At 40.0% G+C, this 64115-nt stretch overlaps 3 protein-coding genes across 3 annotated transcripts; 2 read left to right on the top strand and 1 right to left on the bottom strand.

The window, feature by feature from the left end:
• The first annotated feature begins 3497 nt into the window (after positions 1 to 3497).
• Positions 3498 to 24971, top strand: LOC103296446 (zinc finger protein 81). Its single transcript, XM_008153048.3, has 4 exons — positions 3498 to 3569; positions 14430 to 14556; positions 16087 to 16182; positions 23266 to 24971. Exons 1-4 carry the CDS (start codon positions 3498 to 3500, stop codon positions 24969 to 24971), a joined length of 2001 nt encoding a protein of 666 aa, XP_008151270.1.
• Positions 24972 to 33956: 8985 nt separating this feature from the next.
• Positions 33957 to 36800, bottom strand: LOC103296445 (zinc finger protein 182). Its single transcript, XM_028127675.2, has one exon. It carries the CDS (start codon positions 36798 to 36800, stop codon positions 35235 to 35237), a length of 1566 nt encoding a protein of 521 aa, XP_027983476.2. The 3' UTR covers positions 33957 to 35234.
• A 22537-nt stretch (positions 36801 to 59337) lies between these two features.
• LOC103296444 (sperm acrosome-associated protein 5) lies at positions 59338 to 61697 on the top strand. Its single transcript, XM_008153046.3, has 4 exons — positions 59338 to 59543; positions 59975 to 60133; positions 61353 to 61431; positions 61531 to 61697. Exons 1-4 carry the CDS (start codon positions 59399 to 59401, stop codon positions 61628 to 61630), a joined length of 483 nt encoding a protein of 160 aa, XP_008151268.1. The 5' UTR covers positions 59338 to 59398; the 3' UTR covers positions 61631 to 61697.
• The last annotated feature ends 2418 nt before the right edge of the window (positions 61698 to 64115 follow it).

Here is a 64115-nt window from a genome sequence, read left to right as displayed (position 1 = left end):
TGCTATGTCATTTTGCTCTGGTCTCTTCTACATTCATTTTTCTCTTTTATGTTTCTTCCTCTATTAACTTTGTCAATTTACATTTTGCTAGGGAAGCCCCTATTTCACATCAGTATTAAAGTATGTTGCCTGGCCGACATGGCTCAGTGGTTGAGTTCTTCCTAGGAACCAGGAGGGTCATGGTCTGATACCCGGTCAGGGCACATGCCCGGGTTGTGGGCTCGATCCTCGATGGGGGCCATAAAGGAGGCAGCCAAAAAATGATTCTCTCTCATCATTGATATTTCTATCTGTCTCCCTTCCTCTCTGAAATCAATAAAATATATTTTTAAAATATAAAATAATAAAAATTTAAAAATAAAGTATGTTGCTATATAATAATATATCACAATAACTACTTTGAACCATTGCCCCACCTGGGAAAGATTTTTCCTTTGTCATTATATATATATATATATATATATATTTATATTCGTATATATATAATATTTAAGTTATTCCCCTTTATTTGGTTTGCTCGGGGGTTATCAATGACATTGGTCATCTCAAAGATCCAACTCTTTGTTTCTTTGAAACTCCCTATTGTTACATTTATTTGATTTAAGATTTCATTTTTATTGAGTACTACCTTTTTGGGTGGTTTGCTTAATTTTGTTTTTTTTCTACTAATGTTTTAGGTTGAACAAATAGCTCTTTTTGTTATATTTATTTTTAATTAAAAATAAAGTCATTTAAAGCTATAAATTTTACTTTATATATAACTTTAGTGTGTTACATGACAACTGGTAAAAATTGTATAGCTTCTGTATTGATTTCCTACTGTGGTCCTGGATTGTGTTTCTTTTCTTTTAAAAACAGACATAAAACAGATTTATTTAGATACATTCCAGTACCATAAAAATTCACCCATTAAAGTATATGATTCAATGGTATTAAGTACATTCACAGAATTGTGCAGTCATCAATCACCACAATCTAATTTTAGAACATTTTCAACTTTGTACACAATAGCAGATATTCATCACTTATGCCACCCCACACTCCCACCCTAGGAAACCTCCAATCAATTTCTGTCTCTATGTGTTTTCCCATTTTAGACATCTCACATAAATGGAATCATATAATATGTGGTCTTCTGTGACTGGCATCTTTCATGTAAGATAATGATTTCAAGGTTATTTCATGTTATAGCATATATCAGTTCTTTTTATTGGCAAATACTATTTTATTGTATAGATATACCACATTTGTTTATCTATGCTGGGCCAGCACAGCCAAGGGTTCCTCGAGCCTGAGGGAGGGCGGGGAAGGATTGAAGAAAAGACAAAGAGACTAAGCTGGGTGTAGGTGGATCTTCTGTGCCTGGCTGAGGCCACAGAGAAGGATCCAGACGGCAAGCTGAGCCTTTATTTTATAGCCAGAGGTAAACAAGGTAGTGGTCACCATAGTTACTGTGTTCTTGTGAGTTTCATTTATTTTGGCAGCACTTTCTGCACCTCCCACAGCCCATTAGCTACCCAGATAGGATCTAGGGGGCTCATAAGGTCAAGCTTAATTATGCTAAGAGGGCTGTGCCCTCTAAGCTGGGACTTGTTCATGGCTTTGCCAACAGGTCAGTCCGAGGCTTAACCCTATAGCCTTCCCTACATTTATCCGTTCATCAGTTGATAGACATTTAGGTGGTTTCCATTTTTTTTACTATTATGAATAATACTGCTGTGGATATTTGTGTATAAGTTTTGGAGTATACATGTGTTTTCATTTTTCTTGGGTAGATACCTAGTAGTGGAACTGCTGGATCATATGGTGGCTCTGTGGGTAACATTTTGCCAAACTGTTTTTCAGAATGCCTGCATTATTTTACAATTCTTCCAGCAATGTATGAGCGCTCCAGTGTATTCACACCTTACCAACACTTGTTATTGTTTTGTTGTTGTTGTTATTTTTGCTATCCTAATGGATATGAAATGGTCTCCAAATGAATGAAAAATTTTGGCTTTGATTTGCATTTCCCTAATGACTAATGGCATTGAACACTTTATACTCTGATCAGAGAATGTAGCCTGTCAATTCCTAGCATTAAAACATCTACCAGATTTTCTTTGTAGACAAGTTATTGGATGGAATTTTCTAAGAGTATCATGGGCATAAGAAAAGAAAGCATATTTTCTCTTTCTTTAGTACATCATCATCTTTATGTGTTTAAAATTTAACTTGTTCATGCCTTTTATTTTACTTCTTATTTAACTTCCTTGCTTTCTCTTCATCTCATCTCTTACTTTTGTTGTCTTAATTTCTCTTCATTTTACATGGATATCGCCCCTTCTCTTTCCTAAAAAGAATGACTTAATATGTAGTGCCTCTGTTGGTTGACCAGCATAAAATTATACTTCAACTTGGATATGGAGACACCCTCTCCTCCCTCAGTAGGAGAAACAGTTTTACCTTTGGATATTTTTGAGGTAATTAAACAATTTTAGTCTCAGTCTATTAGTATTTTCCTTCTGACCTGTCTCTTCTATTTTAAGAAACTTTACTTAACGTTTTTATTCCAAATCAAAGTCATGTTTTCAACATCTAGTAAATAGAACCACATTTATTTTGAGCCTACCATGTAACAGGTACCATATGGTATAGTATTGAGAATGTGAACGTTGAAACCACGTAGACTGGGTTTTACTTAACATCTGTAAACTTCTGTTTCTTTATGCATAAAATGAAATAATAATTGCAGCAACACATTGATGATAGGATTGTTTTGCAAATTAAGTGAGGTATCTGCTTCTGCACGTTAGATGATTCCTTATAATAACAATGCTTGCTAATATGAATTACAAGTTTACTTGGGCTGGGCTGGTATGGTGCTAAGTGCCTTAAAACATCATCTTATTTAATTTTCACAACCCTTTGAGATAAATAGTTTTGACTCATTTTGAAAAAAACACCTAAAGAAACATTTTCATATTTTCAAAGCTAAAAGTTGGCAGAGCTAGAATTTAAGCCTTCATTAATTTTAGTCTAAATCTATGGTCTCGCTCATATTCCATTTTTATGAATAACTAAAATAGATGTTTCTCTTTCTTTAGTACATCATCATCTTTGTGTGTTTAAAATTTAACTTGTTCATGCCTTTTATTTTATTTTACTTCTTATTTAACTTCCTTGTTTTCTCTTCATCTCATCTCTTTTGTTGTCTTAATTTCTCTTCATTTTACATGGATATTGCCCCTATTCCCACAGCACCCAGTGCTGTACTTTGGTGCCCCCAAGTAATGTTTGTGGCATGAATGCTGATTGACTGACCATGTGGACACTGTCTTTCCAGGTTTCTTGGAGTCTCTGTGGAGTCTCTGGACCAGACCCCACAGTGAAGGCTTTAAGATCTTCCTTCTGGTCCCAGAAGCTCTGGTTGAGTCCGAAGACCCTGCCTGGCCCTAGGCTCCTGGGAAGAACGGAGTTGTCAGCCAGAGAGCCTGCGGGCTGAGGCCCAAGTAAACATGCCAGCCAACCAGAGCTCTCCCAAGTGGTCCCTGGCCCTGACTGCAGGAGGAAGAGACAACTCCTGTGAGGTAAGGAAGGCAAAGAGACAACTTTTTCTTTTTCTTGGAATTAACAGTTTTCTGGTTTAGTCATTGCTTTGCTTTACTATATACAAATCAATAATTCAATTCCAAATTCTTTCCAGTTGTTTAAATCTCCTCTCTGTGTATTCAAACATATAGGTAATAATCATAGTGACGATAATTGTAAACACTCATATAATGTTTACTATGTGCCCAGCACTGTTATACACATACTACATATACTTACTCATCTTCATAACAAGCTCAAGAAGTGGGTGCTATTGTTACTCCCATTTTCTAGAGAGGGAAACTTGGGCATAGCGAAAAACTATCTGGCTCAGTTTCACACAGCTAGTAGTAGATGGGAATGGTCTCAACTCTGGCCATCAGTTTCTTCTCTGTGAAGAAATCTTTCCTGGAACTTGTTGACTTGCTGAAGGCTGCTGGTCTGGTTTCTCTCTCAGCTTCACACACAGCTATTACCTTGGTGTCTTCCCTGTGTTATCCCCCAGGAAATCCTTTTCACCTCTGTCTTGTTGCACATCCCCTTTCCTGGGGATCCTATGTCTTTTTAACTGTTTATTGGAGCCTGTGTCTTCCTCTTTCTTAGTTTACCCCCTCATTTTGTGGAAGCACATCCTCTAGTCTATCCTTGAAAATGGATACATGACAGGTGGATTTTATGAAGCTTTGTATGTCTGAAAATGCCATGCAAAATTATATTTATTTAATATATAATTGTAGAAATAAATTTATAGAAATCAAAAAGTAATAAGTGCCTTGGAAATTTATTTACCTATTAATTAATTATTTAATTAAATGTTTTTATTGATTTTATAAGGAGAGGAAGAGAAAGAGAGAGACAGAGAGAGACAGAGAGAAATATTGATCAGCTGCCTCCTACATGCACCCGACTGGGGACTGAACCTGCAAACTGGGTATGTGCCCTGATGGAGAATTGAAACAGCAACCTTTTAGTGCGTGGGACAACACTCAACTAACTGAGCCATGCCAGCCAGGGTGGAAATATATTTATTTAACTTTGATACTAAATTTGTCTTTTCAGCTGGATATAGATTTTTAGGTTGGAAATCATTTTTGTACAGGATTTTAAAAGCCTATTTTCAGTCTATTCCTTTTCTACTCACACATACATTTTCTCTACTTTTCAAAAAACTCTTATTCAGTTGTTAAGCCTCCTACTTTTTTTAGTCTTTGTTCTGCTTTCCATTCTTTCTCTTTTTATCTCCTTTCTAAGAGTTTTTTGGAACACTTTATCTTCTAAATCTTCTTTTGTGTCTCTCATTAATGCTGTTACATATTTTTATTTTAAATAGCTCTTTATTTTCAGAATATTCCCTTTTAATAGTATGCTGTTTTTGTTTCATGGATGCAGCATCTAATCACTCTAAAAATATTAGTAATAGTTTTTCATTTCATTTTGAATGACAATATAGACACATAACTCAAAAATGAAAATATATAAAATTTAAAAATATAAAAATCTACATAGCCTAAACTTGGCCGGGTGGCTCAGTTAGTTGGAGCATTGTCACATACACCCAAAGGTTGTAGGTTCATTTCCCAGTCGAGGCACGTACCCAAGTTGTGGGTTGGATCTAGGTCGGGGTGAGTGTGGGAGGCAACCAATTGATTATTTTTTCTCACTTTGATGTTTCTCTCTCTCTCAAATCAATAAAAACATGTCCTTGGGTGAGGATATGAAAAAATCTACTAGTCTAAATCCTCATTCATCTTTCTCTTATCTGCTCACCTGTGTCTAATACATATAACCAGGTTAGTTTACTGCATGATTAGGGTTTCTTTATGCAGATAAAAGCAGCTGAGAAAACATTCTTACTTTCTCCTTTTTATTTCACAAAAGGTGGCCTACTAAAATTTTTATCAGCTTTTGTTATTGTTAAGTATTTTGGTGAAACGTAATATGAATTATAAACAATGCTACCATAAACAAAAAATTTGTTTGTTTCTTTTTATGTACATGTGTATACCCGTCTCTTAACTATATACATAGGGGTGGAGTTAATGGGTTATAGATTAAGGCTATATTTTAAAAAATATTTTTATTGTGAAATATAACATATATATAGAAAAGTATACAGAAAAATTTATAGCTCATTGATTTTTCACTATGTCAGTCTAGAAAGTGGCCATATAATTTCAGAGTCCCTCTACTCCCAAAGATAGTTACTATCTTCATTTTTATAATAATCACTTCCATTAAGAAGAAATTTACAAGCCACAGAGTAGAAGAGAGAGACAATGGAGGACTTCTAGCCAGAATATGTCAAGAACAACAAAACTGTAAGAAAAAGCAGACTACACAGTAGTCACATGCCTTATTTGAATAGACATATAACAAAAAAAGATATCCAAATGGCTAACAAACACCTGAGAGGGTGCCCAGTCTCATTAGTAATCAGGGAAGTGCAAAATTTAAACCACAATTGTAATACTACCACACTCCCACCAGAATGGCTAAAATTAAGAAGACTGATGATGATAAGTGGTAGCAAGGATGAGGAGCCATATCAGCAGCTTATAGGCTCATATCAGCATATACCAGCAGCTCGTATGCTGCTGGTGGGAGTATAAATTGGCATAATCTCTTTGGAAAACATCTTAGCCTTCTTCATCAAAGCATATGTAGATCATAAGAGGAAGCAATTCTCCTAGGAAAATATGAGCAGAAATCCTTGGCTGATGTACCAGGACATGTAGAAATGCTCACTGTAGCATTACTTACAACACAAGAGATCTGTTGAGAATTGTCTCCCAATAAAAAAAATGCACCCTTCATTTCTGCAGTGTCTTGCCTTCTGCAAAATTTCCCATGAGTATACTACTCTGTCAGCTACTCTGATTAATCTGGCTGGCAGAGATGAGAGCCCAGACTGTTCAATTTATCTTATGTAACACTTAATCAACAGGGCTCCCAAGTGGCAGAATGAGGCCAATCTGCAGTATTTTGCTCAAACGTGACATCCGGGGTTCCGGACTCAAATGAGCTGAACAAATCCTTTAAAGCCATCAATGTTTACCTTACAAAGCCAGGTGCCTTTCTGCCTAAGTTTCTGTATTGACCTTTGTACTTGGTGTGAGACATGAGTCCAGGTACAGCAGGATGTGTTAGCGATTGCACAGATTCTGCCTTGGCCCAAGGGGGCAATTTCATCCTCTGTTTGGACAGTAAGCTGAGCCTGACCCCGGAATACCTTCCAGAGCCAAATATTATGTTCATCACCCCAGATACAATCAGGGACAAATGTCCTACCATCTCTCCTAATTGGATGATTCCTATCATAGAAATAACTGCCCTCAGGGTTCACATGAATAGCAAGCCATTTACTCTTCTAGGAAGCTCCTACTAGCAACCAAGTAGGTAGCCTCCTTTTAGAGAGACCCCCAGAGTCATTTATGGGTTACCTGAACCACCAATCACTACCTCAAACACTTGCAGTTCAGTTATGACCACCCTTAACGTGAAAATCACCATGTTTGGAGGAGGAAGGCAAGTTAATGCCTGGCTTCTGCATAAGAAGTACAATCCCAGGATGCTCCCCAGAAGAAAGTACTGTTTACAATTGGTGGGACCTCCAGCAGTCAGGAGACATAGGTTGAGAGTGCCTCCAATGTGGCCTCTCATCCAGCTGATAGTCTCTAACTATTAAAGACAAAACTGAACAAAAAAGGAAATTGATTTTATTCAGGCTATTGCAATAGGGAGAGCACCCCTGATGTGAAAGTTGGAGTGTCGCAGCAGGGTGGTTTTGCCTTTTACTTTCATACTGAGGATTAGACAAGTTCTCGTGGGGAGATTTATAGGTGGCATTGTTTCTGCATTCAAGAGAAGTCTCCGTCAACTGAAAAAGAAATGCTTATCTCTGTGTCTAGCTGGCTAGTTTAACTTCTAATCTCAGTTAATCATTCATGAGAAAGTGGGGAGTTGGAGGGTCTGTGTCTAGCCTTTCAGCAAGTTCAATAAAAGGAGAAAGGTCTGCGTTTGGCCTTGACACAGGAAAACCCCAGGAGTCTTATGGGGGTTATGAGAGTGGACAGCAGATGTTATCCGAGTCATAAGGGGAACTGTGATATCTGTGGTAAGTTGGTTCTAAGAGCATAAAAGAGTGAGGGGATTTTTAACTGGGCTCAGGTTGTGTTCAACATTGTTAAGGGTCCTCAGTTCTGTTTGAAAACTTGAGTCTAGTTCTTGTTATTGGAGAGGCTGCCTGAAGGCCTTCATTCCAACCTGTCCTATATGTCCAAGCCACTAGCTGCATGGTATTCTTCTGCCCCAAATAAAGACTGAGCAGCTGCTAGGGGAAGTGGTTCAAGGAGAGCAGACATTTGAAGGTGTTGACAGGTGTTTAGTGTGTGTGATGCGGGCGCTGGGGCCCTCCCAGCTGTTTCTGATAGACTTCTCAGCAAACTTAAGGGGAATGGTGATAACCTTGTGGATGCAGGTATTGGCAGACCTGACAGGTACATTTTATGCCCTTGCAACAGTTTGGGGAAGATGTAGTAAGGCATTTTCCTTTGTGATGAAGGCTCCATGGTTAGTTCAGGAAGACAGATTATTAATGCCCCTCCCTTTCCTGAACCTCCTGGGGTTTAAGGTACTTCTTCTTCAATTTTGGTGTTATTGCTCACCCTCTGCTGACACAAAATCATTATGGTGCATTCTAGAAAGTATTAAATTCAACCCCCCACCCCAATCATCTCCTACTAGTTTCCAGACCTTTCATTTCAATGAGTCAGATGCAAGAGGAACAAGGCCATTTTAATAAGTTTACAGAGATCTGTTATGTTCTACCCTTTGGCCCCTGTGGGTCATTAAAAGGGAACACAGTAAGCAGTGTACTAAACCAAGAAGCAATTATCTTTATGATCTAGGACAATGTTAATCCAACCAGAGAATCCAGGTGGCAACCAGAATTAAACTGAAATCTCTTAGGCATCCTTCCTTCTGGATGCTTTGCCACCCAGAGGGTTAGCAATGAGACAGGATCCCAAATTGTCAAAATACGTCCATATAACTCCTAATACCTTTTGTTCTGATCATTACTCAGGGAGCAGCTGAAAGGAGATGATTCCTTTCTGGGGACAACCATATTCATGGATTAAACTGCCTTACTAAAGAGCATGTATGGAGCAGGAGGAGGTGAGAGAGGCAGAGTCTGAAATCCTTTTGAGTTCCTTTTTGAGGAGGCCATTCCAATGCTTAACAATACCAGATGCCAGTGGATGGGGGAGAGTGTGGAAGTCCATCAAATACCTTAACTATCAGCCCATTGTTACATGGCTTTGGCAGTGAAAGGTGTTCCATTTTCAGGCTGCAAATAGTCCAGAAAGCTGAAAACTTGATACAGGTTAATTCCAAGATCCACAATTGTGTGGCTGGAGTGGGCCTAGCAGACTGAAACAGCAACATTTTAACCTGAAAACATATAAACGATGGCACAAATCGGAGAGGGGCTTGAGGTGTGATGCAGTCAGTTGGCCAGGGCCAGGTGGGCCACACTTCATGCTGTGTGCACATTCTCATCACAACGGGTCATCTTGTGGAAGGAGTCACAAATTTGGTATATATAGTGGTAGCTTCTGCATCAGAAAAGCGGTGTTTTCATTTGTGCCCAGTCTGTGAGGATAGATGTATTGCCGTGTCCAATGTGATGAGGGATCCAGAAAGCAGTGGCAATAGTCTGGGCAGTGAAGGCTCAGAGCATTCAGCCATACAAAACTCTTTGAAGAGATAAAGGGGGGTAACATAGATCTTCTCAATCATACAAGAGGGCCTCTTGAAAGCTTAAGAGTGTTGTCCCTCATTCCTTTCAGCAGGAGTCCAAGATAGAGAATGGCTCATCTCAAAGAGATTTATGGCTGCAGCTTTTTTAAAAAAATATATTTTATTGATTTTTACAGAGAGGAAGAGAGAGGGATAGAGAGTTAGAAACATCGATGAGAGAGAATCATCAATCAGCTGCCTCCTGCACACCCCCTACTGGGGATGTGCCCGCAACTGAGGTACATGCCCTTGACCGGAATCGAACCTGGGACCTTTCAGTCCACAGGCCGATGCTCCATCCACTGAGCCAAACCGGTTTTGGCATATGGCTGCAGCTTTTGTCTAATGGGGTAAAACCAATGGGATTCACAGACAAACCATAAAATATTAGAGCAAATGGTATCAGCAGAAACACTATCACCTTAGAGTGAAAGGGATAGAGACTACAAAAAATGAAAGGAAGACATTGGATTCCCAAAATTGTACTGGCAGGAAGCAGGCTGAGAAAACTCTTCTGCTACCTTTCATGTAAAAGGAAGGATGACTTAGAAGGTGGGAACAAGAACTAAGAGAGCAGAACCAAAAGCCATGAAGAGTTTTTCCTAGGCCTTGAGACCTAATCATGGAACTGCTAACTTCACCCAACCAGATAACACTTTTCTTTAGCATTTAAAAAGTATCATTTAAATCACTGTTTCCATGTATGTAATATGTCATTTTGCTTTGTTTTGTTTTCTGGCTGCTTTCAAAAATCTTTTATTCTTTGGTTTTTAAAATTTTGACTACAATGTGCCTAGGTATGGTTTTCTGTGGATTTATTCTGCTTGGGGTTTGCCCGATTTCTTGAATCTGTAAATGCATGTCTTTTGCCAAATTTGGGAAGTTTCTGCCCATTATTTTTAAAAACATCTTTTCTGCCCCCTTTCTCTGGACCTCAAATTACATGTATATTAGATCTCTTGATTTTATATTACCCATTCCTGAGACTCTATTATTTTGTTTGCTTTTTCCAAGAATTTTTCTCTCTACTTTTCAGATTGGCCAACTTCTGTTGGTCTCTCTTACATTCATTAACTCTTTCTTTTGTTTTGTTATCTCCATTCTGTTGGTAAGTCCATCCAGGGAATTTTTTAAGTTTCGGATTGCATTTTTCAGTTCTACACTTTTCAGTTAGTTATTTTTTTTATAGTTCACATTTCTCAATTGAACTATCCTATTATTCATTCATTATGAACAGAATTGTCCTTATATTTTTGAGCATACTTATACATAACTAGTTTAAAGTCTAATTCTGGCATTTGGATCATCTCAGGGTCAGTCTCTGCATTTACTCTTGAACCTCTTCTCTTTCTCTTGATACCTTTCTGTCTCCTTGTTATTTTGAATTGTATTTTGGTTGTTGTAAATCATGTATTTTTATTATTTTTTTTAATTTAATAAATCTTTATTGTTCAGATTATTACAATAGTTTCTCCTCCCCCCCCATAGCTCCCCTCTACCTGGTTCCCACCCCACCCTCCCCTTATCTCCCCCCCCCACTGTCCTCATCCATAGGTGTACAATTTTTGTCCAGTCTCTTCCTGCACCCCCCATTCCCTTTCCCCCTGAGAATTATCAGTCCACTCCCTTTCTATGCCCCTGATTCTATTATATTCACCAGTTTATTCTGTTCCTCAGATTTTTAATTCACTTGATTTTTGGGTTCACTTGTTGATAGATATGTATTTGTTGTTCATAATTTTTATCTTTACTTTTTTCTTCTTCATCTTCTTAAAGAATACCTTTCAACATTTCATCTAATACTGGTTTGGTGGTGATGAACGCCTTCCATTCTGAATGATAACTTTGCTGGGTAGAGTAATCTTGGTTGTAGGTTCTTACTATTCATCACTTTGAGTATTTCTTGCCACTCCCGTCTGGCCTGCATAGTTTCTGTTGAGAAATCAGTTGACAATCATATGGGTGCTCCCTTGTAGGAAACTAACTGTTTTTCTCTTGCTGCTTGTAAGATTCTCTCTTTGTCTTTTGCTCTTGGCATTTTAATTATGATGTGGCTTGGTGTGGTCCTCTTTGGATTCCTCTTGTTTGGGGTTCTCTGCACTTCCTGGACTTGTAAGTCTATTTCTTTCACCAGGTGGGGGAAGTTTTCAGTCATTATTTCTTCAAATAGGTTTTCAGTATCTTGCTCTCTCTCTTCTTCTGGCACCCCCATAATTCTGATGTTGGTACGCTTGAAGTTGTCCCAGAGGTCTCTTACACTGTCTTCAAATTTTTGGATTCTTTTTTCTTTTTGCTTTCCCGGTTGAGTGTTTTTTGCTTCTTTTTATTTCAAATCTTTGACTTGATTCTTGTGATCCTCTAGTCTGCTGTTGGATCGCTGTATATTATTTTTAATTTCAGTCAGTGTATGTTTAATTTCTAGTTGGTCCTTTTTCATATCCTCGAGGGCCTGGCTAAATTTATCGGCCTTTTCTAGGAAATTCTTGAAAAACCTTATAACCGTGGTTTTGAATTCTATGTCCAGTCGTTTGTTTTCCTCCATTTCTTTCGTTTGTGATCTGTTACTTTGTCTCCGCATTTTTTATGCTTCCCTGAGTTGGTAGGGTAGCTTTGTGTACTAGGTTTCCTATATGGCCCAGTGGGTCGGCTTCCCCAGTCACCTGAGGTGGACACTCTTGGTGCACCCCTTTGTGGACTGTGTGTACAGCCTTGTTGTAGTTAAGTCTTGATTGCTGTTGGTATCACTGGGAGGAATTGACCTTCAGGCCAATTGGCTGTGAGGATCAGCTGTGTCTCCTCCGGGAGACCTGTGCTGAAGACAGCCTTATAGGACCAGACTTGCAAAATTGCACAAGCCTCTGTGCTCAGCTTGGATGGGGCAGAGTCTCAGGGCTGAGCAGACAGTCTTGGTTTCCCGTCAGCCCTGCCCTTGCGCGCGCCTCCAGACCTCTGCCTTCCGCAGCTCCCCTGAGTTTCTGCCTGACAGTCCAGATTCCCCCAGGCTCGCCCGGAACTGGGGTTCAGTGCAGTCGGAACTGGGGTTCAGTGCATTCAGGAGCTTCTGACTCCCTTCTGCTAGGGAGAGCTAGCGGCAACTTCAGCAGTCAGTCTTCTCTGTACACGCACCTCCAGACCCCTGCCCACCGCGGCTTCTCTGAGTCTCCGAGTCTCAGTATGCCTTTCTCTCTACCTGACAGTCCAGACTCCCCCCATATGAGCCTGGGTCCATGGCGTTTTGCCCGGAACTGGGGTTCAGTGCCATTGGAATGGGGGTTTAGTGCAGTTGGGGGCTTTCTTCCCTCTCCCGCCAGAGAAAGCCAGCCAGGCACTCAGCCGCCCTTCCTCTCTGCGTGTGTGTCTCCGTACCTCAGTCCTTTGCAGCTCCTCTGATTATCCGTGTGCTTTCCTCTTTCCTTCTAGTTGTAGAATTTCCACTCAGCCAGCTTTCCTGTGGTTCTGGATGATGTCCGTTCTGTCTTTTAGTTGTAGTTTTGAAATTGTTGTACGAGGCAGCAGTTTAGGTGTTTACCTATGCCGCCATCTTGGTTTCTCATAAATCATGTATTGTAGAGATTTTGGATTCTATTTAGTTCCCTTAGAAGATTGCTGCTTTTTTGTTTTGTTTTGTTTAGTAAGCACTTGTGGCTGGACTCAAAGTGGAAACTATCTTCTCTGTGGTGTGTGATAGCTCAGATTTTAGTTCATTTAAGTGGTTAAGCAGAGATTTGGGCAAAGTTCTTATACAGAATTTAGGCACTCTTCTCCATCTGGATTCCCCCCTGACTCTCCAGTGGTCTTGATGATTGCAAAACACTCCTTTAATTTTTTAAGTCAATAAGATTGAAGGTTTTAAAAATTGGAATTTTAGTTACCTTGCATGACTGACTGGGCCTATTTGCAAACTAAAATCTATAAAAATAGCAAATACATCCCATGTCATCCTTTCTTGCATTAAATCTCTTCCAGTAGATGCCTGATTTAGGTTGCTCTTTAGTATCTTCAGATAATGGTTTTTTATATTTTGTTCAGAGTTTATAGTTGCTATCTGTATTAGTTTTAGCCTAATAAAAGCAATTTAGTCATATAGGAACTTAATTTCCTTTAATTTTGGAGTTCATTTTATATGTGTTGTGAAGTATGGGTCAAAGTTTTTTTTCCTTCAATACTGATAACCATTTATTCCAGCACATTTTTAAAAAAAGACTCTCTTTTTCCCCATTAAATCACATTGGCATATTTGTAAAAAAGCAATCATCAATATATGTGCAGACCTGTTTTTGGACTCTCTATTACATTCCATTGATTTATCTAACTGTATTTACATCAGTACCACATTGTCTGAATTATTGTAGCTTTATAGGAAATCTTAACATTACACAGTATAAATCCTCCATACTACTTCTTGCTTTGGCTATTCTATGTCCTTTGCATAATCATATAAACTTTAACATCTCCTTGTCAGTTTTTACAAAAAAGTTAACAAATAATTAGTTGAACTATGGATAAAGTGACAGAAAATTTCAGCAACACTCAATCAACTTGATTTATATATTATATAACATGATACCCATTAACAGCTAAATATGCATTCTTTTCCAGGGGCATGTAACACATTCCCCTAGGGGCATGTAACACATTCCCCTAGATAGATCATGTGTTGAAATCATACAGAATGTATTTCCTGACCACTATGGAATTAAATTAGAAATGATCAATAAAAAGGCATCAAAAGAAAATGGCTATATTTTTTAAAGTAAATGAAAGCAACAGGAGAGGGAACTATGTAAAGTTTTAAAAAAGTATATATATGCTTCTTTGTAAAAGTTATAAAATTTCCTATTAAAATGAGCAACAAAATAGAATCAAGGTCAAATTTTGTACAAAAGTAATCTTTTCATTATACACAATGAATACCAGAAATTTATGATTTGATGTTTGTAGTTTACATAACATTATATATAACTAGGTATTTAATAGGCATTGAAACCTATTTTCTATCTATCTTTTCCCTATCTCCCCGTGCTGACCTTGTCACCTTGAACAAGCTTGTGTTGTTACAGGTCTCTGTGTCACTCGAGGATGTGACTGTGGACTTCAGCAGGGAGGAGTGGCAGCAGTTGAACTCTACTCAGAGACGCCTGTACCAGGAGGTGATGCTGGAGAACTACAGCCACCTGCTCTCAGTGGGTAAGCACAGCTACCTCATGAGTCAGTGAGGAGACTATTGTGGGTAAAATTATATCCCCCAAATAAAATACGTTGAAGTCCTAACCCTCAGTACCTCAGAATGTGACCTAATTTGGAAAGAGGGTCTTTACAAAGTAATCAAGCTAAAATGACTTTATTAGGGTGGGTCCTAATCCACTGGGACTGGTGTCTTTATAAAAAAGGGAAATTTAAACACGGAGACAGACACACACAGAGGGAAGACAATGTGAAGACACACAAGGAAAATATGGCCATGTGACTGGAATGATGCATCTGTAAGCCAAGGAATGACAAGACCACCAGAAACCAGGAGAGAGGCATGAGACAGTTCCTTCCCTAACACCTTCAAAAGGAGCATGGAGAGCCCTGTTGACACTTGGATTTTGGACTCATAGTCAAGTCTCACCCATAACTGATTTGGGTGATTCAGATGATGGTATCTGAGACTCTGAGTTTATGATTTTAGACTTAAGAGTTGATGCTGGCATGATTACGATTTTAGGTGACATTGGGATGGAATGAGTGTATTTTCAATATGGGAAGGATATAGATTTGAGGGGTTCAGAGGGAAAGCTCTGATGGGTTGAATTGTGTCCCCCCACAAAAAAAGATATGTGGCCGAAACCGGTTTGGCTCAGAATCTACTTTATTAGTCCAAGTTAATAAGAAGCAACAAGAAAGTAAAATATAAGCCAAAACTTGTTTGGCTCAGTGAATAGAGCATTGGCCTGCAGACTGAAAGGTCCCAGGTTCGATTCTGGTCAAGGGCATGTACCTTGGTTGCGGGCACATCCCCAGTAGGGGGTGTGCAGGAGGCAGCTGATCGATGTTTCTCTCTCATCGATGTTTCTAACTCTCGATCCCTCTCCCTTCCTCTCTGTAAAAAAAAAAAAAAAATATGTGGAAGTCTTAACCCCTAATACCTCAGAATATGACCATATTGGGAAATAGGGTCTTTATAGAAGTAATTGGGTTAAAATGAGGTCATGGGGGTGGAGCCTAATCTAATATGGCTGGTATCCTTATAAAAAAAGGGCCCAGAAATCGACACTCATAGAGGGAAGATGATGAGAAAACACACTAAATGATGCATTTGTAACCCAAGGAATGCCGAAGATTGCCATCAAACACCAAAAGCTAGAAGATACAAGAAAGGATTTTCCCTCATATCATCCAGAGAGAACATGACTCTGATAATAACTTGATTTCAGAATTCTAGCCTAAAGAAGTATGAGACAGTAAATTTCCGTGGTTTTAAGTCAGCCAATTATTGGTACTTTGTTAAAGCAGCCCTAGGAAACTAAGACAGAACCATTTCCATTCCCAGCTGCTGAGTGCTCTGGGATATCTTAAGTACATGCTGATATCATCCCTGATGGGTCTGAGATTCTTCAGTCCCTTTCACCTCTGTGATTATTAGTGTTTCCCCAATCAAATATGGTTTCTTTTCTAATGAACAAATGGAAAACAATTAGCTGGACCCAGTTCTCTATTGTGTCCTATTAACAGGGTATGAAGTTCCCAAACCAGAGGTCATCTTCAAGTTGGAGCAAGGAGAGGAGCCCTGGATATTGGAGGGAGAAACCCCACATCAGAGTTGTTCAGGTCAGTGAGTGTGACCCAGGCAGAAGGGAGACATGGAAATACTTTTTTTTTCCTCAGAGAGGCTGGTGTCTTTGCTGCCTTTTTGAAGGTTTAAACTTTCGAAACTGCTTGAAAATAAATAATATTGGTCTGTCAGGTACAAATTGCTCTGTCTTTATTTTCTGTACTGTCATCAACTGTTTTCTTTGGGGTTTCCTCCAGGAGAATTGCTGCAATTCCCATACTTGGAATCATATGCCAGCCTTCTTCACGATGGATGTTGCTTTCTTGGATATTCTTTTCTTCCATCACATTTTTATGCTTCATTATTTAACCCCATCCCCAGGGTCTTAAGAATCTTATCATATACATTCAGGTTTTAATGGATTTGCCTTCATTGAAAATCAGTTGCTTGCCTCACTCCTATTTTTCCTAGTAACCTTTTATTTTCTTCTTTCACTTTTGTCTTCTCACTCTAAGATACCAATAAGCTGTCACCTGCAACCAGCCTCACCTCCTCTCTTTGTATTTATCACCAGCAGATTCCTCACTCGTCTCCACCTCACCTATCTCTATGCTTCTCTCCCATATTGTGACTGTGATCAGTCACATATCATATTTTTCTTTTAAAATCTACCTTTTTTCTTTTCATTGAATGTATTGGGGTGACACTGGTTAACAAAACTATACATGTTTTAGGTGCACAATTCCACAACACATCATCTGTACACTGTGTTATTTGTTCACCACCCCAAGTCAGGTCTCCTTCCATCACCATTTATCCCCCCTATATGTTCTTCTACCCGCCACCCCACACCGCACCCCCAGCAATCACCACACTGTTGTCCATATCCATGAGTTTTTCCGCTATTTTTTCTTTTTGCTCAGTACCTCCATCCCCTACCCACCCACCCCCAACCCTCCCCCAACAACTATCAGCCTGCTCTTTATCTCTGAGTGTGTCTCTATTTTACTTGTTAGTTCATTTTGTTCATTTGGTTCCACTTATTAAGATATAATTTACATACACTAAAGTGTATCCATTTCAAGTATACAGCTTGATGAGTTTTGCAAAGGAACATACTAATATAACCAATACCCATATCATGATATATAACATTCCATCACACAGAAATGCTCCTTCATGCCCCTGTAGTCAATGCTTACCACCACTCCAGCCCCAGGCAACTGTTGACATGCTTTTTGTCACTATAGATTGTATTTGTCTTTATAAATGTTTTATATCAATGGGAATTATACTGTCTACTCTTTTCATTCAGCATAATGATTTTGTGTTTTATTCATGTTATTGAGTATATCACTAGTTTCTTTCTTTAAGATGCTGACTACTACTCCATGGTATACTAGTAAATATATGGTAATTTGTTTATATCCCTGTTGATGACAGATAGTTATTATTTGGTTATTATGAGCTTCAGTGATCATTTTAGTATGTCTTTGTATGAACATATGTTTCTATTTCTCTTGGATAAATACCTAGAAGTGGAGTTGCCAGATCATAAAATAAGTATATGCTTATCTTTATAAGAAATTGCCAAACTGTCTTCCAAAATGGCTGTGCTATTTTACATTCCCAACAACAATATCTGAGAATTCTTTTTGCCCCACATCCTTGCCAACACTTGCTGTCATTAGTCTCTTTAATTTTTACTATGATAGCAGATATGTAATGGTATCTCATTATGATTTTAAGTTGCATTCCTCTGGTGAGTAATGATGTTAAATATCTTTTCATGTGCTGTTGACCATTTGTACATTTTTGTGTGAAGTGTCTATTCACATATGTTTGTCATTTTATTGGGTCGTTTGTCTTCTAGGTTCCTTGTAAGTAAATAATCATCACTTTAGGGACAGTTTTAGTTCTTTCTGTCCAGTCTTTTTACTTATTTTCCTTTCCTTATTTCACTAAGACCTTCAGTTTGATGTTGAATAGAAGTGTGAGTGTGGGCATGCTTGCCTTGTTCCTGATATTAGGAGCAAAAAATTCATATCATTAAGTATGATGTTAGCTGTAGTTTTTTTGAAGCTACCCTTTATCAGGTTACATAGGTTCCTTTCTAATCCTAGCTGGTTAAAGAGGTTTTTAACAAAAATCATAGTCAAGTGTTGAATTTTGTCAAATGTTTTAGTGATCATATGAGTTATTGTTTTTATTTTGTTAATATGGTAAATTTATTGATTGATTTCAAATGTTAAATTAACCTTATATTTCTGAGACAAATGCTAGTGATTATTATATATATTACCCTTATTGTATATTTTTGGATTATATTTTTATATTTTGTTTAAAAATATTTGCATGAGTATTACCGGTTTGTAGTTTTCTTTTTTTTGCAATGTTTTTGTTAGATTTTGGTATTAAGGTTACACTTGGCCACATAATATGAGTTATGAATGAGTGCTCTTCTCTATTTTTTGAAATAGTTTGTGTAAGATGGTTACTTCTTTTTATGCTGTTTCACAGAATTCACCAGCAAAACTGTCTGGGCCTACAGTTGCTAGATGGGAAAGTTTTAATAACTAATTCAATTTCTTTAATATACATAGGGCTCTTTCAATTTTCTGTTTCATTTTTTTTGCCATACATAATAAGTTGTATTTTTTTCAAGGAATTTGTCTGTTTCCTTTATTTTGTCTAATTTCATTCTGTTGTATTCTGAGAATACACTCTGTATGGTTTCAGCAAATGGTCTATTTTTGTGACTGTTCCATGTGTCTCTGAAAAGAGTGTATATCCGGCTCTTGATGGGAGTTGTGTTGTTTGTTTGTGTGTGTGTTTTTTTTTTTTTTGCTTTGAAAAATGTTTATTTCATTTAACTCATTCATTCAACTTATACTTATTAAACACCTACTTACTATGTACCAGGCACTGTGTGATATAACAATGAGCAAAAGAACACATGGTCCTGCTTCTATGCAGCTGCTATCTCTGGGGAAATAGTTCACAGGCATTTTCTTTTTAAAAAAAATATATTTTATTGATTTTTTACAGAGAGGAAGGGAGAGGGATAGAGAGCCAGAAACATCGATGAGAGAGAAACATCAATCAGCTGCCTCCTGCACACCCCCTACACTGGGGATAGTTAGAAACATCAATCAGCTGCCTCCTGCACACCCCCCACTGGGGACGTGCCCGCAACCAAGGCACATGCCCTTGACCGGAATCGAACCCGGGACCCTCCAGTCCTCAGGCTGATGCTCTATCCACTGAGCCAAACCTGTCTCGGCCACAGGCATTTTCTTAAAGGTCAATTCTAGTTGTTATTTCTGTGACTTAGATGAATATGCAAATGACTCATGATCAACCCCACTCTCAAGGATTAATTGTTCATTGCTTTTTTCACTTCTTAAATCTCAGGAAACTTTAGCTATTCCCATGGCCACAACCTGGACCACACAGAATTGCTCTACTTCTGATATGATGACTCTTGAACCACACCTCTCATCTTGCCAGGTCTCTCAAACCTTCAATTCTAAAACACTTATTTCCTTGAGCACACCTATTCTTCATTCTATCAGTCTCTTCTTGGTTTCATTTCCTTCTCAATCTAACATGGCTAGACTCTTACCACATCTGTTCTTTCATCCAGTATTCCATCCCCTCTCCTGTCTCCTGAATAGCAACTATTTAGTGAACACCTATGCTGTGTGACTTTGGGTACATTATTAAATTCTGGGCCTCAATTTTCTCAGCTATAAAATAAAAATAAACCCTACTGTTATAGGTTGAGAGGATTACATGAGATAATACATCTAGATTACTTTGCACAGTGCCTGGCTTCTATTAAATGTTTATTAAAGGCTTGCTATTGTTATGATCATTACAACTATATTCCAGAGAATATCACACAACTGTCTGGAATGAGAAACCACAAATTAATGGTTTCACACCCTACCTGGACCCTCAACAATGTGACAGTCTGACTTTTTTAATTGGCTTGAATGCATGCATATATATATATATATATATATATATATACTCTCTCTCCACTATCCCCATTTCTTGCAAATAATAACTTCAAGCCTTCATCACCATCCACAAATCCCCTATCCTACCATCTCACTTCTTATTGTTTTTTTGTTTGTTTTTTAAAATTTAATAAATCTTTATTGTTCAGATTATTACAGTTGTTCCTCTTTTTTTCCCCCATAGCTCCCCTCAACCTGGTTCCCATCCCACCCTCTTCCCTTACCTCCCCCACACTGTCCTCATCCATAGGTGTACAATTTTTGTCCAGTCTCTTCCCTCACCCCTCACACCCTTTTACCCCTGAGAGTTGTCAATCCACTCCCTTTCTATGCCCCTGATTCTATTATATTCACCAGTTTATTCTGTTCATCAGATTTTTAATTCACTTGGTTTTTAGATTCACTTGTTGATAGATATGTATTTGTTGTTCATAATTTTTATCTTTACCTTTTTCTTCTTCTTCCTCTTCTTAGAGAATACCTTTCAGCATTTCATATAATTCTGGTTTAGCTGTGATGAACTCCTTTAGCTTTTTCTTATCTGTGAAGCTCTTTAGCTGCCCTTCAATTCTGAATGTCAGCTTGGCTGGGTAGAGTACTCTTGGTTGTAGGTTCTTGCTATTCATCACTTTGATTATTTCTTGCCACTCCCATCTGGCCTGCATAATTTCTGTTGAGAAATCAGCTGACAATCATATGGGTGCTCCCTTGTAGGTAACTAACTGTTTTTCTCTTGCTGCTTTTAATATTCTCTCTTTGTCTTTTGCTCTTGGCATTTTAATTATGATGTGTCTTGGTGTGGTCCTCTTTGGATTCCTTTTGTTTGGGGTTCTGTGCGCTTCCTGGACTTGTAAGTCTATTTCTTTCACCAGGTGGGGGAAGTTTTCAGTCATTATTTCTTCAAATAGGTTTTCAATATCTTTCTCTCTCTCTTCTTCTGGCACCCCCATAATTCTGATGTTGGTACGCTTGAAGTTGTCCCAGAGGCTCCTTACACTATCTTCATATTTTTGGATTCTTTTTTCTTTTAGCTTTTCCAGTCGAGTGATTTTTGCTTCTTTGTATTTCAAATCTTTGACTTGGTTCTTGCGTTCCTCTAGTTTGCTGTTGGGTGTCTGTATAATATTTTTAATTTCAGTCAGTGTATGTTTAATTTCTAGTTGGTCCTTTTCCATGTCCTCGAGGGTCTCTTGCATATCCTCGAGGGTCTCGCTAAATTTATCGGCCTTTTCTAGGAAATTCTTGAAAAACCTTATAACCGTGGTTTTGAACTCTGTCCAGTCATTTGTTTTCCTCCATTTCTTTGGTTTGTGATCTGTTTCTTTGTCTCCCCATTTTCGCTGCTTCCCTGAGTTGGTAGGGTAGCTTTGTGTGCTATTTGTCCTATATGGGCCAGTGGCTTGGCCTCCCCAGTTACCTGAGGTGGACACTCTTGGTGCCCTCCTTTGTGGATTGTGTGTACAGCCTTGTTGTAGTTAAGTCTTGATTATTGTTGGTATCAGTGGGAGGAGTTGACCTCCAGGCCATTTGGCTGTGAGGATCAGCTGTGTCTATGTCGGGAGACAGCCTTATTCGACTAGACTTGAAAAATTGCAAAAGCCTCTGTGCTCACCTTGGATGGGGCGGAGTTTCAGGGTGGAGCTTCAGGGTGGAGCCTACAGCCTTGGCTTCCCATCGGCCCCGCCCTATGAGGTTCCTGGGTCTCAGCACCTCTGAGAGAAAGGCGCCCTCGAGTTTCGCCCGCTGCCAAAGAGTCTAGTCTCCCCCCCCAATGAATCTGGATTCCCAGATTCTTGCCCGGAACTGAGGTTCAGTGCAGTTGGAACTGGGGTTTAGCGCAGTCCGGAGCTTTTGTCTCCTTCCCGCTGCGGCACACTCAACAGTCCGTCCTCTGCGCGAATCCATATGCGCGCCTCCAGAGCTCTGCCTTTTGCCGCTCCCCTGAGTTTCCACCTTACAGCCCAGATTCCCCCAGTATGAGCCTGGGTCCCCAGGGTCTCACCCAGTACTGGGGTTCAGTGCAGTCGGAGCTGGGGTTCAGCGCAGTCCAGAGCTTTTATCTCCTTCCCGCTAGAGAACGCCAGCCAGGCACTCAGCCGCCCATCCTCTCCACACGCGCACGCCCGTGTCTCCGTACCTCAGGCGTTTACAGCTCCTCTGATTTTCCTTATGGTTTTCTCTTTCCTTCTAGTTGTAGGATTTCCAGTCAGCCAGCTTTCCTGTGGTTCTGGATGATGTCCGTTTTGTCTTTTAGTTGTATTTTTGAAATTGTTGTGCGAGGCTGCAGTGTAGGTGTTTACCTATGCCGCCATCTTGGTTTCTCAGGAGTTGTGTTTAATAGAAAACAATTACACGTGATGGAGAGTTGGAGTATAGACATCCATTTATTGTTTGTATAGGTCAGATGGCTATCGCCACAATAATTTTCCTAGAGGCATAATGACTTGACTTACATACATTGTGAAATGATTACCACAATAAATTTAGTTAACACCTATATCATATAAGTATAAAAAAAATGTTCTTGTCCTTGTGATGAGAACTTTTAGGATATACTCCCTTAGCAAGTGAAATTTTTTTTTTATCACATGAATTTGCTATTGTTGCTAATAGCAAGAAACAAGAAGATCAGTGAGGATTTAGAATCTAAAGCTAATGAGGACTTAGACTCTGAGTCACCCCCTCCCAGCCTAGGCTCTCCATCAATATTTTTCCTGAAAATCCTTGTCTTTTTAATCTTTAGTCCACCCCATTTGATGTTCAAGCCTCCTACCCAAATTGAGCTATAACCATGTTTTAGGACAAATTATATGTATAAAACCATTCTGAGCTTTACTTTCCTTATCTACAATAGATAAATAATAATAGAAAATAGAACTTTGGAAAGGATTAAATGAGTTCATATTTATATCTTAACAATGCCTGGAATATCGTAAGTGTCGTGCAAGAACTTGACACATAATAAGTGCTATATATGTATTTCCTGTGATTATTTTCATTGTTGTCATTGGATTCGCTGGTTTCCCTGTATTCAATTTGGATTAGCTTATAAGCATCTTTTAATCTTCTGCTATCTATTTGTGTCGATTTCACTTTTTTTTTCTCTCTTTTTAGATGGGAAGTTTGGGATTAAGACTTCACAAAAAAGAATTTCTGGGAAAGCTTCCTTTCATAGTGAAATGGAGGGTGAAGATATAAGAGATGATTCATTGTATTCCATTTTAGAACTCTGGCAAGATGCTGAACAGATAAAAAGATATCAGGAAACACCAAACAAACCTGTGAGTCATGCTACATTCGTAAATAAGAAAATAATGAATACGGAGTGGCATTATGAACATAAAGACAGCAGAAAACTTGTTCATCCAAGCCCAAATCATATTATTACCTCACAGAAAAGACCCCATAAATGTGACTCATTTGAAAAGGGTTTTAAGCATAATTTAGATTTATATATTCATTCTAAAAACAAAGCAACAAAGAACTTTGATAAAATTATTAGACACAGTCAAAATTTCACCCAGGGTTCTTTTACTAACCATGAAAATATGCATACAGGAGTGAAATTTTGTGAATGTAATCAGTGTGGAAAAGTCCTCAACCTCAAACAAGCACTCAGTCACAATCTGAAGTTTCCTGTTGGGGAAAAAGCAAATATGTGTACTGAATTTAGGAAGATATTCACTCAGAAGTCACACCTCTTTGCATCTCAGAGAATTCATACTATGGAAAAACCTCATGAACTTTGCAAATGTGTAAATGTTTTTACACAAAAGCCATTACTCAGTATATATTTGAGAGTTCATAGAAATGAAAAACTGTATGTATGTACTGAATGTGGGAAGGCTTTCATCCAGAATTCAGAATTAATTATGCATGAGAAAACTCATACTAGAGAAAAACCCTATACGTGCAGTGAATGTGGAAAATCATTTTTCCAGGTGTCATCTCTACTTAGGCACCAGACAACCCATACTGGAGAGAAACTCTATGAATGCAGTGAATGTGGGAAAGGCTTCTCACTGAACTCGGCTCTCAGTGTACATCAGAAAATTCATACTGGAGAGAGACACCACAAATGCAGCGAGTGTGGGAAAGCCTTTACCCAAAAATCGACACTCAGGATGCATCAGAGAATTCATACAGGAGAGAGATCCTATATATGTACTGCATGTGGGCAGGCCTTCATCCAAAAGGCACACTTGATTGCACATCAAAGAATTCACACTGGAGAGAAGCCTTATGAATGCAGTGACTGTGAGAAATCTTTCCCTTCTAAGTCACAACTCCAGATGCATACACGAATTCATACAGGAGAGAAACCCTATATATGCACTGAGTGTGGGAAGGCCTTTACCAACAGGTCAAATCTCAATACTCACCAGAAATCTCATACTGGAGAGAAGTCTTATATATGTGCTGAATGTGGTAAAGCCTTCACCGACAGGTCAAATTTCAATAAGCACCAGACAATTCATACTGGGGAGAAACCCTATGTTTGTGCTCATTGTGGGAGGGCTTTTTTCCAGAAGTCAGAATTAATTACACATCAGAGAATTCATACTACAGAGAAGCCTTATAAATGTCCTGACTGTGATAAATCCTTCTCCAAGAAACCACATCTCAAAGTACATCAACGAATTCACACAGGAGAAAAACCATATATATGTGCAGAATGTGGGAAAGCCTTCACTGACAGGTCAAATTTCAACAAACACCAGACAATTCATACTGGAGAGAAACCCTATAAATGCAGTGACTGTGGAAAGGGCTTTACTCAGAAATCAGTGTTGAGTATGCATCGCAATATTCATACATGAAAGTAACCCTGTCTCTTAAAAATGAGAAAGCCTTATCAGAGAAGTCAGGCATAAGGGTATATTATAAAATTCATCCAAGACCCTATATGAATATATGGCATAGTAAAAAGTATTTGTCAGGCTCTCTCACTTGAGGTGAAAAAAATTATTTAGACGATATCCTCTTAGAATGCATTGAATGAAGGTGAATTTTCATATTTGCACAGCTTCACAAAATACAGGGTGTCCCAAAAAATGTATACACACTTTGAGATATAATCAGTGTTTATTAACATACAGTTAATTTTCAGAATTTAAATGTATCTACAGAAATGAGTGTAATTCTATTATACACCCGGTATAATAGAATTCATACTAGGAAAAATGATGTCAGTTTGATACATTAGGAAAAAAGCCTTCCTATTGTAAAGAAAGCATTATAAGGCAAATTGTTACCAAATTCTTTACAGATGGAGTGTGTAAAATTATGTAAATGTCAGTCATGTTTACTGTTATATTAAGCAGTTAAAAGTGACAACAAAATGAAAAGTAGGACAACAAAATAACATATTTGATGTGTAGACCTACTCTCAGTTCTGTAGGTTGTTTGTGGCAGAAAACATTGCACAGCAGGAGGAATAATTGAAGTTCATTTTTTTAATTTAACATAATTGTGTCTATCAAATATGTCTTCTATTGAATTTTTCTCTCACATGAATTCACAGTTTTATGGTCATTGTGATTTTATGTAATTATATCTGAAGATACAATTTTACATGAACACATAAATGTAATCCTATCATTCATAATGGTTTCCATGACATTGTGTTTTTATCCTTTTTCACTGTGGAACAATGCAAAAACGCCACAGGTCTCTCCTGTCTTTTTTTTTTTTTTTTTTTTGCATGCTCCTCTGTTTTTTCTCTTACTAAGAAGTAGAGCTCTCTTTCTACTCCTTGCCTCTTAACTTGGCCATGTGACTTGTTTTGGCCACTGTACATTAGTGAAGAGATTCAAGAAATGGCTGAAGAAGTGTGAAAAAGCTTGCCTTGAGGTTTACTCTCTTGCTACTCTTTGGAATTCTAAGACCTTCATATGAAGAAGCTCAGATTACTGTACTGGGGGATGAGAAACCAGATGGAGCAGAGATGAGCCAGCCTCGCCGAGGCCCTTTAGGTCAACTACCAGACATGGGAGTATGGCCTTCCTTGATCTCCAACCCCAACCAATCCAGTCCATATAAGAAGAGCCATACCAGTTATCCCAGCCAACATGGAGAACTGTGAGATAAATGAAATAATTATTGTCTTAAACTGCTAAGTTTTAGGGTACTTTGTTGCACAGCAAATGCTAATACTTAAAAGTGTATGATGGAGGGGGAGTATTGTACCAAAACACAAGGCATGTGGCATTGACTGGACCTGGGCAGCAGGTGGAAACTGAAAAAACAATGAGGAAACCTGTTAAGAAAGTCTGGAAAAGGTGGCGTCCTGTGTTATTTAGTAAGGAAAAAGCAAAACAGTCACCATGCTCTGTAGGAAAATAGAGAATGTATCAAATGAACTTGTGGATCTGGCCTAAGTAGATTTCCAACAGAATCTTGGAAGTATTCATTTATTTTTGTGAGCTCATGTAATAAGGTACAATAAGAGAATGACTATTCCATTTACAAGCAGAATTCAGAAGAAGAAAAAAAAAACAAAAAACCCTGCTACTTGCTGGGTTAGAAAATAACTTTCACATCTCCAGTCTCCAAAAATACTTTCAAAGTGAAAATGGCCTCAGGGTAGAGATCAAGTCATGAGTGTGGATGTAAGACCCTTTGTAAAAATGTATGAAACATTTAAGCTGGTATTTGGGAGACCCTCTAAGCCAGTGGTTCTCAACCTTTCTAATGCCGCGACCCTTTAATACGGTTCCTCATGTTGTGGTGACCCCCCAACCATAACATTATTTTCGTTGCTACTTCATAACTGTAATTTTGCTACTGTTATGAATTGTAATGTAAATATCTGTGTTTTTATTAATTAATCATTATTAATTAATCATTATTAATCGTAATGTAAATATCTGTGTTTTCCGATGGTCTTAGGCTCTATAGCAGCGGTTCTCAACCTGTGGGTTGCGACCCACAGATTGAGAACCGCTAGCAGGGTCACCTAAGTCCATTGGAAAACACAGATATTTACATTATGATTCATAACAGTAGCAAAATTACAGTTATGAAGTAGCAACGAAAATAATGTTATGGTTGGGGGTCACCACAACATGAGGAGCTGTATTAAAGGGTCACAGCATTATAAAGGTTGAGAACCATTGCTCTAAGCTAAGCTAAATGGCTTCTGTAAACTTCATGACATCATTCCCAGTAGCCTGACATGTTGCTCAAAGTAGAGAGGAGCCTGTCTTAAAAAGCATTTTCAATGTGGCAATTGAGGCATAGAGTAAATACAAACCAGATTCATAGAAAACATTTAAAGTTTTTAAAGAGTTTTCTTAGTGAAACTGCCTCCAAGCTGGACTTAAAGGGACTGAAACAATCCAGAATGAAAAGTGGCTCCTGGACTCTCCTCTCTAACTTCTATGAATAGAAATGAAGCTGAGAAAGTTACTCAGCTGCAAACATGGGCCATTTCTAATGGGAAAAGAAGGAGGTCTCAGAGAGAAGACCCAAGAACAATATATTAAAATGGACTGGGGAGCCATTCCCAGGTGAACTGTGACCTAATTAAAAAAAAAAATCTGCCCCTGAAGCAGGAAGACCTGAAAATATTTGTTCTGTGGGATTTCAAGAATTGTTATGGAACAGTGATAGATATGTGCCTCTTCTTCCCCCCCCCCTTTTGAATTGAAGTATGTATTGCAGTTAATTCTGTGCCTATGTCACCATTATAGTTGTGTGTGTGTGTGTGTGTGTGTGTGTGTGTGTATTGGGGAGGGGGGTTGTTCATATAACTTGTTATTTAGCTCACAGGTCTCTAGATCAAGGAACTAAGAAGCTGCATTCAAAGAGCCTCAGCCACATCTGAACCTGATACAGAAGACTTGAGGTCCTGGATTTGAACATGGTGCTACAATTTGGGATGAGGCACTTGGAGGTATTGGAATGGGGTGAACATATTGGTGCATGGTATGGAATGTAAATAAAAGTATTTTTGACCAGAAAATAGACTATGTTAGCTAGAAAAATACTACATATTTCTTGCACCCCTACATCTATGCCCCCTTGTAATCTTTATTTCTCTTTGTGTTTTAGTTGGGATAATTTCTATTAACCTATCATCAAGTTCACTGATTTTAACCCCTGTCCTGGCTCTGTTAAGTCTACTGGATGAGCCCATTGAAGGCATTCTTCATCTCAGTTATGTTATCTGCTGAAATTCCCCATCTGTCCATGTCTGTTGTTCACATTTTCCACTATTTTCTTTAACATATTAAATCATCATTATTTTAAACTAGAGGCCCAGTGCATGAAATCCGTGCACGGAGGGGGGTTGTCCCTCAGCCCAGCCTATACCCTCTCCAATATGGGATCCCTCTCACAATCCAGGACTGCTGGCTCCCAACTGCTTGCCTGCCTGCCTTCCTGATTGCCCCTAACCGCTTCTGCCTGCCAGCCTGATCACCCCCTAACCACTCTGCTGCCAGCCTGTTTGCCCCCAACTTCCCTCCTCTGCCAGCCTGGTCACCCCTAACTGCCCTCTCCTGCTGGCCATCTTGTGGTGGCCATCTTGTGTCCACATGGGGGCAGGATCTTTGACCACATGAGGGCAGCTATATTGTGTGTTGCAGTGATGATCAATCTGCATATTACTCTTTTATTAGATAGGATAGAGGCCTGGTACAGGGATGGGGGCCAGCTGGTTTGCCCTGAAGGGTGTCCCGGATCAGGTGTGGGTTCCCTTGGGGCGTGGGGCGGCCTGAGCAAGGGGCCTGTGGTGGTTTGCAGGCTGGCCACGCCCCCTGGCAACGCAAGCGGAGGCCCTGGTATCTGGAATTTATTTTCCTTCTACAATTGAAACTTTGTAGCCTGGAGCGGAGCCAAGCCAGGGGCTCCCTCCGAGGCTGGCAGCCATTTGTGTTGGGGTTATAATTGAAACTTTGTTGCCTTAAGCAGGTGGGTCCGGCCAGGGTGTGCGGAAAGCTTTGCTTCCCCTGTTGCCGCCAGCAACCCTGGCCTGCTCTCTCAAGCTCCATTCTGCCACCATTTGTTTGAATTTGTTTACCTTCTATAATTGAAACTTTGTAGCTTGAGTGGAGGCTTAGGCCTGGCAAGGGCAGGCGGAAAACTTGGCTTCCTCTGTTACCTAGGAAACCTTGCTCTCTGTGGCTGTAACCATCTTGGTTGGGTTAATTTGCATGCTCGCTCTGATTGGATGGTGGGTGTGGCTTGTGGGCATGGCTTGTGGGTGTGTCGGAGGTATGGTCAATTTGCATATTTGTCCATTATTAGGTAGGATTTCCTGTTTGGTAATTCCAACAACTGTGTCACCTCTGTTGATTGCTTTGTCTCTTGACAGAGTACCACAAACTAGGTAGTTTTAAAAAAAACAGGAATTTATTGTCTCACAGTTCGGGAGGCCAGAAGTCTGAAATCAAGGTGTCAGGAACTGTTCCCTGCATCTCTTCAAGTTTTCAGTAGCCTCAGGCATTCCTTGGCTTGTAGATACATTACTCCAGTCACATGGTACATGGTCATTTTCTCCCTATGTGTCTTCACATCGTGTTCCCTCTCTGTGTCTGTCTGTGTCCGATTCCCCCCTTTTTATAAGGATGCCAGTCACACCAGATTAGGCCCATCCTAATGGCCATATTTTAATTTGATTGCTTCTGCAAAGATTTTATTTCCAAATAAGGTCATATTCTGAGGTACTGGGGGTTAGGATTTCGATATCTTTGGGGGTGGGGTGGACATAATTCAACCCATATAATAAGTTAATACATTTATCTGTATAAAGTTTAGAACTAAATATGGAAAGAAGTTCTTGATGAATATTAGATACATCCCACTTCCTGAGGCTGCCTAGGTCCCTCTACAACTCTCTGTACTTGGGCAGGATTTGAGACCTTTGTGGTATCTCAATCTCATCCAACTACCTAAAGAAAATGTTTTGAATAACAGGAAAAGCAGGCCTAGTACCAATACTTGTGCTACCAACATTTGAGGACTAGGTCAAGAATTTATTTATAGAGGACAATGGGAAGGAGCAGCAAGGTTCATTTATATGAGGATGGAAAATGGGTTCTTGGATTTTGTGACAAGGAGGTCAATGTTGACTTTGAAGAAAATTTTTAAGTGAATTTAACTAAAGAAAACAAGAGCAAACTTGAAGGGATTTCTGAGCTCAGGTAGTTACTTCACCATCAAACTTTTCTGATAGAAAAAAATATTAGGTCATTGGGCTGTATTGCTCTATTGAAAATGTGTTTTCAAGAATCCTGTTTGACTCCAGGTTAGAGTTGGCCAAAAGTAGAAATTGCAAGAGATTTGAGAGGTCAAAGTGAAGGAGCAAACACCATTACTCTAAAAGTTTGAGATTAGATTCAGGGGTACATATACAGGGGTACCTAGAAGGTTTTAATTCTTCCTCACTCTCTTCCACTCTATATTCAGCCCTTCCTTGCATCTCACAGCCTGCTGACCAACAGTGGCCCAGGCCTACTACCAGATGCTTGGCTGCAGACCCACAAATGCAAAGGCTTTTCTTAGACTTCTCCATCAGCTCCCCATTAATAATCTCACATCAGCAACGGGATGTGCCTGGCTTCTAAGAGTTTCCTGCAAACTCTGACTTACTCCATGCCAGTGTTTCTCCCAACTCCCACATTTGTGTATGGTTTAATTCATGTAAAAATTCCTTATTCCATAATACAGTGAATCCACTTAATTGAACCCTGATTGTTAATGTTATACTTTCTTTTCCTGAGAACTAGGTAAATGTTTCTCTTCTAAAATTGAGTGATGCTACTGAGAAGTCTTAGACTAAACTGCTGTCTTTTTTTCTTGTACCTTTCTGCCACATGATTCTTTCTTTATGCTTAAAGTTAGGGATCTCTAAAAAGCATATGCCTTGGTCTTTATTTTTGTTAAGTTGATTTTACCTGGGTTACAGTAAGCTGTTCCAATCATGATTCAAGCCTTTTATTTCAGGGAAGTTTTCTTTTGCTTAACTTTTTTATGATCTATTTATTTTCCTCTTCAGGAACATCAATTATGTATATGTAATATGCCTTTGTCACCTTCTACATCCATTTAATACTACTCAATATTTGTTTCATATCATTCTTTTAAAAAATATTTTTATTGATTTCAGAGATGAAGGGAGAGGGAGAAATAGAAACATCAATGATGAGAGAGAATCACTGATTGGCTGCCACCTGCACGTCCACAACCAGAGATCAAGACCACAGCCCAGGCATGTGCCCTGAGCTGGAATTGAACCATGACCTCCTGGTTCATAGATCGATGCTCAACCACTGATCCATGAGGGCTGGACAGTTTTTACATTTTTAAATGGTTGATAAATGAAGAGTAATATTTCATGACATGTAAAAAATTATATGAAATTCACATTTCAATACAATAAAGTTTTATTGGAACAGAGCCATAGATAGAAAGCAGACTGACAGCTGTGAGGGTGGGGTAGGTGGAGGGATTGAGAAAATAAGAAAAAAGAAAAAAACTCATGGACCAGGACAACAGTGCAGTGATTTCCCTGGGGGTGGGGGGAGGTGGACAGGGAGGTGGAGGAGGGTATGGGGAGGACAAATAGTGATGGACTTGATTTGGGGTGGTGAACACAATAAGTGTACAGATGGTGTGTTGTAGAATCGTACACTTGAAACCTATAAAACTTTGTTAACCAGTGTCATCCCATTAAATTCAGTAAAAAGGGGTGGAAACACTACAGCAAAAAAACGAACATAAAAAATGTATGCATAGGAAAAAATTAAAATGTAAAGAATAAGTTTCCTTATGCCCCTTTGTTATCCAACCTCCCTCCCCATACCCTTCCCCCATCCATAGGCAACCACTGATCTGTTTTGTGTTATAGATTAGTTTGCATTTTCTGCAATTTTATGTAAATGGAATTATACCATAGACATTCTTGGTGGGTAGTTTTTTCCTTCTTTCATTCAGCATAATTATTTTGTGATGTTACATGTACTTATATTCCTTTTTATTGCTAGGTGGTATTTCATTGCATATATATACCAAATTTGTTTATCCATTCATGTGTTGATAAAAATCTATATTGTTCCTAGTTTTTGGCTGTTACAAATAAAACTGATATGAACATTTGTATACAAGTCTTTGTGTGGACATTGTTTCATTTCTCCTATGTAAATACCTGGGAATGAATGGTTTGGTCATATGGTGAGTATATATTTATTTTTTAAATATATTTTTTATTGATTTTTACAGAGAGGAAGGGAGAGGGATAGAGTTAGAAACATCAATGAGAGAAACATCGATCAGCTGCCTCCTGCACACCCCCTACTGGGGATGTGCCCGCAACCAAGGCACATGCCCTTGACCGGAATCGAACCTGGGACCCTTCAGTCCGCAGGCCGACGCTCTATCCACTGAGCCAAACTGGTAAGGGCATGAGTATATATTTAAATATGTAAGAAACTACCAAACTGTTTTTTGAAAGTGATGTGCCCTTTTACATTCCCACCAGCAGTATGTAAGTGTCCACTCGCTTCATTTCTTTGCCCTTGTAATTTTAGCCATTTCAGTAAGAGTGAAGTGGTATCCCACTGTGGTTTCAATTTATACTTTCCTAAGAACTAATGCTGTTGAGTTTCTTGTGCTTATTTGCTATCTGTATATCATCTTGATTGAAGTATGTTTTCAAATATTTTGCCTGTTTTTAAACTGGGCTGTTTGTCTTATCTGTGTCCCAGGAAGCAGGAGTCCAAGATTAACCTTAAATGGCAAGATCTGACTTGCCCCATCCCACTTCAGGATGATCTTTGATGGCCCTGAAACCCCAGGAATATTCTTTATCAGCAGGAAAAGGAAATGTTTCATTTCTAGTGCCCTTAGGCATTCTCTCAGCAGATTGCACAAGGAGCAAGGAAGTTAGCTCCACATTTCCCCCCCAAACTTTCTTCTCCCTGGAAAGGCACTAAATAGTGTGGGGCAAAAGTAGGTTTACCGTTGTGAGTACACAAACCAATTTATCCTTGTATTATTAATTATTGTATTTTCCATATAAACAACTATAAACCTACTTTTGCCTCACCCTGTATGACATGTCTGACTTAACATCGCTCATAAAAAAGTGAACCCACGGCTTATTTTCTTACAGAATAATTTAGGGAATAAACAAAGCTTAGGAGGGCACAGGCAGGGTCTCAGGTCCGACCTGTTTTGTTAAATCCAAACACTGACCAGGCCCCGGTTTTAGATAGCTTGGGTTGCCCAATTCCACCTCGGAAGCATCAGGGCCACAAAGACTGTCATGCACAAAGTAGGACTTCTTATTCTGGAGCAGATGTGCTATTACACAGTCTTTGGCCATGCCCATTCAGACCATGGCTCTCAATCTGTCCCTCACCTTGGAAAATTCAGTCACTAGCAGTAGTGTGACCTGAGGGGCGAGCACTCAACTTCTCTGTAGATTTATGTTTTATATCTCTTGTTAAAAGTGTGTGTGCGCACACACACACACACGAAGTAATTCAAATCATTTTGTTAAGATGTGGAAAGCCGATTGACAGTCTTTAGTACAGGATACTTTCACAGATGTCACTATGTATACTAAATAAGAAATGTGTACCAGTCTCAATTAGTTTAGGTTTACAGAGTGTGGTCCCAGCTGATCTGAGAATCACATTATTTGCACTTCCGATTGGACATCTATTGTTCTGATTATTCAATTTATTCACTCTAAAAAATTAAAACTTCACCATGACCATATCTCTATTAAATCTTACGAAATCCTGTATCTAGAATCTGACTTCATTATAATAGTAATAGAACAAACTATGCTTTTTTAAAGTTTTATTTATTGAGTGAAAAAGTAGTACTTCCACACAGTACAATTTTCAAAAGTTATGAAAGGATATACTGTTGTCTCCCTAACAATTCCATCCCCACAGCTACCCACTTCCCCTTCTCTTTCCTAGAGGTAATCATGGGTACCAGCTTCTTGTGTTATCTTTCCAGAGACAGTTTATCCATATACACTCAATACTTAGCATATGTTCTCCTTTTTATATATAAATGGTAGCACATTATACTCACTATTCTGCACTTTGCTTTTTCCACCAAATAATGTACGTTGGAGAGCATCCCACATCACTTCATAAATGGTGTCCAAGTTCTCTTTATATATTTTATTGATTTTTTTCTACCTAGGAGTTTGCTGAATCAACATACCAGCATTTCAGGAACCAGAGCCCTGGTGTTGTCGTATCTACAGCTTCCAACCTTTTGTTTTCACAACAGTGCATCAGTGAATACCTCTGTGTCTTCATCATTTTGTACTAGTATATGCATGAGTATATACATTCCTAGAAGTGGGATTGCTGGAAAAGCCATGTACATTTGTGGTTTTGGTTACTTTGGAATCATTCCTCTTTAAATAAGAGTTTTTTCTGGACATGGTGTTTACTGGAGGTTCATGTGGCAAAAGAAACCAGGGCCACATTTCAGGCAGATCAGAGGTTCTCTTGCAACTGGGATTTTTTTCCATTTGATAGTTCTTTCAGACTTGGCTTCTCTGGAGTCAGTAAATAGAGGAAGCTGTAGGGTTCGTCACAAGAAACACTGCCTTCGCTTGCCCCAGCCCCCACCAATTGCTCCTCTGATTAGTACAGACTAGCTTCTGCTAAGTATGACTTGTCTGAGCAATTCCTTGTCAAGGCCCCTGCCTATCTCTCCTCAGATGCCAAATGGAAACATCCGACCTCCCACCTACCCATGCTCTGGGTTACTCCTGTTTGCTTGTATATGAACCTCTGCTAAGTGTCCTTACCAGTACTGTGTCACATCTGCATCCTTGAGCATCCTCTGTCCTCAGAGATCTCCCATATCTGCCCATGGCAACCCTCTCATTGGGATTTTAGATATCTCCTAATTTTGTCAGATACAGAGATTACACTTCTGTTTCTTTGCCTCCCTGTAGCTTTTGGGTAAAGACTGAGATGAAAAAAAAAAAAAAAGGCTGACTTTATCCCTATATTTAAACCAGAAGTCAGAACATACTTAAAAAAACGTTAACTAACAAACCGTTTCTTCAGGGAACATAACAAACACTACTGATTTATTTTCTAATGTGTAATGAGCTTTGACTTCCGGCTGTGGCCTTTCCCATGGACTTTCTTTTCTGTATGTGTTCTCTGATGTACAATAAGGTTTGATTTTTGGGTAAAGGCTTTCCCACATTCTGTACACTTATAGGGTTTCTCTCCAGTGTGAGTTCTTTGGTGTACAGTGAATGTTGATTTTTCTCTAAAGGCTTTGCCACACTCAGTGCATGCATAGGGTTTCTCTCCTGTGTGTGTTCGCTGATGTATTATGAGCTGTGACTTCTGGCTAAAAGCTTTCCAACATACAGGACATTCATAGGGTTTCTCTCCTGTGTGAATTCTCTGATGTATAATAAGCTTTGACTTTTCTCTGAAGGCTTTGCCACATTCATTACACTTATAGGGTTTTTCTTCTGTATGAGTTCTTTGATGTATAATGAGATATGATTTCTGAGAAAATGCTTTTTCACATTCATTACATTCATATGGCTTCTCTCCTGTATGACCTCTCTGGTGTAGCATGAGATAGGATTTCTGGGAGAATGCTTTCTCACATTCATTACATTCAAAGGGTTTCTCTCCTGAATGGGTTCTTTGATGTACGCCAAGGTTTGACTTCTGGGTGAAGGTTTTCCCACACACATCACATTCATAAGGTTTCTCTCCTGTATGAGTTCTCTGATGCACAATGAGAGTTGACTTCTCATTGAAAGACTTCCCACATTCAGTACATTTATGAGGTTTCTCTCCCGTATGAGTTCTTTGATGTATAATAAGAGTTGACTTATCACTGAAAGTTTTCTTACACTCATTACATTCATGGGGTTTCTTTCCTGTATGGGTACTATGGTGTATAATTAGATCAAGCTTCTGTATGAAAGATTCCCCACATTTAGTGCATTCGTAAGTTTTCTCTCCTGTGTGGGTTTTCTGGTGGACAATGAGATTTGACTTTTGAGTGAAGGCTTTTCCACATTCATTACATTCATAGGGTTTCTCTCCTGTATGAGTCCTATAATGTATGATGACAGTTGACTTTTCTCTGAAGGCTTTTCCACATTCTGGACACTCAAAGGGTCGCTCTCCTGTATGAGTTCTCAGGTGTATGATGAGCTGAGATTTTTGACTAAAGGCTTTTCCACATTCAGTACATCCAAAGGGTTTCTCTCCCGTATGAGTTCTCCAATGCACAATGAGGTGTGACTTCTTGCTGAAGGTTTTCCTACATGCACTACACTCAAAGGGTTTCTCTCCATTTTTAATTCTCTGATGTAGACTAAGACCTTTCTTTCGCCTGAGGGTCTTCCCACACTCTTTATATCCATAAGTTTTCACTCCAGGAGTTGTTTTCTCATATTCAGTATGGAATAATAATTTTGTACTTCCATTATCATGTCTCTTTCCTACAAAGCTTCTACTAAATAAGTCTAAATTATCTAACATATTATTTCCAAATGACTCATGTTTATGGGGTCTTTGTATTGAAGCAACAAGGTTTGTACTCATATAAAGTGTGTTTCCAAATTCAGTATAGTCATGATCACTCTTGTTGGTAATTGTTTTCTTGTCAGGGAACCCAACTTGCATCAACAAACGTTTATCTTCATCATCCTGGTTCTGCCTCTCAATTTTTTCATCAACTTGGCAGGTTTCTTCTAGAAAGAAATAGAATAAACCATTTTTTATACTTCGATATTATAGAATGGACCTTCTTTATAAATTCCCTGCCATATGAAAGCTGATACTATTATCTCATTGTATCAGAGTTCCTGTAGAGAGCAACTTGACCATCAAATCCTGTTCTTTTACTAAACTCCCACCTAATAGCTTTTTTGTTACTGAGAACAATCTTGCCTTGACACCTAAGTCTTTATCGCTACATTTACATCATCTCTTATTTCCATCCATTTTGTTGACCTTATCACCCTTGATCTTCATTTACCATATGAACTCTTAACTCTACCTGATTTACACGATTTATAAAAATCCCAAATTCATTATTAGAAAATGAAAGATTTAGAATAATTAGCCTTACAAAAGCAAAGAAAAACCTGAAAATCATTGCCCAATCTAGATTCACCTTTGTATTTATCTAAGCTTGCATTCAGTTCTTCAACATTACCGTCTACTCATATCTATACTATTTCTACTAAAAGCTATCCCTATTATTAACTCCAAACCCTTCCTCATGTTCCATCACCCACAAAGCTTAATCCTCTATACTTTTCTATAGTCAGAATCTAGATAACTTTCAAGAAGTTCAGTCTTTCCAAAACTTATCTCTATAACTAATTTTTATTAACTTCTAAAGTAGTTGCTCATCTGTATGTACCACTCAGACAGTTAAAATTGCAAAGCCTTGTCTTTAATATACCATTTTTCATCAGTCACAAGTTGAATATCATTCCACATTTTAACATTTCTGAATCCAGAATCACCTTACAATCAATGACATGTCAACAATTAATTGGTGGTAATTTTTCTTTCATAGTGATATGTCTTAAAATCCAATGGTATCTTGAAGTCAATAAAATATGGTAAATACTTTTTATACATATACTTAATTTTTGTCATTTTTAAAGTTTACTTTTTTTATATATTTTATTGATTTTTTACAGAGAGGAAGTGAGAGGGAGAGAGAGTCAGAAACATCGATGAGAGAGAAACATCAATCAGCTGCCTCCTGCACACCCCCCACCGGGGATGTGCCCGCAACCAAGGTACATGCCCTTGACTGGAATTGAACCTGGGACCCTTGAGTCCACAGGCTGACGCTCTAGCCACTGAGCCAAACCAGTTAGGGCTGAAGTTTACTTTTGAAGTTTTTCCTAAAATTTTATATGAAAAATTTCAAACATACAGAGAGGTTGAAAGAAGAGTATCAATAACTAAACTACTCATATAACCACTTAAATTTAATAAGGATAACATTTATAATAATAATACTGAATTTTAAAATGAATCATGCAGCAGTGGTTTCTCTTCCTATGACATCCTTTCTTTGGATTGCAAAGCACTAGTTATTAACTAGGAGTCAACATTAGAATCACAGAAAAAGCTTTTACAAAATACATCTTATGGGACCCAAGTTCCACCAAGTATCTACTAAATAGGACATCCTTACATGGTAAGAAGAAGCATAGCACATGTGGCCAGGGTCATGGGCTCTCTAGCCCAGGATCAAAGCCTGCCTTAGCCTTTCACCTGCTTTGTGAACTTAGACAAGTTATCTATTTGTGTCTTACTTTCCTACCTGGAAAACATGAATTATTAACAGTGCCCACCCAAATGTTTATTGATATAATTAAATTACTTAGTATACATAGCACATAAAAAGTGCTTTCAAATGTTTACTAGAACAATGAATATACTACTACTACAACTACTACTATTACTATTATTAAGAGCCACTATATTACTATTGAAAAAAAGGAATATCTCAATGTATTTCACATGTTCTTGAATATCAAGTGAAAACACGGTTAATTAAACTGTGCAGAGTAGGCTAACATTTTTCTGAAGAAGGAAAAATACATAAATACATATTTATATAGGGCCCTGTAAAAAACAATGGAAAGATACACTTTCAAATTTTAATAAATGGTTACATCTGATGCTAGTGTTAACCTATAGGGAGAAGGAAAGAAGAAAGTGGGATGGAGAATGGAAAGAAGCTGGACTTCTTGGAAAATACCTGTTCTCTAGATTTTACTTTGGAACCAAACAAATACTAGTGTTAAAAAGAAACAACAGATCCAAAATGGAGTCACTTGTAGTAAGCCCCACCAAGGCTTAATAATTGCAGTCTCAGTCTCTCCCAGGACTGGAATTTTAAAAACCAGTCTAGAATTTCCTAATCAACACTAATGAGGTAATCTGCCTAGTAAGATCCCCTCCCTTCCCTTAAGCCTTAAGGGAAAGTGACCTGACTGTGCCTGAAATAATACACTCTTTTAAACCTTCTCTATAAAAGGTTTAAAAGATTCTCCTTCTCTATAAAAACCTATACCATGATGTACAACTCCTTGAAGCTCCTTTCTATTTGCTAGATGGAATGCTCTCTGTTTCACAACTTGTTTAATACTATCAATTACATCTTCAAAGTTACTCGCTTGAATTTTTTTCCTTAACATTTGCTAATTTTATATAATCAGACAACAAAATTCAATAGAAAAGGATTTCCTAATATCCTCTCATCTATATTTCCTAACGATCATGCTGAAAAATCTTGATTCTCAATGGCACCAACATGATTACTTCAACTGATTCAAACCTCTATACACATTCAGGAGTCTCAGAATAACACTAGCAATACTACTGTAAAAAATAAGTGGAGCCACTTTAAAATGGAGTTGGAGCTGCTATCCTAGAGGAACTGCCTTGCACATTACTACTCAAACCTTTGGATGTTAAAAACAGGGCAAAAAAACACACCTTTGGATTGGGCCTAAGGCAACATTGTATTTCAAACAACTGCTTGCAAAGATAATAAAAAAAAGCAGATATTATAACTATGGAACTGATAACTAACAAACTACTGGACTGAAAATTAAAAACATTGTTTAGAAATAGCATCACTATGTTAGTTTATCTACACCTATAGAAATTACTTCTTTCTACTGATATAATTGTTTCCCTTCCCTCTTTCATTACTACCCCTTGTCTTTGTCTCCTAATCAGAACACTATTTGGGTTTCTGCTTGAATCAATGCTTCCTGAATAACTATTCTTCTTTTTAAGAACTTTAAAATTTATTTTTCCATTACAGTTTACATTCAATATTATTTTGTATTAGTTTCAGATGTAGAGGATAATGGTTAGACAATCATGTACTTTACAAACTGTTCCCTTCCATATTTCCAGTACCCACCTGGCACCATACATAGTTATTCCAATATTATTGATTATATTCCCTATACCAGTGATGGCGAACCTATGACACATGTGTCAGCACTGACACGCGTAGCCATTTCTGATGACACGCGGCCGCTAAGGCGGCCGCATGCTGAGGATGAAACATTTGCGAAATAATGTTTTTTCCTCAAAGTGACACACTACCCGAGTTATGCTCAGTTTTTTGGCGAAGTTTGACACACCAAGCTCAAAAGGTTGCCCATCACTGCCCTATACTGTACTTTACATCCCCATGACTATTTTGTAACTACCAATTTGTACTGAATAGCTATTTTTTTTACCTCAAATAAATGCTGTTGCCTCTCACTTTGGCCTTTTATTTTTAGGTTAACACTATCACTAGATGTAATATTAATAAATTTAAAATGTTTAAGTCCAGAATTTGATTTGGAAATACCAACTTGAATATATGATGTATTTTCTCTTAAAAATATTTTTACATAGTTCCTAAAGGTTTAGAAACCTTTCCCTAACATCTAAATTGTGGTCTCACAACATTTACCACGAAAAAGAAATGGAAGCTTCACAGGAGAAGTGTCTGATTTCAGGTCAGAGGAAGGAAATATATAAAATGATCCTGGAACATCTTGTAACATCAGAAAGCAAGGAATCTACCAAAGACTCAGAAGCCAACTTGAAGGAGTTTCCATTGGCCAGTTAATTAGTGGAGGTGGGGTAAGGGAAAGTTCTTTACAGAAGAGTGCCAACATACAAATACAGAAGGAATGATAGAAAAGTCATCATTTTTCAACCATCTCAGTAATAATTGATTTAGGCAAGAATCATCAGGGAATTCTAAAACCACTGAATAAAAATTTTTTGAGGAACAGGATATTTACACAGTTTGGCAGTTCCACAAAAGTTAAACACACAGTTATCACACTGTTCAACAACCCCACTCCTATGTATGTACTCTAAAGAAATGAAAACATATATCACCACCAAAACGTCTACATTAATGTTCATAGAACCATTAAAGTGGAAACAACCTAAATGTCCCAACAAATGAAAAACAAAATGTGGTATTTCCATTTCCATATAATGGAATATCATTCTGCCATAAATGAAGTAGACACATGCTACAATATGGATGGACAACCCCTGAAAACATGCTAAGAAGTGAAAGAAACCAGACATAAAAGGCCATATTTTATATGGTTCTATTTATATGAAATGTCCAGAATAGGCAAAACCATAGACAGAAAGTAGATTAGTAGTTGCCAGAGGATGGGCAGAGAATGGAGAGTGACTAATAAGAGATAGGGGTTTCTTTTTGGGGTGATTATAATGTTCTAAAAGTGATGGTTGCAGCTCTGGCCCATGTAGCTCAATTGGTTGGGTGTTATCCCATACACCAAAAGGTTGCTAGTTCGATTCCAGGTTAGGGTACATGCCTGGGTTTCCAGTAGGGATGTGCAGGAGTTGGTCTCTCTCTCTTTCTCTCTCTCTCTTTCTCTCTCTCTCTCTCTCTCTCTCTCTCTCTCATAAAAAAAATAAAATAAAATAAAAGTGATGGTTGCAGAGCTCTGTGAATGTACTAAAAAGTTACTGAATTTGTGTACCTCAGAGTGAATTTTATGGTATGTGAATTATATCTCAATAAAGTTCTTTTTAAAAAGAGATAATCAAGCCCTAGCTGGTTTGGCTCAGTGGATAGAGCTCTGGCCTGAGGACTAAAGGATCCTGGGTTCAATTCTGGTCAAGGGCACATGCCTAGGTTGCAGGCTCATTCCCCGGGGGGGGGGGGGTGGTATACAGGAGGCAGCTTATCCATGATTCTCTCTCATCATGGATGCTTCTATCTCTCCCTCTTCCTTCCTCTCTGAAATCAATAAAAATATTTTTAAAAGAGATAATCTAGATGTTTTAGGAGAATAAATCTGATAGGAATATCTAAGCTTAATGGAATCATATAATTCAATCTGAAATTGCAGCACTAGCCTAGGCCTGTGACTAATGTGGGCCTGTCTTTAGATAAGACAGTGAGACATGAGAATGGTAGAAGTGCAGAGCAGGAGATTGGCATATACAAGACACTTATATATGGGGAAAGGAGCTGTACAGAAACTTGTGGGTGAGCACCAACTTAAGGAGAGTAGTCTGGTGGGTGTGGGACAGAGGAGTGATATCAGTCTTGTCTGTGGTGTTCATATCCCTGTCCTCAAACAACAACCAAGGGCCACAACCTTTCCCCAGATATCCCTGAAAGCCCTTTCAGAGGTCCTCAGCCCTGACTGACAAGCTGGATCTCCTGTCCCCATAGCCTGGGTCAATCCCACTTACCTGGAAAGCTCCAAATTGGGATTTTTCCTTCTGCCAGGCATGGCTCTTCTACCTCCAAATTGAGGATGAGATCTGGTTTAGTAGCCTGCTGTCCTGCTAATGAGAAATGACAACAACACCTCCTTGGTCTTCAGAGCCTCTGAGAAAGAGGAAGGTGAAGTTTGGGGCAGCACAAGGGACCTATCGCTTGACACAATGGTTATGTTAAATCATTTCACCTGGGTTTTGAGTTCACAAATACCTTGTCAGGAGAGCAAAGAGAGAAAAAGGTACTCTGATCCCTGGGATTCAGTGTCAAACTCTTCAAACAGTTCAGAGACTTTGCAAGTTCCCAACATTGAGAAAATAAATACCCTTTATTAGACACAATAATCATAAACGAAGCATCAGACTGTCAAATTACAGCGGGAAGGTTAGGGAGAGGTGGGGGAGATAAGAGATCAACCGAAGGACTTGTATACATGCATATAAGCATAACCAATGGACTCAAAACTCTGGGGGGTGAGGGCATGTATGGGGGTAGAGTGGGGGGGCAATGGTAACATATGTACACATATAATACCTTAGTAAAAAAATGAAAAAATTAAAAAAATAATCATAAACAGCAAAATTACCCAAGGAAGTCATTCTTACCCACAGAGACCAGGTTGCTGTAGGTCTCCAGCATCACCTCCCTGTACAGGATCCTCTGTGGAGAATTCAGATACTGCCACTCCTCCTGAGTGAAATCCACAGCCACATCCTCAAATGTCAGGAGTCCCTGTAATTGCACATTCATTTTATTCTGAAATGCTGATCACTGGGTGATGAGGATAGAATTTAGGGAAACTTCTGTTTGGGTTCCCAGTTCATGATGATGACTTAATACAGGATGCCTACTTCATATCAAGTTAGTGACCTACTTTGCGGGAAAATCACAAATCAGTAGAAAAAACTATTCCATTAAATAATAGAACATGTAATACAATGTGGTACTAGCACAAGGCTAGACAAATAGTCCAGTAGAACTAAAAAGATAATCCAAATATGTATGGACACCTGAGTTATGACAGAGTTGGCCTGTAAAACAGTGGGAAGAGAGGATGATCTTTTCAAATAAATGTGGATGGGTTACTGGATATCTATATGAGGGGAAAAGACATTTAACCCCTAACAGTCACCATACACAAAAATCAATTACAGGTAAATTGTATATGTAATGTGAAAGGCAACACAATAACATGTCTAGAAAATAATATAGGAAAATGTTTTCACAGTCTTGGGATAGGGAAAGAATTCTAAAATAAGGCATGAAAAGCCCTATTCTTAAAGGAAAACAGTTATAAACGTTATAAGATTAAAAGTACAACAGTAAAAAAGGAAGCTATAGATGGGGAAATTACCTGCAACATTCACAAGTGATAAAGGGATCTTATCTGGAACATAACTTCTACAAATAAGTAAGAATCATACAAACAACACAAAAAGAGACAAGAGATGTGAATAGGCACTTCACTAAAAAGAAAAACCAAATGGCCTATGAACATGAGAAAATGTACTTGACCTCATTAGAACTCAGGCAACCCATGAGCACTCAGGTAAATGAAAATTTAGGCTACAATGAGACACCACTATGCACCCTCCAGAAAGGTTACAATTAAGCAGACAAAAATACCATAATATTGTTTTGATATGGGAACTTTCACACACTGTTAGTAGGAATGTAAACTGGTATAATTGCTTGGGGCAACAGTTAGCCATTATTTACTCAAGGTAACGATTTGCATATACTGAGATCCAGTGATTCTACTCAAAGGTACATACCTTAGAGAAAATCATGCACATGTGCTCTAGAAAACAAGTACAGAGATGTTCACTGCAGCACTATTTCTAATATTTAATTGAGGAGAAAATAAAAATGTCCCTCAACAATACAACAGGTAAACTTTGGCCTAGTCTTTCAGTGAAATACTGTATGGTAATGGAAATAATGAATTACATCTGTATATCCAACATAGATAAATCTCACAGATATACTGCTGAGCAAAAGAATTCAGACACAAAATAGTATATACTGCATGATTCTATCCTATATAATAAAAGCCTACTATGCTAAGCATTAGACCGTTCAAGCAGTCACTATGACGTGCACTGACCACCAGGGGGCAGACACTCCAACCAGTAGGTTAGCTTGCTGCTGGGGTCCGGCCAATCAGGACTGGGCAAGACGGGCTGGACACACCCTGGAGCCCTCCCACGGTCCCTCCCTGGCTGGTCAACCTCCTGTGGTCTCTCCCCAGCCCCAATCATGCACCAGTGGGGTCCCTTGGCCTGGCCTGTGCCCTTTCACAATCAGTTTATATATAGTGAGAGAACAGGTAAGGCCAATCCGTGACGTAGAACTCAGGAGAGTGATTACCTTTGGGAGTGGTATTGATTGGGAGAGGGCATAAATGGGGATTCGGAAGTCCTAACTATGTTTTAATCTTGACCAATGGAGTGGTTACACAGTGTGTTCACTTTACGATAATCCATCAAGCTGGAGACTTATAAACTATACTTCATGTATGTTATAATTAAACTAGAGGCCCAATGCATGAAATTCGTGCAAGGGGCTAGGTCCTCGCAGCACTGGCAGCTTGCCTCGGCCCTCGCAGCCCCGGCTTTGTCCAGAAGGTCGTCTGGAAGGTTGTTTGGCTGTCCAGTCTAATTAGCATATTGCGCTTTTATTATTATAGATGTATTTTATTTCTTCATACTTAAAAAATATTTCCAACAAAATTATAAAGGCAATTGAACAGAAAATGGGAGTTCCCACTTCAACAAGTGGTATTAGAACAATTGGATATCCATATGCAAAAAAATATAATTCACCATTTAAGTAGACCTAAGGAGAAAATTTGTATGATTAACAGAATTAACATAAGAAATGCTGATACAAAAATATTGAAACAGAATTCAATACCCAATCCTGATTTAAAATTACAATTGATGGTAATTTCCTTAAAATAACCAAAGGTAAACAGACAGACAGCTAGATAAATGAGGAAGGGAGAGTAGGAGGGAGGGAGGGTGAGAGGGAGGAATGGAAGGAAGGAAGAACGGAAGGATGTTTTGCATGGGAGTCTTGGGTCACCATGGATAGTATAATATTGTGATTTGGGGGGCGGGGCTTTGGGTCACTCCCTGAGGGGCTGGAGATGGAGAGCAGCCACGTAGACAGTCATATCTATAAAATGAAACCTTAACAAAGTCTCATGTGAGCATCCTTGGTTGGCAGAACTCCCTGGGTACTATCACAGATCAACGCCAACAAAGTCACACATCCCAACTTCATGGAGAGAGAAAAATGGAAGCCCCATATTTAGTCATTTCTTGAACCCTGCCCTATGCACTTCTTCCCTTGGTGGATTCCAATCTGTGTCCTCTCCCTGTAAGAAGCCATAACCACGAGTATAATGGCTTTCAATGAGTTCTATGAGCCCTTTCAATGAATTATCAAACCAAAGGGTGCTGTTGGGACCCCAAGCTTGTAGGTAGTGTCAGAAGTGAGAGTGGTCTCTTACGGGGACTGTTTCCTCCAACTTCAGATTTGTCAAACTCTTCAAAGACAGAATGACACAAAGATGTAGTTATTCCTAAGTTAATATATAAATGTAATGTGACCCAAATTTAGTAAAACAAGCTCTTTAATGGTACTAACAAGGTAATACTAAAAGTCATATAAAAAAGACATGTGCACAAGTAGCTAGAAAAACAGTGGAAAATAAAAACTATGATAGTCCTCCCTCACAAAGTAACTAGAGGATACCTCGATGTATGCATTCTCTCAAAGCACAGGGTAACAGACTCACATTGTAATAAATAGTAACAGGACAACTGGACAGCCCGTTGGAAAGGATAAATTGGATCCACACTTCATACCATACATAATAATAAACACCAAATGGATCAGGGGGCTAAATGTAAAATATTTAAACCCTTACAAAGTATTATAAGAAAGCCTGGGTGAATGCCTGCATAACCTGAATAAAAGGAAAGATTTTCTAACTGTAAGTAAAGGTACAAATGCAATAAAAGATTTATAAACAAAACCATGAAAATATAAAAACTCTTTTTCAAGTCTAAACACATAAATCCAAAGACAAATGACAAACTAGGGGGGAAATCGTTGCAACATGTATCACAGATCAAGATTAATATCCTTAATATATAAAGCACTCTTAAAAACCAAAGGGGGGGGGGACAAATACCTGATAGAAAATTAGAAAAAAGAGACAATTGACAAAAAAGATCTAAAAATGGCTCTTAAATATATGAAGTTATTTTCACCTCACTCATAGTAAGAATAATACCAATTCTAACTATAGAGAGATATCATTTCTTACCTAGCAGATTGAAAAAAATTTAAAAGCCTGACAACATACTCTATTAGTGCAACCATGTAGAAACAGGCTCTATCATACAATGCTAGTGGGAGTGTAAACAGTACAACCTCTACAGGGGGGAATTTGGCAATATCTAACAAAACTACAATTGTATTTACCATTTGATCCAGCATTGTCACTTGTAGGAATTTAAATAGAAGATATATTTAAACAAAAAGAAAACAACATATGCACAACATATTTCATTGCAGCATTATTCTTAGTTGCAAAATACTGGAAACAATAAAAATTCTCACATACACGGGAGAATGGTTAAACAAACTGATACATCCACTAACACAGGGATAGGGAATGTCCAGCCCCCGGCCCTATAAGGCCCGAGAAATCCTTTGGTCTGGCCCTGCCAAAGCATTATGGGTGAATTAATTAAATGTCTGACCAAATACAGCAGGCTAATTTTTAAGTTGATAATTTTGTATGGCCCTTGAATGATGTTATAATTATCCAAATGGCCCTTGGCAGGAAAAAGCTTCCCCACCCCTGATCTAAATAAATAGGGAGACATACTGTGTTCATGGATTGGAAGCCACAATTGACAATAAAGATATCAATTTTCCCCAAACTGATCTACAAGTTTAAGTCAATTCATGTCAAAACCCTAGCAAGATAATTTTTAGATATATAACAAGATTATTCTAAATTTTTTATAGAAAGACAAAGGCAAAGGAACAAGATTAGCTGAACAATTCTGAAAAAAAAAATTGGATCAAGTTAGAGAAATCATACTATTTGATTTTAAGACTGTACAGTACTATATAGATATATAGATTGATATAACAGAATATAGTCCAGAAGTAGACCCCATTAATATGGCCAATTGATATTTGACAAACTGTAAAAGCAATTCAATAGAGAAAAAGTCCTTTAAACAATCAAGGTTAGAACAAATGGGAATTCATATCCAAAAAAAATGAACCTTGACCTAATCTTCACACCTTATATAAAAATTAATGCAAAATAGATCACAGGTCTAAATGTAAAATGTAAAACTACAGAACTTATAGAATATGAAAAATATTCATGACCTAGGGTTCAGCAAACAGTTCTTAGACATGATGCCAAAATTACAGCCATAAAGGAAATAACTTATAAATTGGACATTTTCAAAATGAAAAATTCTTGCACTGTGAAAAACAGTTAACAGAATGAAAGCACAAGCCACACACTTGAAGAAAATATTTACAAACCATGTATCTAACAAAGCACTTGTACACAGAATATATAAACACTCAAAACTGAAAAAGGTGAAGGGAATTGTAAGTACAGATTGATAGTTACAAAATAGTTATAGGGATGTAAAGTACAGCATAGGAAATATAGTCAATAATACTGTAATATCTATTTCTGGTGCCAGTTAGTACTGGAAATATCAGGGGAACAGTCTGTAAAGTATCTGATAGTCTAACCACTATGTTGTATACCTGAAACAAATCCTATCTAATAAAGAGGGAATATGCAAATTGACCATCACACCATCACAAAGATGGTGGCACCCACAGGGGAGGCAGGGTTTCTATAACACAAGATGGTTGCACCCACAGCAAGGTGGGGTTTCCATAACACAAGATGGCTGCACCCACAGTGGAGGTGGAGTTCCTGTAATGAGCCTTAATGAGCAATCAGCAGGGACCTGAGGCTGTGTGGCGCTGGACCGGGGCAGGGGACCTGAGCCTGTGCACCCCCGCCTGGTGGGACTTGACAGGGGACCTCAGGCTGCGCCCCCTGCCCCGGTGCCAGGCTGGGGGACCTCAGGCCGTGCCACTCACCCAGGAGGGCTTGACAGGGGACCTCAGGCTGTGTCCCCTGTCTGGCAGGGCTTGATGGGGGAATTTCAGGATGCATCTCCCACCCAGCGAGTTTTAACGGGGGACCTCAAGGTGCACCCCCCCCCCGCCCAGCGGGGCTTGATGGGGGATCTCAGGCTGCATCCCCCACCCAGCGGGGCTTGACGGGGGACCTCAAGGTGCGCCCCCCATCCCGGTGCTGGGCCAGGGGACCTCAGGCTGTACTACCCACCCTGGCGCCGGGCTGAGGGACTTCAGGCTGCACCCCCTGCCCGGCGTGGGGCCGGGTGACCTGAGACTGCGCCCCCTGCCCAGCGGGGCTTGATGGGGGACCTGAGGCTGTGCCTCCCACCTTGCAGGGCTTGACAGGGGCCGTGAGGCTGGCCCCCCCACCTGGCAGGGCTTGACAGGGGACCTGAGGCTGTGCCCCCTGCCCGATGGGGCTTGACAGGGGTTGGGCCAGCAGGGTCTGGATCTCACCCGATGGGGATGGGGCCGGCTGGGTCTGGGTCTTGCATGATTTTGAGGTGGTGCAGGTGGGTGAGGACTTGACTCTAGGTCCCGCAGTGCACCCCAGACTCTGACAGGAGGAAGATTTTCATATACACTTTACTAATTTTCTTTCATATCTGACACTTCTATTATAGAGAAAGGGCAAATAGCAATATTAAAATATTTCCTCTAATTAATCCCAGTTTAATGTGCACTAATTTCATGCACTGGGCCACTAGTATAAAATAATATTGATTGTAAACTGTAATAGAAAATTTTTAAAAGTTAAAAAAAAGAACTGAATAGTGAGAAGACAACCCAATTTAAAAATAGGCAGAAAACGTGACTGAGCAGACAATTCACCAAAGAGAATACACAAAAAGTAAGCATATGTAAAAAGATATTCAACATCAGCTATTGGGGAAGTGCAAATTAAAACCATGATAAGATACCATTATACAACTAGAATGAATAACATTAAAAATACTGACAATACCAAGTGCTGGCAAAAATGTGAAGCAATTAGAATTCTTACACAATGCTGGTGAAAATGAAAAGTGATTCAACCATTCTGGAAAACAGTTTGGCAGATTCTTAAAAAGTTAAACAGCCCTAGCTGGTTTGGCTTAGTGGATAGGCTCAATCCCCAGTAGGGGGCATGCAGGAGGCAGCTGATCAATGATTCTCTCTCATCATTGATGTTTCTATCTCTCTCTCCCTCTCCCTTCCTCTGAAATCCATTTTTTTTAAAAAAAGTTAAACATATCCCTACCATATCACCCAGCAATCTGATAGTTACTGTAGAGAAATGAAAACAGGTGTTCACACAAAAACTTGTTATGAATGTTTAAAGCAGCTCTACTAATAATTGCCAAAACTGGGAATAATTCAAATGTCTTTCAACAGGAGAACAGATCAATAAGCTGTGGTACAGCCGAAACAGGTCTGGATCAGTTGATAGAGCGTCGGCCTGCAGACTGAAGGGTCCCAGGTTCGATTCTGGTCAAGGGCATGTACCTTGGTTGCGGGCACATCCCCTGTGGGGGGTGTGCAGGAGGTGGCTGATTGATGTTTCTAACTCTCTATCCCTCTCCCTTCCTCTCTGTAAAAAATCAATATATATATATATATATATATATATATAGCTTTAATAAGCTGTGGTACATCTATAGTGTAGAATACCACTCAGCAATAAAAAAGAAAGAACTACTGACACACTCACAACATGGCTGAATCTCCAGGGAATTATACTAAGTGGGGAAAAATCCAATTTCAAAAGGTCACATACCATATGATTCAACTTATATCATTTCTTGAAATGACAAAATTCTAGAAATGGAGATCAGTAATTGCTAGTCTAGGATGGTATAAAGAGGTGGGTGTGGCTATAAAAGGGCAACACAAGGGATCCTTGCATTGATGGAATTGTGTCTTGACCATATCAATATCAATCTCCTGGTTGTGACATTGTACTATAGTTTTGTGAGATGTTAATATTGGGAGAAACTGCGTAAAGGCTACACAGCATTTTTCTGTATTATTTTTACAATTGCATGTCAATCATTTATCTCAAAATACAGTTTAAGTTTTTTTAAAGTTTATATACCATATGATTCCATTTATATGACATTCTTAAAAAGATAAAACTATAGTAACACAGAACAGATCTGTGGTTGCCTGAGGTTACAGGTGGGGTATCATGAGACAGTTTTTTGGTATGATGAAACTATTCTATACCCTAAAGATTAGTTATACAAATTTATAAATGTGTTAACATTTATTGGACTGGACAACAACAAAATCAATTTTACTGTACACTAAATTATAAAATAAACATTTTTATTGAATTTACTGGGGTTACATCAGTTAATAAAATTACATGTTTCCCCTAAAGACTCCATCAAAAAATTATTAGACTTAATAAATGAATTCGGCAATGTAGCAGGATACAAAATTAACGCCAAGAAATCTATGGCATTTCTATACACCAAAAGTGAACTTACAGAAAGAGAGACTAAAAAACAATCCCATTTAACATCGCACCAAAAAAATTAAGATACCTAGGAATAAACTTAACTAAGGAGGTAAAAGACCTATATGCAGAAAACTACAGGACACCGAAAAAAGAGACAGAGGAAGACATAAACAGAACATACCATGTTCATGGATTGGTAGAATCAACATCATTAAAATGTCCATACTACCCAAAGCAATCTATAGATTCAATGCAATCCCCATTAAAATGCCAATAGCATACGTCAAAGACCTAGAACAAACTCTCCAAAAATTCATCTGGAATCAAAAAAGACCCGGAATAGCTGCAGCAATCCTGAGAAAGAAGAACAAAGTAGGTGGGATCTCAATATCAGATTTCAAGCTGTATTACAAAGCCACTGTTCTCAAAACTGCCTGGTACTAGCACAAGAACAGACATATAGATCAATGGAATAGAATAGAGAACCCAGAAATCGACCCAAACCACTATGATCAATTAATATTTGACAAAGGAGTCATGAACATACAATGGAGTCAAGACAGTCTCTTCAAGAAATGGGGTTGGGAAAATTGGACAGATACATGCAAAAAAATGAAACTAGACCACCAACTTACACCATACACAAAAAAACTAAATGATCAGACTAACAAGACGGGAAACCATAAAAATACTAGAGGAATCCACAGGCAGCGAAATCTCAGATATATGCCAAAGCAATATCTTCACCAATACTGCTCCTAGGGCAATGGAGGCTAGGGAGAGGGTAGACAAGTAGGACTACATCTGAATAGAGAGCTTTTGCACAGCAAAGGAAACCATAAACAAAACAACAAGAAGGCCCACTGCATGGGAGAACATACTTGCAAATGTTATCACTGATAAGGGTTTAATCTCCAACATTTATAGGGAACTCATACAACTTAACAAAAGGAAGATAAACAACCCAATAAAAAAATGGGCAACTGACCTAAATAGACACTTTTCAAAAGAAGTCAGAAGGAAGGCCAAGAGACATATGAAAACATGCTCGAAGTCATTCATTATCCGAGAGATGCAAATCAAAACGACAATGTGGTACCATCTCACACCTGTCAGAATGGCTATCATCAACAAATCAACAAAAGACAAGTGCTGGCGAGGATGCAGAGAAAAAGGAACCCTTGTGCACTGCTGGTGGGAATGCAGACTGGTGCAGCCACTGTGGAGAACAGTATGGAGTTTCCTCAAAAAACTAAAAATGGAACTCCCATTTGACCCAGTGATCCCGCTTCTAAGAATATATCCCAAGAAACTAGAAACACCCATCAGAAAGGATATATGCACCCCTATGTTCATAGCAGCACCATTCAGCATAGCTAAGATTTGGAAACAGCCTAAGTGCCCACCCGCAGAAGAGTGGGTTAGAAAACTGTGGTACATCTATACAATGGAATACTATGCTGTGGTAAAAAAGAAGGAATTCTTACCATTTGCAACAGCATGGATGGAACTGGAGAGAATTATGCTAAGTGAAATAAGCCAGTCAGAGAAAGATAAATATCACATGATCTCACTCATTTATGGAATATAATGAACAACATAAACTGATGAACAAATACAGAACCAGAGACAGACAAGCATTGATCAGACTGTCAAACCTCAGAGGGAAGGTGGGGGAGGGTGGGGGAAAGGAAGAGAGTAACCAAAGGACTTGTATGCATGCATATAAGCCTAACCAATGGACACAGACGCCAGGGGGGTGAGGGAATGAGTGGGGGGTTGGGGGGCAATGGGGAGAGAAGGACACATATGTAATACCTTAATATAAAAATAAAATGGTAAAATAAATACTGTATTTTCCGGCGTAAAAGATGACTTTTTAACCCAGGAAAATCTTCTATATGCCCAGTCATCTTATACGCTGGAAAAATACGGTAAATAAATAAATAATATAAAATTTTATATTTCAAGTGTACAATTCTATATTACATCATCTGTATATTGTAGTGTGTGTTCACCACCCAAAGTCAAGTCTCCTTCCATCTCCATTTATCACATCTTACCCCCTTCTACTTCCCCCATTCCTCTTCCCCTCTGGTAATCACCATACTGCTGTCTGTGTCTATGAGTATTTGGTTGTTTTGGGGGTTGTTTTGCTTAATCCCTTCACCTTTTTCTCCCATCCCCCAATCTCTCTCCCCCTCTGACAGCTGTCAGTCTGTTCACTATATCCATGAGTGTTTCTATTTTGTTTGTTTAAAAAATAAATTAAAGTGAAAGGGAAATTTGAAATGCAAAAAGACACCTATGGGTGTCTATAGGACGTTGTCTCTTAGCCAAATGAGAATCAAAATTCCAACTGAGAAAATTACTTCAGGAAAAAATTTGAAAGACAAGCAGTTCCCTAAGATATTTCATTTCCAAATTACATTTTGACATTAGGTCTACACCTCACTGAGGAATGCTATAAGAAATATCTGTAGGAACCAGGGACTGCATTTTTCACCAGGCTATGGTAGAAGACAATTCCACCTTCCACAGGAAGACCCAGCAAAGAAACATCTTGAAAGGCAATTGAAGAACCTTTTCTTTCCTGAGGACTTGGTGTGCTCTCCCTATTATAAGCAAGGTGAGCCAGGTTCCTGGTTGTATTTCCTTCCCTCTGGCTGCCAGAGGCTCAAAGAGAAATTTGCTACTCAGCATTAGTATCTGTTACACCCTAAGTCATCCACATGTCTACATGGGCCTTGCTGCTGATGCTCATTTTCCCTGATCCTAATGCTTATTTACAAATAATTTCCTACTTTATGTCAGAGATTCCTACATAGCTCATCACATCTATGGTAAACAGAGGAAGGAACACACAAGTCTTACCTGGGCTTCCGCCATTTCCTGCTCTTCTTGGGAAAAGGCAGATGTGTGAGCTGGAAGAGTGGAGAAGTGTAGAGCATATGAGAGACTACACCAGGCTTCCAGTGCCCGGAATTACCTGCCTAGAAATCCCCTCACACCAGACAGACATGAGGCTGCTCTGTGGAAGTTTGGGCAACCATGTGGTTTTACAAACCACCTGTGTATTCTTGCTTCTTTTCCTTCCTCATATTAATATTTAACACAAAAGGTTTTTTCTACGTATACTTATGTACTGACCCAGAAATTGTATTTCTAGGTATTTTCCTTAATGAAATAATGTATCATAATTTCTCTGTAAGTACCTTCATCTCGGCATTGACTTTAACAATGCTGAATTTCAACTATCTTATATGACCCATAACATGGAATTGATAAGAAAATACAAGAGATGAAATGCTATGTAGCTATTAAAAATAATGTTGTATGGAACTGTATATTTATTATCTGTGTACTTTTTATTGAGGTAAGATTGGTTAATTACATCATATAAATTTCAGGTGTGCAACATTATAATTTGACAACTGTATATAATACATAGCGTTCACCCATCTGTGTACTTTTCTGTACATATATCTAAATTAAGTTTTTTTAAATGGTATAGAATTAATATTTAAGCTGAATCACAGTAAACTTCTAAATAAGAAAAAGTAGGTTATAAAACTGCAGGAACTCATTTTAAAACTGTACGTTAAATGTTTTAAAATGCATACTCCTGCAGGGCTGCTGTGGCTCAGTGACTGAACACCAACCTATGAACCAGGAGGTCATGGTTTGGTTCCCAGTCAGGGCACGTGCCCAGGTTGCAGGTTCAATCCACAGTGGAGGGCATGCAGAAGGCAGCTGATCAATGATTCTCTCTCATCATTGATGTTTCTGTCTCCCTCTCCCTTCCTCTCTGAAATCGATAAAAATATTTATTTTAAATGCATACTCCTTAATACACACTAAAAAATGCCTAAGAATGGGCACTTAAATGTAGGGGCATAAAATGAGTTCCTTTTGATTTTTTTCTTCTATTTTCTAATTAATCTAGAAGTTAAATGTGTTACTTAAAAAATACATTAAATAAATAAATATGTTACTTATCTGTTAACCGCCAAGAAAACAACTTTTTAAAACATTACCCCATGACATTAGCCCATCCCCCCTCCGTCCCCCCCCCGTCCCCCCGCCACCCCCCACAAAGACCCTGCAGCCTCAGGCCTCGTCCACCCCACGCCAGACCCCAGGCTCTGAGCGGACCCTTAGGCAGTGAGTCCTCTCAGGTGCCTTCTTCCTTCTCCTCACCTCACTGGGGCCGTCTTGCCCAGGAGCCAGAAGGAAGCCTTCGGGTGCAGAGTCACTTCAGCTGGAACATTGGCACCAGGCCCCTACCTCTGGGCTTGGGCAAGGAGACAGGGACAGAGGGAGAAACTGAGCACGCCTCAGGAGGGGCCTGAGAGGTGCTATGAATCCCTAGCGCAGGTCACTGTGCTGGAAAATGTGTAAAAGTCAACGTTTAATAAGCCCCATTCAACCCTGACTAGCCTCATAACTTTGCCCACCAAAGACCCTCATTCACTGACCTCTCGGTCCTCTACCATTCACCCCACAACCCCCTACATCAAAGACCCCCACAAACACCCCTTTTTACTCGTCCTCCAGAACTCCCCATCACTTAGCCCATCACCCCTAAGCACTCGCCCCCTCTATCTCTGTCTTTCTCTTTCTCGACAACATTTTTCTATTCGCTGCAGAGGAGACTGTTACAAGAACTAGCCCCAAGCATCACTTCCGCCTCGGAACTAACTCGGGCTCCCCAGCCTACAGGGCTGCAGAGCGGGGTGTGTGTGTGTGTGTGTGTGTGTGTGTGTGCGTGCGCGCGTGTGTGTGTGTGTGCGCGCGCTGGAGCCTGAGTCCGCCAATAGTCAACAAGCGGCCCCTCCCGCCGTCCAAAGCAAGCGCGCAGGCGCAGAGGGAAGATGGCCACGCTGTGACATCACTCCAAGAAGATGGCCACGCCCACCGCGTCTCCACCCCAGGAGGGTGGCCGCATTGAGCAGGTGTTTACTTTGTTCTGCGGAGGCCGCCATTCCTAAAACCTCCAAGAGCAATTTTCTTATGGCAGAGAGATGAAGTGCCCAATTAACGAAAGCTCTAGCAGGCAGATTTTTGGTGTCTTGTACTTTGGAGGGCAGCATCAGGTTTGCAGGAGTCATAGAACAGTAAGACAGATGGGAAGCAGAATGGCATGGAGTGCACAAAGTCTATGAGGTATGAAAATGCCGTTGGCTCCATCCAGTGGCTAGGGCTGGGAGTTGACAGTCAAGCGTTTAAAGGCAAACCAGAAACTGAAGAATAAATAAAGGGAGACTTAACACACACACACACACACACACACACACACACACACGGAGAAGAAACTCTTAAGGTTGGTGGGGGTTGATGTGCAGTGATTGCCAGCTCCAGAAATGTTCCTAAGCCAGTGATACAGCCCCTCAGCAACTGTCCTAGGGCTCACAGTGCACATCCACAAGCTATGTGAGGCCAACTTTTCTGCTGCAGACCTAAGATCCCTCCACCCCCATTCTCTGTCCTGGACATCCTCTACCATCAATCCCTACAGGGCAGGTGAGACCTCCTCATACAGTGGCCTAAACAGCAGGTAGCTAGGTGAAGTGGTGTGGAAAGCTGACAGCTGGTCCCAGAATAGAGTCTGCACGTGTGACACTCCCACCCAAAGGCCCTCTACCTCGCTAATGAGTCATCACTACAGTTGCTCTTAAGATACATTTTATCAAAACCATGAAAGTGTTGTCAATTATGAGCAGTCATTTTGGATCATGAGGGAGAAGATGAGTTTGATGGAACAACAGCACAGAGGAGACAGTTCTCTAGTGACCTTGGAGCTGCCACGCGTGCCCTAAACTACCTCCAAGTGAAGAATCCCTTTCCAACCTCTGGAAGTCACTAGTATTTGTGGAGGTGTTGATATGTGCAGTCAAACTGAATCAGACTTTTCTGTCTTGGTTGTTGTATCAGTAAATGGGAGATACATCATACTGGGTGGGTGATGAATGATACTGATGAGTAAAAGACAAATTGGGAATAAATTTGGAGAGACAAAGGTCTATGGAATGGAGGTGAATGAGCATCAGAGTGGAGTGGATGTAACAGGGCCCATAGTGAGGAAGTAACTATGTATTAGACTGTGCCTTAATCTGAAATTATGGATGAGACTGAGTAACTGATGAGAAAATGAGACACAGTTTAAGTGACAAAGAGTTCAAATGGGAGAAAACTGTGAATGAATGGGGTAATGAAAGGTAGTAAATGTGAATGGAGTTGATAATGCATTAGAGTTTATATGAATACTAAGAATTACAGTGTGAATGAATGATGATTTATGAGGCACAGTATGAGTAAAGAAAAGTGAATGGAGAAAATGTGGGGCATAGAGGGAAGAATGGGGTGCACAAGGGGCAGAATAAGATGAATCCATGGTAGGATGTGAAGACATGAACCAGGTTGATTGTGAGTGGGGATACTATGAGGGAAAGGAGAGTGATGAAAAGTGAATGAGAGGCAGGCTGGGATTAGATAGTGGCAATGCAGGGCAGTTTTCCAGGGATGTCCAAGGATCCCAGTCTGAATCAGCCCAGATGGATGAGATGAAGTGTGTGCATGAATGGAGATAATGTTGAGCAGGGTGAGAGGGGATGTAAGTAAAGGTCAGAGGAAGGTGAGTAACTGGATGTTGTGAGGCAAAGGAAGAGGGGATGAAGGTCCATTCACATGGCCCAAAGTGAGTAAGGTGGGGGAAATTGGTCCCAATGTAAACAAAAAGTGGTGAATTCAAGGCAGAGTGTGACTGAATTGGGGGTACTGTAGGGCAGAGTGGGAGCAACTTGAATCAGGAGTAAATGGGAGTGATGGGTGGAAATAGGGGTTACACTGGGAGTGAATTTGTATGAATGAGATAATGAAAGGCTGAGTGAGAGTAAATGGAGGAAATTAAGAGAAAATTGAGAAATAATGGAGGTGACCAAGCATAGAGTAATTATACATAGGTAACTTGAGTTAGTGTTTAGGAGTAATATGAGGCACAGGTCCATGAAATAGGGGTTACTAGTATATGGGGATATCATTAGAGAGAACAGAGGTGAAGATGGGGCAGAGGGAGAATAAGGGAGAAAATGAGGTCCAGAATCAATGAACAAAGTTGAAGGATGGGCCATGTGAAAGAGAATGGGAGTTGTCTGATATAGGGTCAGGAAGTGGAGGTAAAGAGTGAATGGAGGTGAAGAAGGAATATGATGTGAGAGAATTTGGTTAATGATAAGTAGAGGGTTAGGGAATTGCATAATATGAGGTCCTGTGTACCCTAGCTGGTTTTGCTCAGTGGATAGAGAGTAGGCTGGCAGACTGAAGGGTCCAGGGTTCAATTCCAGTCAAAGGCACATACCTCGGTTGCAGGTTAAATTCCTAGCCCTGGTCAGGGCATGTGCAGGAGGCGACCAATCAGTGTGTCTCTGTCACATTAATGTTTCTCTCTGTCTCTCCCTGTCCCTTCCACTCTCTAAAAAAATAAATGGAAAAATATCCTCAGGTGAGGATTAGCCAAAAATAAAAATAAAAAATGAGGCCCAGTGTGAATGAATGAATGGGTGAGAGGCAATGTAAGTGAATGGGGAATAAAAGGTAGAATGAGAATGGAGGTGAAAAAGCAGTGGTGTGTATACATGTAATATGTAACATAAAATAAATATGTAACATGGGGAAGAGTGTGATCAAATGGTGGTAACATGAGGGCATATTCCAGTAAATTAGAGTGGAACAGGTTCTGAGAATGAGTAAATGGAGGTAATGGGGGCAGAGAGTGAGGGTGTGATGGTCATATTTTACAAAAAATTATGAATCTGAGGTGGCTGTAGGCACAGTGAAGGTAATAGAGCTTACTACTTAGCAGAATTGGGGGAGGGATGGAGGTGATGAGGGGCAGAGTGAGTGGAAAAGGAGGTAAGCAGGTGCTAGAGAATGATTAACAGTAGATTGGGACAGTGATAAGAAATATAAGGAAATGTGGGCCCAATGTGATTCCTGTCTGTCCTTTGTGTGTCTCCAGCCTCCCTCTCTCTGTATCTCTTTCTGACATCTCAGTTCTTTGTCTTTGTCACCTTCCATCTCTCTGTATACATCAGTATATTTCTTTTTCCGTGTGTGTGTGTGTGTGTGTGTGTGTAACAGAGTTGTCAATGAGGAAAATGGTGAGATGCCCAACCCTTTGGCTTCTGTGTTCCAGAATCTATCATTTAGGTCTTTGCTCATAGAGCCCAGAGTTCCAGAATGCCCTAGTTCTGAACACTGCATAGTGAGTCTGGAGCAAGGAGTCTGCTAGAAAGGCTTGTGGGACTCATAATGAAAGCCTGGGATACTGTGGTAGTGACCCTGACCATGCTGATTGTTGCCACTGTGGATGCCAAGATCTATGAACGCTGCGACCTGGCAATGAAGCTGGAGAAGGCAGGCCTCGATGGCTTCCAAGGCTACAGCATTGGAGACTGTGAGACCTCAGTTGCCCCATGCCCCACCCACACCCCAAGCCTCCCACCACGTTGAGATACAGGCCCTCCTTGCCATTTATCACCTCTCCAGGCCAGTGGATGATCCTCTTGGTCACCCCCTGACTGACTGTGATGACTAGTTTAACTAATTCTGTCATTATCATCATTGCCCTCACAACCATCACTCTCATTTCTACCATCAACACCATCACTACCATCAATATCATCACTACTACTACCATCATGAATACCATCACCACTGCCATCACTGACATCTCAACAAAATCACCAACATCAACACCACCACCAAACTAAGATCATCACTCCCACAACTAAGATGACAACCATACTTGTCCCCACCCCCCTCCTCCTAACCTCTTCTGTTCCCAGAACCCATGCTTACCTGCTACCTTCCCTATCCCTGCCTCAGGGCTGTGCCTGGCACATTATGTGAGTGGCTTTGACACCTCAGTCGTGGACCACAATCTTGATGGCAGCAATCAATATGGCATTTTCCAGCTGAACTCCGCCTGGTGGTGTGACAATGGTGTTACACCCACCAAGAACCTTTGTCACATGGAGTGTCATGGTGAGGGGGCAATGAGGATACCCTGAAGCCCTACCTGGCCCTACACACAGAGGGCAAGGTTATCTAAGGCATAATCTCCAATAACAAGCAGAAAAACGATAGGGAAAGAATCAGAGTTGCTTAGGCTGTTAGAGACACCACCCTGTATCCTTACCCATACTGCACTGAAATGAGGTTGAACAGGACTACCCAGCATGGAGATTGAGGTCAGGAGGACTCAGAGCTCCCAAACCTCACCCAGAATGGAAGCTTCAGTTTTCTGGGACTCAGGAAATGGGAAACTTAGCTCCACATGGAATTGAGGCGATTGTCCTGATTTGGGGTTGAGATTGTTCAGCCTCTGAGGGAGAAGCAGATATCTTCCTGTAGGAACAGACAGAAGGTACCACGGTGCAGAAAGGAGAGAACTTTCCAGACGAGATGTGGTGTTGTTGGAGACAAAATTCAATAACAGAATTTGTTCCAGGTTGTCCAAAATGGTGCTTGAGGTTGTCCAAGATAGATAAAAATGGAGACTGAGGTTATTTGGGAGCAGTTTGAGGTTGTCCAAGCCCTGCCACAGTGACCAAAGAGGTCACTTAAGATTAGCCAGCTTGGAGGTTGAGGTTGTCCAGGATTGGTCAAGATAGAGGTTGACGTTGTCCAGGACTGGTCAAGATAGAGGTTGAGGTTGTCTAGGACAAGATAACATGAATATTAATGTTTTTCATTACTAGGACCAGGCACCTTGGTGGTTGAGGTTGAACAGGATTACCCAACATATAAATTGAGGTCATTTATATCATAACCAGTCAAAATGAGAGTTGAGGTTATCTAGGACCTGACAACATATTGTTTAAAGTCACCAGGACTGATCAGCCTTTCAGTTGAGTAGATTTACAATCAGCCAACATGGTGGTTGATGTGACATCAGACCAGCTACCATTGCAGTTGAGATCATTCATAACCCCATAAAATGACAGTTGAAGTCATTCAGCACTGGCCAACTTGGAGGTTGAGGTTGTCCAGTACCGACTGATATGGTGGTTTAGGTTATTCATAACCAGACAACATGGTAGTTGAGGTAACCATCTGACAAGTAAATAAAGGTTATCCAGAATAAGCTAATGTTAGTGCTGATGTTATTCAGGCCTCAAGGAACACAGAACCCCTGGGTCCTACATACACTGTCACTCTGTCCCCAATGCATCAGATCATTATATCCCTCTATTTCCCTCAGACCTTCTCAACCGCCATATTCTGGATGACATCATGTGTGCCAAGAAGGTTGTGTCCTCACGGGACGGTATGAATGCCTGGTAAGTTTATGGGAATGACTTGGACCCTGGGCAGCCAAGTGGCACTACCACGCCATCAGCCTGTCCACTTCATCCTTCCTCCCTTTTTCCATTTCTCAGGGGTTCTTGGACCCAGCACTGTCATGGCCATGATTTATCTGAGTGGCTCAAGGGGTGTGATATGCATGCAAAACCGAACACAAAGAGAATGACTTCGTGATTCATCCCCAGAGACAGAAATTTTCTTTCGTGTGTGGATTTAATAAAGGATGGTACTTGTAAACAATGCAAGAGACCTCTGATTCCTGACCCTCTTCATTTTCCCAATGCCTGGAGATACTCCTATTCAATCACTTCCATATATTCAAAGGTCTAACCAGGAGACACCAGATCACTCAGGGTAAGTAGGGCATATTAAAGATAGTGTAGTGATTAAGAGCATAAGTTCTGTTGGGTTCAAATACCATCTCTACCACTTTCTAGCTGTGTCACCATCATTCATTCAACCAACTAATGAATATTTGAGGCAAAATAGAATAGAAATTAACAGCGTAGATCTTGAACTACATTTGACTTGGGAGTGAATTCCAGCTCTGCTGCCTGCTGCTTCTGTGAGCTTGATCAGGTGGCTAAACTCTCTGAACCTCACTCTCCACATCTGCCCCATGGGGATGATATCACTATTTAACTCCATTGATGGCTATGAAAATTAAATAGGGTGATGCATATAAAACATTCTGTGATGGCACAGGGGTCCCGACCCTGTCCCTGTCCTCAGAGAGCTCTCTGTCATTCTGCCATCAGCATTGTAGAGAGGTCAGGGTTGTGCATAGATAAAGCCCAGGAGTAATGAGGAGTATTGAGGGCACTGCCGGTGGGTTAGGTGAAATGTCCCAGAAGTGACTGCTGAGCCCACTAAGGAACACAGCAAGTGCCAATCACATAAATACTCAATTTAATATGAGAGTTATAAATATTAGTATGAAGAAATAAAAAATGTTTCTGGTTGTTGAGTATTCTAGAAAGAAACATATAAAATGCTGATTTTAAAACAGTTTAAATTTTTTCCTTAATAGAGAGATCCTAGCAATCTTAGGACAGACTCCCTATGTGAGGAAGTTGGAGACTGATGGCATTACCCTACAGTCAGGGAGCGCCAGGGAGTCCCTCTCATTGGTCAAGGTGGAGCAAGAGGAGGTACTTTCACTAAGCCTGCCAAAAACCAGAGAGATGAATGGACAGGACACAAGGCATACTAAACTATCACGATAATTGTAGAAAGGAAAAAAGCTCTCCCCCGCTATCACTATAAGAACCCTGGGGTTGAGCAGGAAGGGGTGGTGGTCTATGACAGGTAGGTCCACCCATCTCCCAGGTCACGCAGCACCTGAATCAAACCTCCTTCTTTGTGAATCAGAACCTGCCTCTTGACATTGGCTTCATTGCTACAGGCACCCGATCCCACAAGTTCTGATAAAATGGGAAGGATTTGAGAAGGTAGCCTGCCTTCTACAGTCCATTTTTTAAAACAAAACAACAGTTCTAGCTAGATGAGTCAGTTGCTTGGAGATTGCTCCAACAGTCAAAATGGTAGTGGGTACTATCTCCCATCAAGGCACATACAAGAAGACACATCTCAATGTTTCTCCACAACCGCTATCTATCTATCCCAGTCTCAGAAAATTCCATAAGCATATCCTTGGGTGAGATATTAAAAAATACACTAGAAAACATATTTTAAAAATTTGTTTTCATTCTTAAAATTAAATACATATCATAAAAAGGGAAACAGCTTACTGGTACACATACCAGAGTGGGACTCAGGCGGAAGGGAACACCCGAGCTTGCCCACTGACGGAACGGAACCCGGAGTAGCCAACTGCGGCTGCGCTGGGCCACCTTGCTGCAGGCGGGAAATCGCTGGCGGCGGCCATCTTGGAAGACGTTCCAGACTCCGGAGCCTGGCCTCACCGACTCCCTCCGGCCTCCGTGACCACTGCATTCGCCCGCCTCCAGGCGCCAGGTCAACCTCACGGACCGGTAAGGGAGGGGAAGGTCCTCGATGGCATTGCGGGGTCCTGTCCTCCGGACCGAGCCTCGCAACCGCTTCCCTCCGCGGTACCTTCTCTCGGCCGGGCCTGGACAGAGGAGGGGGAGGGGCGTCCCGGAGAAACGCGCAGCCTCCACATTGCTCAGGGGGGGGTCTCTGCTGTGCCCCAATCATGCGGACGGTCATGGCACGAGGGGTCTGTGGGGGCTCTGGCGGGTTGCTTTGGGCAGAGTGAACCTAAAACCGCCGTGGTCCGTGGACCGGGAGCCGCCATAACTGCTCCTCCCCCGGGAAGCCGGACCTCCGCAGCCTGAGCAGCCCCCAAGGCAGACGGGCCCTCGGGGCGCTCCGCCAGAGGGAGCCGCACCACAGGGCTCCTGTCGGGCCCCCTCCGGGCAAAGCGGCAGCTGTTTCCTCCGTTTCCCGGCTAAATGCTGGTGCGGGTGACCACTGACACGCAGAGGTCTGGGTACTGGTGTCCGGGGCGCGGTCCGCCCGGGGTGGGACACTCGGGCAGCCTCGCAGGGCCCATGTCTCCAGCTCGCCCTGCCCCACATGGTCGTTGCCGCGTTACTGACTATTCCGGTGCGGGGCCTTCCGCCCGCGGCTGCTTCAGTCCGTGCTTCTCCTCCTCTCCTCCTGCTCCCACCCCCCC

This window comes from Eptesicus fuscus, chromosome 1 (genome assembly GCF_027574615.1).
Source record: "Eptesicus fuscus isolate TK198812 chromosome 1, DD_ASM_mEF_20220401, whole genome shotgun sequence".
In the NCBI taxonomy this organism is placed as follows: Eukaryota; Metazoa; Chordata; class Mammalia; order Chiroptera; family Vespertilionidae; genus Eptesicus; species Eptesicus fuscus.
This window is presented reverse-complemented; position numbering and strand designations above follow the sequence as displayed.

What these genes read in the sequence shown, in the direction of transcription:
- LOC103296446 (XM_008153048.3), top strand. Translation starts at nt 3,498, where the DNA reads ATGCCAGCCAACCAGAGCTCTCCCAAGTGGTCCCTGGCCCTGACTGCA. An exon ending in GAAGAGACAACTCCTGTGAG is followed by an intron (nt 3,570 to 14,429) that starts GTAAGGAAGGCA and finishes GTGTTGTTACAG; the next exon opens with GTCTCTGTGTCACTCGAGGA. An exon ending in CAGCCACCTGCTCTCAGTGG is followed by an intron (nt 14,557 to 16,086) that starts GTAAGCACAGCT and finishes TCCTATTAACAG; the next exon opens with GGTATGAAGTTCCCAAACCA.
- LOC103296445 (XM_028127675.2), bottom strand. Translation starts at nt 36,800, where the DNA reads ATGCAAGTTGGGTTCCCTGACAAGAAAACAATTACCAACAAGAGTGAT.
- LOC103296444 (XM_008153046.3), top strand. Translation starts at nt 59,399, where the DNA reads ATGAAAGCCTGGGATACTGTGGTAGTGACCCTGACCATGCTGATTGTT. An exon ending in AGGCTACAGCATTGGAGACT is followed by an intron (nt 59,544 to 59,974) that starts GTGAGACCTCAG and finishes TCCCTGCCTCAG; the next exon opens with GGCTGTGCCTGGCACATTAT. An exon ending in TTGTCACATGGAGTGTCATG is followed by an intron (nt 60,134 to 61,352) that starts GTGAGGGGGCAA and finishes TATTTCCCTCAG; the next exon opens with ACCTTCTCAACCGCCATATT.